General features: G+C 49.2%; 1 protein-coding gene across 1 annotated transcript; it reads left to right on the top strand.

Moving 5' to 3' along the window:
• The first annotated feature begins 30,729 nt into the window (after nucleotides 1-30,729).
• Nucleotides 30,730-34,600, top strand: esm1 (endothelial cell-specific molecule 1). The gene is made up of 3 exons (XM_072497046.1): nucleotides 30,730-31,335; nucleotides 32,372-32,527; nucleotides 32,804-34,600. Exons 1-3 carry the CDS (start codon nucleotides 31,005-31,007, stop codon nucleotides 32,905-32,907), a joined length of 591 nt encoding a protein of 196 aa, XP_072353147.1. The 5' UTR covers nucleotides 30,730-31,004; the 3' UTR covers nucleotides 32,908-34,600.
• Nucleotides 34,601-72,089: the final 37,489 nt, after the last annotated feature.

Consider the following 72,089-nt stretch of genomic DNA (forward strand, 5'->3'; position numbering starts at 1 on the left):
GCAGATCACACCCTGCCCACACCCAACGTATCCCTACCCTCCCCCAACACATCCACCACATCCACGGACTCGCCCTCGACTCCACCCCCGACCTCTAGACTCTGCTCCGGAACGCCCACAGACAGCAGCAGCAGCGACAGCGACTGTGACTCAGACAACAGCCACAGCACGCCTCCCTATCCCCAGGCAACAGGACCCACACCTAGCGAATCTGACCACGATTCGAGTGGTCCCTTCCTCATCACTTTCCTCAACAAACCCACCAAAGACCACTGCCCTACGATTACGATCCCGACTCCGTCCCCACAGAACTAGACACCACCTTTTGGCACCGCGTAAACTCATACAGGCTCAACCGGAACAACGAGATGGACCCCAAATCGCACCATGCAGCCCTATCAGCCCTAACACATTCGAGAGTATGGCATCCGGGGGAAGATGACGACTTTGAGTCTGACTCCCAAAGCGAGAACCCCTTTGCGACCCTGTTCTCAACTGATAACTGAGGTGTCCAGATGATGTTTTAAAAAGGAACCACTTGGGAGAAACGGTGTCCTTTCTGATGGAACCTGAAGCATGTTAAATGTTGTTTGTAGTGTTATTGTTAAATGTTGTTTGTAAGATCGGAATTTTTTTTTCCACGGCCCCACGCCTTATTTGTCGGCAGAAACCGATGAGAACTTGCCAGCACGCTCATCGGCAGAAACCGCTGAGAGCTTGCCAGAACCCCGTTCGTAACTGCTCTTCTGGTTCGAAGGTAGAACCAATACGGCAACCCCCCACGATGACCACATTCTTGCCCGTTCTTGCCGGTTGCTCAGGCAGTGGAGAAACGGCATTGGTCTCCGCCCTGCCTGAGGACCCCCCCTCTGGTCAGCTACGCTTGGGTAGAGCACACACGGCATTGGTCGCCGTCCTACCTGAGGACCCCCCCCCTCTGGTCAGCTACGCTTGGGTAGAGCACACACGGCATTGGTCGCCGTCCTACCTGAGGACCCCCCCCCACTCTGGTCAGCTACGCTCGGGTAGAGCACACACGGCATTGGTCGCCGTCCTACCCGGGGATTCCATCCAACTCTTACCCGTCGCGGCCCATACGCACCTCATTTCGGCACTTTTGGTTCAAAAAATTTTGTTTTCAGGTGACCCTTAGGTTGCCATCCTATGCTATTTACATCCTCAAACATTTGGATGGTAACTCTCACAGTCTGAGAGACGGCTCGCACTGTTTCAGTATTTGTAAGTGTGTCTTGTCCTGAATATTCGGTTTAAAAATAAAAAAAATGAGGGAGTCACACATGGTGACAAATTATAAAGGGAGAAATGGCACTGAAGGACAGACATACTAACAGACAAGATATTAAACCAAGATGGTAACAGACACTATGCTTGATCCCACAGAACCCCAGAAGCTCCAGGAAAAGAGACAAAATGGAAAGGAAGAGAAGAGAAGAGAAAGAAGAAGACAACAATGAAGACGGCATACGTGTTTTTCGTTATTGCAATGTGTACCCGGTTGCGCGCAAACGCGAAACCCCTGACCCCAACCCCCCCAGCCGTTAATGATTCACTTCCCCATAGCACACAGAACCCCAAAATAGTCTCCGATTATTGAGAAAAACATAGTTTGATTGACAGTCAGCATGGCTTTGTGAGGGGCAGGTCATGCCTCACAAGACTCATTGAATTCTTTGAGGATGTGACGAGACACATTAATGAAGGTCGGGCAGTGCATGTGGTGTATATGGATTTCAATAAGGCATTTGATAAGGTTCCCCATGGTAGGCTCATTCAGAGAGTTAGGGGGCATGGGATACAGGGAAATTTGGCTGTCTGGATACAGTATTGGCTGGCCGAAAGAAGACAGTGAGTGGTAATGGATGGAAAGTATTCCGCCTGGAGATCTCTTCTAGGGCGCGTCCCTGCGCGTCCTCGAAATAAATGCCGCATCCTGTAATGCGCTTCCCTTCTAATACTGTGGAAGAGCCATCCACATAAATCCTTAAAGGTGAGCACCTGTCTGTGGGCTGGGGGCTCTGGGGTGAACTACCTATCTTTCAGGGGGGTGTTTTTGCAATAAAGGGGCCTGTGTTGTGGTGCGGTGAGATGATTTCTCATTCGTGGGGGGGTGCCTGGGTACTGAAGGTTATCGGCTAAGTAAGTGTGGGTCTTGGTCCTTTTAACGGTGATGTCCCGTCCCTGCAAAAGAAGGGTCCATCTAGCTGCTCTAATTTGACTGACTGTACCGTCCTGGAGTCGTCCGTCAAGTAAATGTTGGTGGGGGGGTGTTCCATGAGGATTGTGATGGGGTTTAGTCCAGTTATGTAAGAAAAATATTGAACTGCCCAGAAAACTGCGAGCAGGTGCCTTTCACAGGCCCAAAATCCCTGCTCCAGAGGATCTAAAGGTCTGGAGGCGTAAGCCATGGGTTTTAACTGTTCGTGCCGTTCCTGGAGGAGCACAGCCGAAAGGGTGCGGTCGGTGCTAGCTATCTCTATAGCGTAGGGGGAAAGCGGGTCTGGAACTTGTAGTGCGGGGGCTGCAATGAGGGCTCTTTTCAAAGCATCCACAGCATCCGTATGCTGCGGAAGCCATTCCCAAGGGGCTCCTTTCTTTAGGAGTTCCGAGAGGGGTGCTGCCTTGCTGGCGAAACTGTCAATGTGGTTTCGGCAGTAGCCAACCAGTCCTAAAAACGACCGGAGGGCTGAAACATTCTGGGGAAGGGTCAATTTGGCAATCGAGTCAATCCTTTTATGCTCGATCTCGCGTTTACCATGCGTGATAATTGTACCCAAATATATCACTTTGCTTTCCAAAATCTGGGCCTTTTTGGGGTTTACTTTACAACCAATTTTCTGTAGCAGTTCCAGGATTTCGGCCAGAAGCTCGATGTGCTCTGCCTTGGTGTCTGTCTGCAGTAATAGGTCGTCCACATACTGGACCAGGCATTCGGGGCGAGAACATTTTGATAATCCATTTGCCAGCTGTCGGTGGAAAATGGAGGGGGAGTTGTGGCATCCTTGTGGAAGGCATGTCCACATGTACTGCTGACCTTTAAAAGTGAAGGCAAATTTGTACTGGCACGCCTTTGCCAATGGAATGGACATGAATCCATTACTGATGTCCAAAACCGTAAAGTATTGTGAGTTGAGTCCCTGTTTGAGCATGGTCTCGGGACTTGTGGCTACCGTGGAGGTTGCTGCGGGGGTGACTTTGTTGAGTTCCCGGTAATCGATGGTCAGTCGCCATGATCCATCGGGCTTTCTCACTGGCCAAATCGGGGCATTATTAGTGGAGGCTACTGATCTGAGTACGCCCTGCTCTAATAATCTGTCGATCACTTTTGCGATTTCTCCCTCTGCCACTTGGGGAAATCCGTATTGCTTTTGGGGTCTAGGGTCGGGTCCTGTGATTTGAACGGAACCAGTCATCCGATAACAGTCATTTTTGTGGGTCACGAATGCTGTCCTGTGCTTCTGCAGAACTGCCCTAACCTGCTTGTCTGTGCTAATTGTGGTTGGGTCAAACCAAAATTCACCGACTGCGCTAATCTTGTTGGCGTATTCACCTATTGTGAGCGTTGCGGGGGCTCTTGCGGATTTTGCCATTTTCCAGACACATTGGTTGACTGGATCAAAGGACAGGTTGTGGGAATTCATAAAGTCTATGCCCAAAATGTGTTCTGCTGTGTGGGGTAGATCGACTAAAACTATGGGATGCTTGGTGGTGATGTTGCCAATTTGAATGGGTACAGGGGCTGCGATGTGTCCCTGCTGTGAGTGGCCTGTGAAGCCGCTGAGGGTGATTGTGGGTGTAGTGGGCCACGTGTCTTTCTGGAATATGGTGGAGGAATTGATTGTGGTGCGGGACCCTCCTGTGTCCCAGAGAAATTCAATGGGCTGTCCCCGTATCTTTGCTGCAACTACTGGTCGTCCTGACCTATCCCAAAGGGTGTCGCAGACCCAGGTGGGGAAGCCCGAACACCGTCCGTCCGTCCCGTTCAGGTCTGCTTGGTCTGAACGTGTGCTCACACTGTGTATGGGCTCTGTCCTATTCTAATTCAGAGTGCCTGCCTGCTGGGCTCTCTGTGGCTTTCATGGGGCATTGCATTCTCGTGCAAAGTGTCCTAACTGTCCACAGTTGTAACACTCCTGTGGCTTTTGTGGGGGGCTGTTCCTGCCTTCGTTCACCCATGCGGGGTTCTGGTGCGTTTTCACCGCTTGGATGGCTGCTTCTGCCTGCTGTTCCTCGGGTTTCCTAACTGCGGGTTTGTTTTGTACAGACTGCTCCCAGGCGCGGGACTATCTTTTTAAAACCCATTTCTCATTATGGGCTTCCTCTGAGGGGTCATAATTCGTACAGGCTTTTTGTCCTGCCTCTGTGGCATGGGAGATAAGGGTGCGGGTCCATTTGGCCATACCATCTTGGGACAAATGGGCGTGGTCTAGATTTCCAAAAACTGCTGTGAAATGGATCCACAGGCGTCCAGCAAACGCTGTGGGGTGTTCTGTCTTTTTCTGCCTGCACTTATTCAGGCCTTCTACGGGGTCACCTCTGTTGTAGCCGATCGCGTCTAGGATCGCTGCATGTATCTCTGCATGTATCCTCCTACATTCTGTGGGTCGGGAAGTGCTGCTACGACCGAAGGGTCTGAACTCAAAACTGTGAGCTTCACTTGCTCACGCTCATCCAGGCCGTACATGGTCGCCTGCTGCTTTACTCTAGCAAAGAAGTGGTGAGAGTCTGAGATGGGGAGGAACGGTGTGATTTACTTGCACGCGTCCCGTAATTGGGTCACGGTTAAGGGGGTGGTATAAAGAAATTCTGTATCTCCGTCCGATGCGACTGTGCGGTGGGTGGTTACAGGGTTCATTGGAGCCTGAACTATCTGCTCTGTGGGGGGTTGGGGCGCTTTTCTCCTTTGGGGCTTTCCTTGCGCACATGTTCCCTGAACATATCTCTGCGCTGTCTCATTTAATTCTTCCCAATCCGGGCCTTCTTCTTCATCTAACTGGGATCCAAAGGTGCTCTGGAACCCATTTTGAACTGAAAGTAAAGACTGCAGTTCTGCAATCTGCTTCCGGCACTTTGCGTGATCTAATGAGCTCTGTCTGTGCTCCGTGGTGGTAGTATGGAGTGCTTGTAATGCTGCTTTCAGGTCGCTACACTGCCTTTGCAATGCCTCCACCTGTTTCTCTGTTTCCTCTCTTACCAGGACTGCACGTCACGTGTCCTGATAGGCCTTTTCGTACTGTGTCTGGAAGCTGCTTAAATGCGCCAGACAAGACTGGTGTGCCCACTTGGCATCATCCACCTCTCTGTCCTTTGCTGCTAACTTCCTTCTTAACTCTAGGTTTTCTTTCTCTATCTCGCTCACATCGACCTTACTCATTCGATGTGCCTCGTCTATCTCTTTACGGAGTGTCCGAACGACCTCCTCTGTGCCTCGCAATTGTGCCAGACAGGACACGATTGCCATCGGCTTGCGAGCTTTTCCCAAGCTTTTCCTATGAATTTCTGACAGGTTCTCCCACCAAGTGTGTCCTATACCCCCGGGTCCTGTTTCCTCATTGTTAAAGAATTCGCTCCAAAGGGGCCATCCTTTCCCTTTGAGGTACTTTCTGATTTCCTCTTCCCAAACGGGACACTGTCCTACTCTACTGCTGGTCGCTGTGACCACGAATTCTTCGGGGTTCATGAGGTGTTGCATTGCCTGCATTGCCATCTTCCCTCTCTGAATACTTCTCTTAAAATTTGGAACGAGGGGTAATAAGGCGGTGCTGTAATTACGGGTACGGCTTTCGCTATTTTCCGGAATACAAACTCCCGACAGTTTTCGCAACAAAAATCTATCAGTTTACCTTATAGCCCTGTTAGTTACGCATGCATTAACACACTTCCGAATTACGAGGATTGATCAGAACTGCTTGAACACATGTGGTTTTTCTGTTCCTAATTGGATTTCTAATTCGAAGGTTGTGGGATCGAGTCCCACCAGAGTCGCCAGTAATATGTTGCTAACTTTTGGTTGGCTCTTAATTCGTAATTTGCTCTGTTTTATAACCTTTGCTCTAGAGTCGCCAGGTAGCTTTGATACCGCCACGAGGTTCAAGTTCAAGTAATGATCAATAACTCAACACACCAATTAGTAAGATTCAAATCAAAACACATTTATTATACACAGTAAATCACTACTCATGCATAAATTCTACTTTCTAGGCTATTTCTATCACTAAAAGGCCTATACTTAGCTTTGGACTGGCCCACCAGGTCAGGGGAATAAATGGCCTTTCGTTCAGGTCCTGAGTCTGCAGGATTCAAAAGCTGGTATGGGCTGGTAGCTAGGAGCGCCTATCTCGTAGCGAGCATTGACTTGAGACTTACTTGCTTGGCGGCAGCTGAGACAGGTCACTCTCACGGGTTGATTCAAGTTGCTGAGTGACCCTGCCAAAGAAGGACGATTTGAACTTGGGGGCTTTACTTTATAGTCCCCAGGGGCTTCCTGCCCTTCGGGGCAGACCCCGTAGCTGGTTCCAAGTGATTGGACTACTTTCCGATCACTTGGACCGATTTCTCCAATGCTGGAGCGGTTCCCTGATCGCTAGGCGGTCCCTAAATGTTCGTTGGCCTTCCTTTGTCTTGGCTCCTGCTGGCGCCGAGGAGTCTGGCTTGGCTTTATTTACCTTAACTGTTGCCATTGTGCCTGGGAATCGCACATTACTATGTAGATGGCTGCTGCATTACTATGCAGATGGCTGCTGGTTTCAGTGCTGTCTGGTTCCTTACAGGTTTCAATACACATGATTTCTGTATTTGCTAGTCTTTGCCTGTGTTGGCTGAATTTCCCTTCAGCCTTTGCGGTTCTCCATTTTAAGTCGGGAAGTGGCCAACTCAGGTGGCTACAAACTACTCCAGTGGAGAATGAGGACGCAAAGATCAATGGTGCAGCAATCTCCTCCCTTGCTTCCCGTAGTAACCTTGGGTATATCCCGTCAGGTCCAGGGGACTCATCTATCCTGATGCTTTTCAAAATTTCCAGCACACCCTCCTTCTTAATATCAACCTGTTTGAGTCTATTAACCTGGTTCACACTGTTCACATGAGCAACAAGGTCCCTGCCTCTAGTGAATACTGAAGCAAAATATTTATTTCGGACCTCCCCATCTCCTCAGACTCTAGGCACAAGTTCCCTCCAGTATCCCTGATTGGCCCTACTCTCACTCTGATCATCCTCTTATTCTACATAAACGTAGAATGACTTGGGGTTTTCCCTCATCCTTCCCATCAGGGCTTTTTCATGCCCCCTTCTAGCTCTCCTCAGTCCATTTTTGAGTTCCTTCCTGGCTACCTTGTAACCCTCTAGAGCCGAGTCAGATCCTTGCCTCCTCAACCTTACGTAAGCTTCCTTCTTCCTCTTGACAAGAAGCTCCACTTCTCTTGTCATCCAAGGCTCCTTCACCTTACCATTCCTTCCTCGTCTCAGTGGGACAAAACTATCCAGCACTCACAGCAAGTGCTCCTTGGGCAGCACGGTAACACAAGTGGATAGCACTGTGGCTTCACAGCGCCAGGGTCCCAGGTTTGATTCCCCGTTGGGTCACCTTCTGTGCGGAGTCTGCATGTTCTCCCTGTGTCTGCGTGGGTTTCCTCCGGGTGCTCTGGTTTCCTCCCACAGTCCAAAGACGTGCAGGTTAGGTGGATTGGCCATGATAAATTGCCCTTAGTGACCAAAAAAAAAAGGTTAGGAGGGGTTATTGGGATAGGGTGGAAGTGAGGGCTTAACTGGTCGGTGCAGACTCAATGGGCCAAATGGCCTCTTTCTGCACTCTATGTTCTATGTTCTTAAACAACCCCCACATTACTGTTGTGCATTTTCCCAAGAACAATAGTTCCCACTTTATGCTCCTCAGCTCCTGTTTAATAGCAGTATAATTTCCCCTCCCCTAATTAAATACCTTCCCATTCTGTCTGTTCTTATCCCTCTCCATGACTATGGTAAACGTCAAGGAGTTGTGGTCACTGTCACCGAAATGCTCTCCCACCGAGATATCTGACATCTGGCCTGGTTCGTTGCTGAGCACCAAGTCCAATATGGCCTCCCCCTAGTCAGCCTATCTACATTTTTAGGGATTCATTTTCATTTCACATATTGGTTCAGGAATCCTTCCTGTACACACCTGACAAAATCTGCTCCATCCAAACTGTGGTAGTCTGTGTTAGGAGGATTACAGTACCTAGTAATGCCAGAATACCATTGGTGGAGAGTGTACTTGTTCCCATTGGATAAGCTTGTATGTTAGCTCCGCCTTGCAAGGCGGGGTATAAGAGCCCGTGCTGCCCCAGCAGCTTCCTGCTGTACCTGCACTGCTGGGGGAAACATCTAGCGTATTAAAGCCTTCAATTGTCTCCAATCTCGTTTCTGAGGTTATTGATTGTGCATCAATTTAATACGCTAGATTTAAAAGAATGGAGCTCCGAATCAAGCCGGAGTGTCTGCAACCCAGCCCCCATGCGGCAAACTCAGCGACAACCTCAAAGCACTGGCTGGCGTGTTTCAACGGATATCTTGGAATGGCCGAAAACACACCCACAGGAGAACAGAAACTTCAAGTCCTGCACTCGAGGGTGAGCCCAGAAATCTACACCCTCATTGAGGACGATTTCGATGCAGCAATGGAGCTGCTGAAAGGACATTATTTTTGCCCGGTAAACCAGGTCTACGCCCGACATCTGCTTGCATCAAGGCGACAAATCCTTGGTGTTGGGGAGAAACTGCAGCTGCCCGCAAGTTTCGGCGAGCGACCACACAGAACTTTTGATCCGGGACGTTTTCATTGCAGGTATTCTGTCCTCCAGAGGGTTACAAGGTAGCCAGAAAGGAACTCAAAAATGGACTGAGGAGAGCTAGAAGGGGGCATGAAATCCGCCAGCTATTGCTGGAGAAAGAGACACAAGGCCTCAAGGAGGCACGGGCCCTTGCCGGCTCCCTGGATGTGGCCACCCGAAACGCCCGCGCTTACGTCCCCGACCGCGCGGCAGCCCCCTGGGCAGCGTGGAACCCCCCCGCAGCCGACCCCGAGACATCTCCCATCCCCCCACAAGCTTGTGCTGCAAGACGACCTGGCAACCCCGGGGGGCCCAGCTGCCAAGCACCCCTGACAGCACTGTCCGGCCTGTGCATCCACCTGCAAGGGATGCGGTAAAAAGGGTCACTTCGTGGCGGTATGCCAGGCCCGGGGCGGTCGCTGCGGTCTCCGGCGGCGAATACGGACCACCACCACAATCCTCTCCATGGTCCCCGTGCGGCCAGCGGGCGCCGCCATCTTCCTCCTCCAGGGCCACGTGCGGCCTCCGAGCACCGCCATCTTGTCCCACGAGCGCCACGTGCGATGGATGGGCGCCGCCATTTTGTGCACCCCCAACCATGTGCGACCAATGGGCGCAGCCATCTTGGACGGACTCCCGGGACCCCAGCTCGGCTGACCACACACCGTCCGAAGAGAACATTCAACTGCTGCCGCGATTAGCCTCGGTGACCCTGGACCAGTCTCGGCCCCGAACACTATCGACTGCTACGACGACGGTGCTTATCAATGGGCATGAAACGTCCTGCCTATTCGACTCTTGGAGCACCGAGAGCTTCATACGCCCCGACACGGTAAGACGCTGTTCTCTCCCTGTCCACCCGGTTAATCAAAAAATCTTCCTGGCCTCCGGATCTCACTCAGTAGAGATCAAGGGGTTTTGTGTAGCTAACCTCACAGTCCAAGGAAGGGAGTTCAAAAACTACCGACTCTACGTCCTTCCCCACCTCAGTGCAACCTCCAAAGTCTAACTTTCAAATTCGGCGGCCTTATACCCCCCCTCACTGTCTGCAGCCTCGCGACCCTCAAGGTCGATCCGCCTTCCCTATTTCCGAACCTCACCCCGGATTGCAAACCTGTCACCACCGGGAGCAGACGGTACAGTGCCCAGGACCAGATCTTTATTAGGTCAGAGGTCCAAAGGCTACTGAGGGAAGGAGTCATTGAAGCCAGTAACAGCCCCTGGAGAGCTCAAGTAGTGGTGTTAAAGACCAGGGAGAAGCATAGGATGGTCATCGACTACAATCAGACCATCAACAGGTTTACGCAGCTCGACGCGTACCCTCTCCCCCGCATATCCGACCTGGTCAACAGGATCACGCATTACAAGGTCTTCTCCAGGGTGGATCTTAAGTCCGCCTACCACCAGCTCCCCATCCGCACTCGTGACCACAAATACACTGCCTTCAAAGCAGATGGGCGGCTCTACCACTTCTTAAGGGTTCCCTTCGGTGTCACTAACGGGGTCTCGGTCTTCCAATGAGAGATGGACCGAATGGTTGACCGATACAGTTTACGGGCCACATATCCGTATCTCGATAATGATAACGACCAGCAGGACCACGACACCAACCTCCGAAAATTCCTCCAAACCGCAAAAATCCTTAACCTAACGTATAACAAGGATAAATGCGTGTTCAGCACCGACCGCCTAGCCATCCTCGGCTAGGTAGTGCGTAATGGAGTGATAGGCCCCGACCCTGAACGCATGCGCCCCCTTATGGAGTTCCCTCTCCCGCAATGCTCCAAGGCCCTGAAGCGCTGCCTAGGATTTTTTTCCTACTATGCCCAGTGGGTCCCCAACTATGCGGCAAGGCCCGCCCACTGATCCAATCCACAGTTTTTCCCCTGTCGATAGAGGCCCGCCAGGCCTTCAGCCGCATCAAAGCAGACATTGCAAAGGCCACGATGCACGCCATCGACGAGTCACTCCCTTTCCAGGTCAAGAGCGACACGTCCGACGTAGCTCTCGCGGCCACCCTCAACTAAGAGGGCAGACCCTTGGCCTTCTTCTCACGCACCCTCCACACCTCCGAAATCCGCCATTCCTCAGTCGAAAAGGAGGCCCAGGCCATAGTAGAAGCTGTGCGACATTAGAGGCATTACCTGGCCGGCAGGAGATTCAGTCTCCTCACTGACCAACGGTCGGTTGCTTTCATGTTCGATAATGCACAGCGGGGCAAGATAAAAAACGACAAGATCTTGCGGTGGAGGATCGAACACTCCACCTACAACTATGAGATCTTGTACCGTCCCGGGAAGCTAAATGAGCCTCCTGACGCCCTGTCCCACGGCACATGTGCCAACGCACAAGTGGACCACCTCAGAGCCCTCCAAGAGGACCTCTGCCACCCGGGGCTCACTCGATTTTTCCACTTCATCAAGACCCGCAACCTGCCGTACTCCATCGAGGAGGTCAGGACAGCCAACAGGAATTGCCAAATCTGCGCGGAGTGCAAGCCGCACTTCTACAGGCCAGAGAAAGCGCACCTGATAATGGCTTCCCGTCCCTTTGAACGCCTTAGTATGGATTTCAAAGGCCCCCTCCCCTCCACCGACCGCAACACGTACTTCCTGAACGTGATTGATGAGTACTCCCGGTTCCCATTCGCCATCCTCTGCCCCGACATGACCGCAACCACCGTCATAAAAGCCCTCCATAGTATCTTTACGCTGTTCTGTTTCCCCGCCTACATACACAGTGATAGGGGGTCCTCCTTTATGAGTGACGAACTGCGTCAATTCCTGCTCAACAAGGACATTGTCTCGAGCAGGGCTACCAGTTACAACCCACGGGGAAACGGACAGGTAGAGAGGGAGAACGGAACGGTCTGGAAGACCGTCCTACTGGCCCTGCGATCCAGGAATCTTCCAGTCTCCCGCTGGCAGGAAGTCCTCCCGGATGCCCTCCACTCCATCCGGTCACTGCTCTGTACCATGACCAACCAAACACCTCATGAACGTCTCCTTGTCTTCCCCAGGAGGTCCTCCTCCGGGACCTCGCTCCCAACCTGGCTGGCAGCTCCCGGACCCGTCCTGCACCGAAAAAACGTGCGGGCGCACAAATCGGACCCATTGGTCAAGAGGGTCCATCTCCTCCACGCTAACCCTCAGTACGCCTATGTGGCGTACACTGATGGTCGACAGGATACAGTCTCCCTACGAGACCTGCCGCCCGCCGGATCCCCACACATACCCCCGCCACCAGTCCCACCCTCCCTCCCACCGGCGCACCCCACAGCCGCCCCCTTTCCAGGTGGATCGGTTCTTCCACCAGCCCCGTCTAGGCCCTGCCCACCGGCACACCCCACAGCCGCCCCCTTCCCAGGTCAGTCGGCCCTTCCACCGGCCATGTCTAGGGGTGATGAAGCTGCTACAGAAGCCGAAACCACGCTCCTGGAGTCACAGACGCCCGAACCTCCACCGGCATCACCACCAAAACTACGACGCTCGCAGAGGATGACCAGGGCCCCCAATCGACTAATTGCTTCCTTTTGAAATGTACATTACTGTTGTAAATAGTTAAGAGTTGTAAGGAGTACCTTCATAACTGTAACTTTACCACTTTTAACACGTTGTAATACAAAGCCACCACCCACGCCGGACTCTTTTTTTAACAGGGGGTGAATGTAGTAGTCTATGTTAGGAGGATTACAGTACCTAGTAATGCCGGAATACCATTGGTGGAGAATGTACTTGTTCCCATTGGATAAGCTTGTGTGTTAGCTCCGCCCTGCAATGCGGGGTATAAGAGCCCGTGCCGCCCCAGCAGCTTTCTTCTGTACCTGCGCTGCTGGGGGAAACATCTAGCATATTAAAGCCTTCAATTATCTCCAATCTCGTTTCTGAGGTTATTGATCGTGCATCACAAACCATTTTCATTAAGGAGGTTCCAGTCAATTAGGGAAGTTGAAGTCACCCATGAGAACAACTCTGTTGCTTCTGCACTTTTCCAAGATCTGCCGCCCAATCTGTTCCTCTATCTCTCTGCTGCTATTGGGGGGTCTATAGAAAACTACCAATAAAGTGACTGCTCCTTTCTTGTTTCTGACAAATTATTGTATAATCAAAGTTGTCCATTTTCAGTTCAAACAAGATGACATTCATTCAAGTACTCACAAAATGACAAGCCCTTTTGATCAAAGAAAAAACATTTCTACGACCATCTGCCACATATTAATCTCCATGAACACTGTGGGATAGAATTTCTGCTTTGGGTGCTAGTTTTCCCAATTTAGTCTGCTCAAAGACATTTGTATCACCACTAGAATTCTCCATGAACCAGCAGAATCACATAGAGATTTCAAACATAAGTCTTTTGCATTGAAAAGTATTCTTTGCTTTAAGTGTTACCTGGTGAGGTTTTATTAATGCAGGGGAAAAGGGTATTATCCCCAAACTGCTGAAAATGATTTTAAAAGCGATACGCATCCATTTACTGTTTTCATTGGTCTGCATATAACATCTCCCTCACGATACCATAACCACCAATTCAATGAGGAATGTAGAAGAGCAGGCTAGGAGCAAGTATTATGTACATTCTGTCCAGTGATAGTGAGGTAGATAGTCCTGGATGATATCAAGCTTCTTGAGTGTTAATGCAACTGCACTTAATCCCAGAACTGGTGAGTATTCCATGAGATTCCTGACTTGAACTTTGTAAATGCTGGTGAAGCTTTAATGGGCCAGCAGATGAGTCACTTATCACAGGGTAGCCATTAACTGTCCTGTTTTTAGTGGCAGCACGGTGGTTCGCCCTGTAGCCTCATGGCGCCAAGGTCCCAGGTTCGATCCTAGCTCTGGGTCACTATCTGTGTGGAGTTTGCACATTCTCCCCGTGTTTGCGTGAGTTTCGCCCCCACAACCCAAAGATGTGCAGGTGGATTGGCCACACTAAATTGCCCCTTAATTGGAAAAAATGAATTTGATACTCTAAATTTTTTTTTTTAATGTCCTGTTTTTGTAGCCACATTGTTGATGCAGTTGGTGCAGTTAATCCTATGGCAGGACATTTCATTTCAGAAAACAGGTCTATGTACCAATACTCCTTAAATCAGACATACGTGTATTCAATTGTGTCTATTTTCTCACCAGCTCATAGCACTGTGCACTTTTGTTGCTGATTTTACTAGAAATGATATCTATACCCTGTGCTTGATTTGACCTGCTTTAGTAAACTATACTTTACCAGCATAAATCAGTACCTATTTATTTGTGTTTTTGTCCTGAACTATATTTAGTTCAAGGTCCCGAAGTATGGCCAGGATTGCTTCCGTTGGTATGTTACAAAAAAAAAGCTGTATCCTGGACTCAAGGCACATACCAGAAAAGCCACATATTGTTACATTCTCATTGAATGTATTTGTGTAACTCTATCTGACTTATAAGCAGTACTTATCACAGCATGCTAGCCCAATGTACTAATATCAAAATCCAATAGATTCTGCAAGAAATCATTTTAGTTTAGTCTTTATTTGTTTATTTTCTGTGTTTATCTCATGCCATAAGGTTCTATGTTCTTTTAATTGAGCTGTCCACTTTCTGTCATCATTAACTGACCTTATTCAATTCTTTCTCTTTCTCAGCTATGTGCACACACATTTTGTCACTTGTCTTCAGTGCCAGTTATGTGTGTGTGCCTCTCTCTCAGGCACGGATCTCCAGTTCAGTATCAATGCAAGACCTTATCCTGAAATATTTCTTTAAAATAGATATTTATTCATGGCTTCCCTACGGTTATCCCGGGACAGGATTCTTCTGCGTGAATATCAATCAAAAAATGTTCCAACTTTCAGCTTGCCTAGAGGGAAATTAATATTTTGATTCAGGGTTTTAGACAATTACTTGTCAAAATTCAGGAAGTTTAACATTGGCACAAGTATTTATGTTCGACTGTGGAGATTAGTTTTCTCTGTGCCAGGACATTTTTTCAATACAACAGATATGGAAACTGACAGTAAAGAGCAGTGACAAACACATTAAAAAACAAATGTTCAGATTTTTCTTTCAGTGTGCTTGCTGGTATTAATGTGCGTAGCTGCCAGCAATTTATGCCAAAGGACGACTCCTTGAATTGTGAATCACCAAATCTTGCTGGTTGATTTGCATCGCTCCACAGTTGGCTTTACAATAATAGCATTCCGAACTGAATATATCTGTGATTTTAATAAAGTTTCTGCATTTCTACATTAATATCTCATTAAATTAATCACAAAAGGGTAAGTCTAGTAAGTAACAGCATAATGATCCTTTTAATGTGATCTTTGCTGAGAACTGCCAATTAACCTCTTTAGCCAAGAGAATGAACAATTAAAAGTGTTGAGTCTTACCTCTTCAAGTTGTGAATTGATTTAGGAGATTTTAAAAATGTTATTAACAAAAAAGATTTGTTGTGTTCTTTCTTCTGGCCTCATTATTCTCTCCCGCCACCAATCTAATCTTTCTTTTCCTTGTTTAATTTCTCTTTGAGTACCTAATATGACCATGAATTCACACCCTTTAATTCATCCTACTTTGCAGTGCTTCCGGTGTTTATTGAGTCAAGAGATACGCTGTTGGTCACATTGTTCATCGAGGGCTCAGATACGCTGTTGCCCTCAGCGGTCAGCTCACACTTCCATCAACTTAGTGGGCAAAAAAGTTCTAAAACCTAAACATGTAGCTGAACTAACAGGTTTCGTTGTGCTCCAGAAAAATCTAAACGTCTATTTCACGAACAAATGAAGCGTTCATATTATTTGTTATTCAACATTCTTTGGACAAGCACTAAAGAAATTTGATCTAATAAAAGTAGCGCTCAAACAGGCATTGTAAGAAGTCTTACAACACCAGGTTAAAGTCCAACAGGTTTCTTTTGAATCACTAGTTTTCGGAGCACAGCTCCTTCCTCAGGTGATCTGAGAAAGGAGCTGTGCTCCGAAAGCTAGTGATTTGAAACAAACCTGCTGGACTTTAATCTGGTGTTGTAAGACTTCTTACTGTGCTCACCCCAGTCCAATGCCAGCATCTGCACATCTTAGTTTTCTTAGTTCATCTTTTTTCTGGTTAATTAAAGTTGCGTGAGAAATACTGGGTGGAATTTATGACTGTCAGTCCCAGCCAAAACGGCAGGACCTATCGCAGGTTGGAAAAATTTGAGTTTCAGTGGCCTTTACCATGGCTCTTTAACTTAGTAAAGGCATTAGCATGCCACCTCAGGGTTTCTCAGCCAATCAGAATGGATGGACGGGATGACAGGTTGATTCTGTCAAAGGAAGGATCTTAATTTAAGGAGCCCAGCATGAGTTGGGATGACTGAACTGAACAATGATTCCTGAGGCTGCAGCAACTGCAGGAATGAAGAGACCAGGGAAGATTTTAGCTGGATCATGTTGTGGTATTTGAGGGATTAAAGTAAGGTGGTGTTTCCCAAGGATGGGAGGAAAAGGCCAAAATCCCAAACTCAGTAGGGCTGCATGGAAGGTGCTAAAGACGTCAAGCACAATTGTGCTCCCTCCAACCTGAAAACAGTGCCCCACAAACTTGCAAGAACACATGAGGAGGGTAGGCAAGATGAGTTGGAAAGACTTTAAGGGCCAAGCTCCACACTCTGACTTGAACAGTATTCTCCTGCTCCTCTGAACACCCCTCGCAGCTCCATTCATTCCTCTCTCCAGACACCTCCCCACATTCCCATCTGGATAGCCAGTCTTCACAGTCACTCTAGTGCCCTCTCGCATCCATGCCTCACAGTCCTTCCCTCCTTCCTGCATCAATCATTTTAAACACCCATAACTATTTGCTTTCTCTCCTTGTCGGTGAAGGAAGCATGCAACTTCAGGAGAAGCTGGAACCTGGGCTTGTGTTACCCTCCAGTGTCAGGCAACTTGACAGCCACTGGCAGTGCATGTCCACCTCACCCATTGGTAAGGACATTTTGTTCCAGGATGGCAGCTACCTGCCGCCAGAATCTAAACTTTCCGAGGTGCTGTGAGGAGAGGGCTGATCATCTGCCTGTAGACCCTGTGTTGAGGTCTCACTTCTTGGTGCAGGATCTTTGAGTCCATCCTCGCCAGCCTGTGGAGCAGCACATGGCCAAGCAGATGGCAGCTACTGTTGATGCTTGTCTTGCTGCTCCTTTTGTTCCTCACCAGAGGTAGAAAGTAGAGCTTCACAAGCTGCTCTGAAGACATGGTGAAGACTAACGGCAAGGAAGTGCAGCTGAAAATGAGGTTCAAGATAAGTGGACTGACATCCAAGAAGTTGGCAATCAGCTGCAAAGCAGTAGAGCACACTCTCATAAGTGCAACGAGCAGCGGCTTCTCACCCGACCATGGCCGGAACTCTCCACTTTCACTGTTCAAAACCTCCCCAACCTATAAGTTTCACTAAAGAAACATTCCACAGTATGCACTCGCCTGGTTGATCCTGGTGAGTTACTGGTGGTTTGGGAAGTAGATGGCTTGCTGTTAAATCCAGAATGCTAGGAAGGCTAATAGAATGTATTGTTTATTGTGAGGAGAATTGAATACAAAAACAGGGAGGTTATGCTTCAGTTGTACAGGACATTGGTGAACCCACATCTGGAGTATTTTGTGCAGTATTGGTCTCCTCATTTCAGGAAAGATGTAAATGCATTAGAAGCAGTTTGGTGAAGGTTTACGAGACTATTAGCAGGAAGGAGCAGGTTGTCTTATAAAGAAAGATTGGAGAGGTTATGTTTGTATCCATTAGAGTTTAGATGAGTAAGAGGGACTTAATCAAAACATTTAAGATCCTGAGGGGTCATGACAGGGTGGATGTGAAGAAAATATTTCCTCTTATAGGAGAATCTAGAACTAGAGGCCACTGTTTAAAAATAAGGGGCCGCTTATGTAAGACAGATGAGATTTGTTTTATCACAGAAGGTTGTGTCTTTGGAACCCTCTTCCGTAAAAGGTAGGGGGAGCAGAATTTTTGAATATTTTAATGGCAGAGCTAGATAGATTCTTGATTAATAAGGGGGTGAAACGCTATCGGGGTAGGTGGGAATGTGGAGCTGAGGTTATAATCAGATCAGTAATGATCTTATTGAATGGCGGAGCAGGTTCGAAGGGCCAAGTGGCCTCCTCCTGTTCCTAATTTGTATGTTCATATGTAGAATGGTTGGTTAAAACTGCAAGTGATAATTTTTTTTCACTGTAAATTTAGCGTACCCAATTTTTTTTCCAATTAAGGGGCAATTCAGCATCGACAATTCACCTACCCTTCACATCTTTGGGTTGTGGAGGTGAGACGCACACAGACATGGGGAGAATGTGCAAACTCCACACAGACAGTAACCCGGGTCTGGGATCGAACCCTGGTCCTCGGTGCTGTGAGGCAGCAGTGATACCCACTGTGCCACTATGTCGCCCTAAAAGAGCAGGTAATAATATGTTTGAATAATTAACTTGCTTACCTGACCAACTCCAAAGAGGTACCCTGCTCTCCTGCAAATCCACCGAGGTGAAACACGAAGTAGACAGGGAAATGTCCAGATCACAACTCAGTGTTATTTCTAGGAGTTTTAACTTCCCACATGCACCCAAACCCATCTCTCCCAGCTTCTTGCCTGTTAAAATTCCACAGCCCCACAGACACATTTAGTTAAACATTTAAAAAGACAATTATTATTTGGGACGCTAAGGAAAGTAGAATGAAATCACTAAGAGTTAAGTTACAGAAACCTTTTCTGTCTTTTGTAGTTGATAAAAACCCTCCGAGAATCCATAGAAAATCCACCCAACTAAACATCTTTATGCTTACTTATCAATTCAATATCTTCATTGCTGCTGAATCCATAGACTCTACTGAGGAAGAGTTGGGGGAAGAGGCAAGTATCACTAACCTTCACAACCCACGCTGCCCAAACTGCGCAACATACCATTTTTGCTTACCTTTAACGAGGCAGGTGAACCTGTTCAGTCCTCATGATCTCACTTGCTTCGTCATTCAATGTTACATTTCTGCGAAGGACTTCAGCTGATGATTTAAGTTCTTGCTGCATCCTTTGAAAAAAGTCAAGAGGTTTGTCCTCAAACTCGCCATGCTTAGTCATCAAATGCTTTTGAGGTTTTGAGGGTTTTAAACTTTCATTTTCAAGTACTGCCCTGTATATAACACATGGGCTTTGCATTGATTTGCATTGGCACAGTGGTTAGCACTGCTGCCTCAGAGCACCTGGGTTTGATTCTGACCTCGGGTGACTGTACGGAGCGTGCAGTTTCTCCCCGTGTCTGTTAGACTGTTTCCTCCCACAGTCCAAGTATGTGCAGATTAGTGGATCAGCCATGCTAAATTATCCCTTGGGGCGGGGGGGGGGGGGGGGGGGGGGGGGGGCAGGTTTGCAGGAATAGGTCAGAGAATTGGCCCTAGGTAGGATGATCTTTCAGAGGGTCGGCGCAGAATCATTGGGCCAAATAGCCTCCTTCTGCACTGTACAAATTCTATGATTCTACGAATGAATAAAGCCATACCTCAAGAAATCATCTTTATACTGCTTTGTGCCTGATTTCAGCATCTTCTTAATGGATTGTTCACCAGAGACCCTGGAGCTCACCCCAGTACTGCTTTGTGAAATGAAATGAAATGAAAATGAAAATCGCTTATTGTCACAAGTAGGCTTCAAATGAAGTTACTGTGAAAAGCTCCTAGTCGCCACATTCCAGCGCCTGTTCGGGGAGCTGGTACGGGAATTGAATCGTGCTGCTGGCCTGCCTTGGTCTGCTTTCAAAGCCAGCGATCGATTTAGCCTTGTGCTAAACCAGCCCCTGCAGTCCTGCTGTGGATTCTCCTGAGCAACTATTTCCAGCAGATTTAGTTGTGAGATACTGGCCTGTTTGCGTCTTTGGCCCTCTATTCCTTATTACGAAATGATCTATTTTCAATTCTTCAGTCCTGTTGCTCGCTTGCTGGCAGCTACAAAATGGAAGAATCTCTCCTCTGTGATTTTGCATCCAGAGCACGTGATGTCAGTGTATGGGGCACGTGACCTGCTCTCTGCCGCCGCTTCTGGCAGGAAGTCTCCATCGGTTTTTAAAAAAAATCTGGGGTGGGATTCTCCCCTACCCGGCGGGGCGGGGGGTCCCGGCGTGATGGAGTGGCAGGAACCACGCCGGCGTCGGGCCGCCCCAAAGGTGCGGAAGTCTCCGCACCTTCAGCGGCCAAGCCCTCACCTTGAGGGGCTCGGCCCGCGCCGGAGTGGTTTCCGCTCCCCCGGCTGGCGGGAAAGGCCTTTTGGCACCATGCCAGACAGGGCCGAAAGGACTTCGTCGGCCTGCGTAAGTCCACGCATGCGCGGGAGCGTCAGCAGCTGCTGATGTCATCCCCGCGCATGCGCAGGGGAGGGGGTCTCTTCCGCCTCCGCCATGGTGAAGACCATGGCGAAGGCGGAAGAAAAAGAGTGCCCCCACGGCACAGGCCCGCCCGCGGATCGGTGGGCCCCGATCGCGGGCCAGGCCACCCGTGGGGGCACCCCCTGGGGCCAGATCGCCCCGCGCCCCCCCAGGACCCCGTAGCCTGCCCGCGCCGCCTGCTCCCGCCGGTAAGGTAGGTGGTTTAATCCACGCCGGCGGGAGAGGGTTGACAGCGGCGGGACTTCGGCCCATCGCGGGCCGGAGAATCGCCGGGGGTGGGCCCTCCCCCGCCGAATCTCTGGGGGCGGAGAATTCGGGACACGGCGGGGGCGGGATTCACGCCAGCCCCCGGCGATTCTCCTACGACGGGGGGTCGGAGAATCCCGCCCCTGGTCCTGGACAACGCGCTGACGTCAGGAGGAGGCGGTCTGCCTCGCTCGGCTTTGGGTCTACGCATTGCTAAGTCCGGCTGAGATGGCACGCATGCACAGGACAGCTGGCGTTCTTGAAAACCGATCCCATCCGGCATTTTTAAAAACCGATCGCAGCCATTAGGAACTTTTTCCTGCGATTGGGAACCATTCGCTTCACAACCCTCCCAGCACCCGCTCGTGTCCCTCCAATGGGTGTCATCTCTGAATCTAAAACTGACGGTCTTATAGAATAAGAAGTTGGCGGATTCTGGGCCAAAACCTCACGATTAATAGAGGCAACCACAACAACATCCACTGCAGACTGGTAGAAAATGGTGGGAAAAGCAGCCCAGTGGGTGAAGGACTTCGAGGCCAACTCAGCTTCCACATCTGTGACCACCTAGTAACGATGGCCACCCAGGGGCTGACAGGACAAGCAATGCAGGAAAAGAAAACCTCAGATCCAGGTGTGCAATGCTTACTACCTCTCCCATACCAGAATCCTTTTGAAATATTGAGCACTCAGACATAGCAAAATTGGCAGTAATGTGATACGGCAATTACCACACGTCTTGCAACTAAAGAGAACAAAAATCAAGTTAGTACTTTGCACATTGTTGGGAGCATAGCAGATGATGTGCTTGCCAGGCAGGGGTTAAACAATGGAACAATCCGTTACGAGACATCACCAGTTCCTGTGTCTAGCTTGAATTTGGTGTGCTGGTGTCTCTGCTTTCTGACAGAGCTTTGTGGCTGAATAAAGTGACATGGTGCCCTCTATTCAGCTCCAAGGTCAAAGATCCAGGGAGAACCAAGTTAAATGTTCAAATCCATCTAGAAAAGACACTAAAAGATAAAGATACAGTAACTCCTGAAAGATTGTATGTCATCAAGAATCAAACATACTCCCTGTTCAGTAGGAAAGCCTGCGCAGCTCCAAACCCACTCAAAAAGGTTCGTGAGGCCAATGCAAAGACGCCAGAAAATGAATTTAGGAGCAAAACCCTCACCTTCTTTACAGGCTTGAGTAAGCTGAAGACCGCGGGGGGAGATTTTCCAGCCGTTCTCGCCAGCGGGATCTTCCGGTTCCGGTGACGGCGAACCCCTACCGTGCATTTCCCAGTGATGTCTGGGAAATCCCATTGACAGCAGCAGGAGCAGACGATCTCGCCACCAGCCAATGGCAGGCCGCTTGCCACCACCGAGTAACATGCCTTGGTGGGTATGGGAAAATTGCCCCCCCCACCCAATTGTGTACCTTATTACACTCAAAACAGATGGTAAGCCCCATTGTTTATTCAAGCCATGGAAGGTCCCACACCCACTCCTGAAAAAAGTCAGGACTGAGGTTGAGGCAATGCAGCAATAAAGTGTAATTTCACATGTCATCAAACCAATCTGGTGGTGCTCTGGAATAGTACTAGTCCCTAAACCTAATGATCCCATTTGTATCTTTGGTGATGTAACACATTTCAATAAGGCAGTTGAATGAAAAATACATCCAATGGCATTGGTGGATGAGAATTTTGCCAAACTTGCCAAGAGCAAGTTTTACCAAACTCAATGCCAACAAGTGGGTTCTAGCAGCTGCTGTTGGATCAAGGGTTGAAACTTTTAGCTACACTGATTATACCCTTTAGATGGTATAATTTCAACTATCTGCCATTTGACATCACATCAACCTCTGAAATATTCCAATGGACAATGGCCAATGTACTGCAGGGCATTAAGGGAGTTATCTGCCACATGAATGACATCTTGATCCACAGATCAATGAAGCAGGAACGCAACAGACATGTCAGGGAAGTCTTACTCATGCTTCAAGAGGCTGGCTGGATGCTCAATGATAAGTGTGGGTTTCCCAGGCCTATAATAAAGTTTCTAGGGCACATCATCCAACCAACTGCAATTACCATGGACCTTCAATAATTGAAGACAATAAGGAAGTTTTTGTCACCTACAAATGCAGCACAGCTCCAAGGTTTTATGAGCACCTAAAATGAACCCCTCAGACATCTTTGACAACAGGATTAGGCTTAATGTTGGACAGGGTATAAACAGCGATCCTGAGATCAAATTAAAAGGATCCTAATGTCCTCAGAGGTCCAAGCCCGCTACAAGCCAGTACTTCCTACAATTGTGGCAGCTGATACATCTACAACATGTGAAGGAGCAATGATTCTCCAGGTTTGAAAAGATGGTAAAAGAAGACCTGTTTATTATGCATCCAGATCATTAAATGCCTCCAGTGCTGTGCTGCAATCAAAAAAGAAGCCCTTGCATTGGCTTGGGCATGTGAGAAATTCTCTGACTATGTACTACGCCAACACATTAAAACAGAGACAGATCACAAACTGTTAGTAATGTTGCCAAACACAAAGGAAATCGCAAAGATGCCACCCAGTTTTCAGCAATTCCAGCTCAAACTCATACACTATGACGCTATGATCAAATAACTGCAGAGTAAATATCAGACTACAGCTGAACTTAGAATGATAATCTTTCTTATTGTCACAAGTAGGCTTACATTAACATTGCAGTGAAGTTACTGTAAAAATCCCCTAGTTACCACACTCTGGTGCCTTCAGGTACACTGAGGGAGAATTCAGAATGTCCAAATTACCTAACAGCACGTCTTTCGGAATTTGGGGGAAGAAACCGGAGCACCCAGATGAAACCCACGCAGAATGTGCAGACACCGCACAGACAGTGACCCAAACGGGAATTAAACCTGGTTCCCTGGTGCTGTGAAGCAACCGTGTTACTGTACTGCCCAGAATATCCACAATACCCAGCACACAAGATCAAATCTCAATTTGACAGCGTTTACATCTTCACTACCAATTATTTGCCTGCAAAAGACGAGGTTATGCAAATTTTGCATGGCTCAAAAATTAATGACGGTGTGGTGAACGTATAGTGCTAATAATTCACCAGTGCATTTGTATCATGTTCTGCTGTTGTGTTATGTTGTTAACCCTGTGGGCTCCACCTATGGGCCATTGTGTGGCTTCGCCCACCGGGGGATATGTTGGGGCATGTACGGGCTCCGCCCATGGCTCCTCCCCTTCAGAGGAAGTATAAAGAGCAGCTGATCTGCAGGCGGTTCCCAGTATTGTACCAGTCGCAGGCAGGCACTGTTCTCAGCTGATTAATCCACGGTTTACTTCTCCACGTGTCTTTGAGTGAATTGATGGTCTCATCAATTTAGTCAGCTTAAATACAACTATGGAATCAGCCCTCAAACCTGACAGACTGGAACTCGATCCGCAGGCCGCGGAGGCGAAATAAATTTTTTCGCACTGGCTTTGATGCTTCAAGGCCTACCTCGCCGCGTCGTTCACGCCATCCGTCACTGATGAACAGAAGCTGAGCCTCCTCCATGCATGGGTGAGCCATCGCATTTCTGTCCAGCTCGACAAGGCCGCCTCCTATACAGATGCCCTCGCGCTGCTCGAACGCCTCTACGTACGGCCTGTGAACAAGGTCTACACACAACACGTCTTCACCACTCGCCGCCAGCGCCCCGGGGAGTCGCTAGATGACTACCTACGCGACCTCAAAGCCCTCGCACGCAACTGTAATTACCAGGCCGTTACGGCCACTCAGCACATGGAGCTCGCCGTCCAAGACGTCTACGTGGCGGTCGAATTATATGAGACAGCGCCTCCTCGAAAAAGGGGCCCAGGAGCTGGTAAAGTTAGCCACCTCTCTGGAGGTTGCTTTTCAGAGCCTTACTGCATTCCCGGCTGACCACGCGACCCCCTTGTGGGCCCTCAACCAGAGACTACCCCAGGCCACCCACCCATCATGGGGGGCTACCCTGCTATTTTTGCGGCCAGTCTCAACACCCCCGGCAGCACTGCCCGGCCCGCAATGCGAACTGCAGCAGCTGTGGGTGAAAAGGACACTTCGCCAAGGTCTGCCTGGCCAGGTCTAAGAACTCTAACTCACAGACCCGAACCTCAGACTCACAGGCCCGCAGACCCCGCAATGTGGCAGCGTGTCTGCCGACTCCGCCTCCTCACAGCACGTGCGACTCACGGGGGCCGCCATCTTGGCCATCCTCCCCCACGCGGCCGGCCACGTGCGATCCATGGGGACCGCCATCTTGGCCGCCATCTGCTACGCCGCTCGACGCATACGATCTACACGGACAGTCATCGCAGGGCCGCCCCAGCACCTCCGATCACGCCGCCGGCTACCCGCAACTCAGCGCGGTCACCCTGGACCAGTCGTGACCCAAGCACCTCCGGAGCTCCATGATGGCCATCCGGGTTAACGGGCATGAGACGCCTTTCCTTTTCGACTCTGGGAGCACAGAGAGCTTCATTCAGACGGGCATGGTAAGACGCTGCTCGCTCCCAATTTTCCCGACACAACAAACCATCTCCCTCGCCTCTGGGTCGCACTCGGTGCAAATCCAAGGGTGCACTAGTGCAACCCGAGCGATACAGGGCGCTGAGTACGCTAATTTTAAACTATATGTGCTCCCAGACCTCTGTGCTCCTCTCATATCCAGTGTAACCTCAGCAGCCTTACTCTTAAGTTCAGGGGGCCCCTACCCCCACTCACCATATGCAGCCTTGCGACCCTAAAAGTCAACCCTCCCCCTCTCTTCGCAAACCTCACCGCCGACTGCAAGCCAGTCACCACCAGAAGCAGGCGGTACAGCATGCAGGACAGGACGTTCATTAGGTCCGAGGTCCAGTGTCTCTTGCGGGAGGGAGTCATCGAGGCCAGCAACAGCCCCTGGAGAGCTCAGGTGGTGGTCATCAAGACCGGGGAAAAGTTCCGGATGGTGGTTGATTACAGCCAAACCATTAACCAGTACACGCAACTCGATGCGTACCCCCTTCCCCGGATTGCAGACATGGTAAACCAGATTGCACACTACCGCGTGTTCTCCACGGTGGATCTGAAGTCTGCATACCACCAGCTCCCAATCCGTCTGGAGCACCGCCACGACACGGCTTGTGAGGCAGACGGCCGCCTTTTCCATTTCCTCCTGGTCCCCTTTGGCGCCACGAATGGGGTTTCGGTGTTTCAAAGAGCAATGGACCAAATGGTGGACCAGTACGGCTGCAGGCCACATTTTCGTACTTGGACAATGTCACCATCTGCGGCCATGATCAGCAGGACCACGACGCCAACCTCCACCGATTTCTCCAAACGGCCCAAAAACTCAATCTCACCTACACCAAGGAGAAATGCGTTTTCCGCACAACCAGACTAGCCATCCTCGGCTACGTCGTAGAGAACGGGGTCCTAGGGCCTGACCCTGATCGTATGGGCCCCCTCCTGCAACTTCCTCTCCCTCACTGTCCCAAAGGCCCTGTAGAGGTCCCTTGGATTCTTCTCCTATTACGCCCAGTGGGTCACCAATTATGCAGACAAAGCCCGCCCACTAATCAAGGCCACCATCTTTCCAGTGGCAACTGAGGCCCGCCAGGCCTTCAGCGGCATCAAGGCGGACATCGGCAAAGCCGCGATGTGCGCGATGGACGAGTCCGTTCCCTTCCAGGTGGAGAGCGACGCATCAGAGGTCGCTCTCGCCGCCACCCTCAACCAAGCAGGCAGACCGGTAGCGTTCTTTTCACGCACCCTCACCTCCTCTGAAATTCGACACTCCTCGGTCGAAAAAGAAGCCCAAGCCATCATGGAAGCCATGCGGCACTGGAGGCACTACCTCGCTGGAAGGAAGTTTACCCTCGTCACTGACCAACGATCGGTAGCCTTCATGTTCGACAATACGCAGCGGGGCAAAATCAATACCGATAAGACCTTGAGGTGGAGGATCAAACTCTCCACCTATAACTACGATATAGGATATCGTCCTGGGAAGCTCAATGAGCCCCCAGATGCCCGGTCCCGCGGCACATGCGCCGCGCACAAGATGACCGACTATGGGCTATCCACGATGACCTCTGCCACCCGGGGATCACCCGGCTCGCCCATTATAACAAGGCCCGCAACCTGCCCTACTCCACCGAGGAGGTTAGAGCCATGACCAGGGACTGCCAATCTGTGCGGAGTGTATACCACACTTCTATCAACCGGATAAGGCCCACCTGGTAAAGGCATCCCGGCCCTATGAATGCCTCAGTATCGATTTCAAAGGGCCCCTCCCTTCCAATAACCACAATACATACTTTCTCAACATCATAGATGAGTTCTTCCGCTTCCCGTTTGCCATCCCTTGCCCCGATATGACCGCTCCCACTGTCATTAAAGCCCTGCATAAAGCCCTTCACCCTGTTTGGTTTCCCCAGTTATGTCCACAGTGACCGAGGCTCGTCGTTCATGAGCGACAAACTGCGTCAGTACCTGCTCAGTAAGGGCATCGCCTCAAGCAGGACGACCAGTTATAACCCCAGGGGAAACGGGCAGATGGAGAGGGAGAACGCGACGGTTTGGAAGATGGTCCTACTAACCCTGCGGTCCAGAAATCTCCCAATTTCTCACTGGCAGGAGGTCCTCCCCGATGCGCTCCACTCTATCAGGTCCCTCCTTTGCACGGCCACAAACCAGACTCCTCATGACTGCTTGTTGTTTTCCCTAGGGGAGCTACCTCAGGGGCCTCGCTTCCGTCCTGGCTGAAGACACCGGGACCAGTCCTACTCCGAAAACACATTCGGAGCCATAAGACCGATCCCCTGGTAGAGAGGGTCCAGCTCCTACACTCCAACCCACAATATGCTTATGTCGAACACCCCGACGGCTACAAGATACTGTCTCTCTCCGGGACCTGGCGCCCGCAGGCTCCACCTCCACAGCCCCCACACTATATCCCGTCCCACCTACCATGTCCAGCGCCCCTACCCCTATATGGCGCTCCCTCCCACCCGCCACACCGGTCCACAAGAATGAAGCTCCAGAAGAGCCGCTCCCGGAGTCCACGCCTGTGCCCGCACCGGACCCACTTCCACAGCCACCCGGACCGGCTGTAACACCAGTGCTTCGGCGATCGCAGCGCACGATCCATGCGCCGGACCGGCTGAGCCCATCGCCCCCACCGGCCTTCATTTTTTAACAGGGGGTGAATGTATAGTGCTAATAATTCACCAGTGTATTAGTATCATGTTCTGCCAGTGTGTTACAGCTATGTTATGTTAACCCTGTGGGCTCCACCTATGGGCCATTGTGTGGCTTCACCCACAGGGGGATATGTTGGGGCATGTACGGGCTCCGCCCATGGCTCCTCCCCTTAAGTGGAAGTATAAAGAGCAGCTGACCTGCAGGCAGTTCCCAGTATTGTACCAGTTGCAGGCAGGCACTGTTCTAAGCTGATTAAAACCACGGTTTACTTCTCCACGTGTCTTTGAGTAAATTGATCGTCGCATCAGACGGATGCACCCAGATTTGCATAACTGCCTGGACAGATGGCCACAGCACACCCCAGAAAACCCTGTTCTGAAACAATATTTCAAGCCACAGCACCACTTAAACATCATTGATGATCGCCTCGTGTGTGGCACAAGATAATCATATTCTCTCTGCTTGGATGTCCTCCGGATGATCCATCAAGGATACTTTGACATAACCAAGTGTCAAACTATGGCTCAGCAGTCTAAACAGGGGCCACCAATCACAGTCAACTAGGTGGTCTTCAGCTCTGTCATCTGTGTTATCCACAAGCAGGAGCAGACATGGCCATTCCTGCCCTCCTCCTTCGCATCAAGGTCTTGGGAATGCCTTGGCATGGATTTGTTTTGGCTGTAAGAGGAAAACCTTTCTTCTAATTGTCAACTGCTACTCCCATTAGGTAGAGGTGGAAAAGTTACATGGTCTCACCTCTGAAGTTGTGAAGAAAATGTTCTCCACACATGGCATTCTGGACACTCCAATAGCAGACCACATTTCACAAGTGAGCACTTTCAGTCCTTTGCAAAGTCATATGGATTTGTGCATACAAGTTCCCCAAAATGTTCACAGACTAACGGAAAAGTGGAGTGAGGAATATGCACCGCCAAAGACCTCTTGAAGAAAACGCCAACTTTGAGCTCATTTTGCTTAGCTGTCATTCAACACCATTACATAATGTGTTGGCCCATGCAAACTCCTGATGAGTCACTTGCTCAAGAGGCAACTTCCCTTCCTGTCCCACACTTTGTTACCGAATGTTGAGGGTGAAGACTAAGATGGAGCTGGGAAGATGTAAGAAGCCTACCTGGCCAATCAGGCTTATACATTCATCCAGCACCATAGAGCTGAAGAACTTCCAATTCTGGTACATGGAGAAGATTTGGATCAGATACCCACATGTGGAAACTTTGCAGATACAGTAATTTAACCAAGATATTACCTGGTCAGGGCATTCAGCAGAACAGATTGTCCCCTAATGGACAGGACACCATCAACAGCATGGCCAGAGCTCCCTGAGCCAAAAGAGGTCATATTAACTACATCACAAACAAAATAAACCAGAAGTGACAGCCCTCCCATACTCCCTGCGCAGCAGGATTCCTCTCTATCCCAGAAGGATCACTGCACTCATTCATGGAGACTGGTGAAACCACCAAAGCATCTTTCCCTTTAAGGGAAGAAACTTTGAGCAGGGAGGGGTAGATGCGTGGGGGGAAAGGCTGGGGCATTTAGGGGAATGAATGTAAATTAATATGAGGTTTAAACCTCAGGAGCAGAAGTAGAAAAGGTTAAATCTAAGAGTAATTTATTCAACATGTGCAAAAGGAGTTACTTTACAATGATGTCACTCAGAGTGTGAGTGTTGAGTAGTGTCTAAAGAGAAGGCTCTAGCTATATATTAGTCTTATTGAACTTTTGTATTTTGTAAATAAGCATGTAAACAAATATTTTTGAACTAAGACCTTCGCCTCCAGTGAGATATCTTATAGAATCTGAAGTTAACTGATCCAGAGACAGAAAACCATGATTACAGAGTTATTTCATCAATGGGTCGATAAAAGGAGGGACATGCACAAAGGGTCACAATGCCAAGAATGTTGGAAGGATGTAAAGAGAAAGCCAAATGGATGCATGGCAGACGACTAGGGTGGAATTAGAAGAGAAGGTCTTCCTAAAGACCAGTCCCAGAAAATCCGTCAAATTTGCACTGGGATTGCCATCGGCTGTGCAAGACCCATGTCAGTAGCCAGCACATTATAGAGCACAAAATAAAAACAGCTGCCAAACGGAAAATTATTTGCAGAAATTCCAGAGTTGTTGTATAAATGCCTCCTTGAAGCATGTTCAGGTCTCAAACAGTGCTTCGCTTGCAAAATATCTGCAGAATTATGACAATTTTGGTGGGGCAATAAGGGTGACACTTTAACATTAGGATCCATATAGACAGCAGAGATAAGAGATTTTCATTCCATTAACCTACAACAACAATTTATACAGTGCCCTGATACTACAAAATAAACCATGGCACGTCCCAGGGGGGGTTACTAAATGAATGTCACACGGAGCTAAGTAGAGAGGAACAAGAAGATGGCCAGAAACTTGGTCAAAGAGGTAGATTTTAAGCACATATTTGTTTCATTAGTTCAAGGGATGTGGGCGTTTCTGGCTGGGCCAGCATTTATTGCTCATTGCTCGTCCCTAATTGCCCTTGAGAAAATGGTGGTGAACTGCCTTCTTGAACCGCTGCAGTCCATGTGCTGTAGGTAAACCCATGGTGCTGTTAGGGATGAAAGATTCTCCCTCAGGTCAAAATGTAGAGGGTTAAGGAGAGAATTCCAGAGATTAAGAGCCTCGGCAGCTAAATACGCTTCTGCCAAAGGTGGAGCGATTAGAATCAGAGATGCTGGGGGCCAGGATCACAGGCCCCTCGGATGGAAACCTGATCGACTGCTATCACTCTGGGCATATTTGTCCACCAAAAAGATCAGTTTTCCCACTGTTACTTCTTGGATGTAGATATTGTCAAGTGACAACTCTTGAAAGGGTTGATTTACACAACCAAAAGTTAAATATGCATTTCATTCATTAGTAATTCTGCTTCATGACGCACGTGTCACAAAAAAAAACCTCCAGAGACGTGAGAAATTGAAATTGTGCCAAATATGCAGTGCCCGCTCGAGTGTCCGGACAGATGAGGAAAGTGGGCTGTTGTTCTTTCGCGTCCTTGAACATCTGACAAAAAGTACGTGAGAGACCAAAGCTGAAAATCTTTACAAAACAACTAAACATAACATCTTACGTCAACATATCATTTTTTTTTTTCAATTCCTGGATGGCAAACCCGGCGCAACATGTTTGATTCCATTCACTTCCATTCCGGATTTGGAAAGCTCCAGCACGAGCTGGCCAGGGGACAACAACACCGGATTTAGGAAACATGTGGGCACCCAGCTGATAAAAAGGCCCACCCCGGGCAGCCCGGCTCTCCAGCTCAGTGGGTCAGCTGGATGTGTGGCTGGGGGATGTGCGGCGCCGGCAGCTGTCTGTCGCTGCAGCTGCTGCTGTTGCTATGGGCAGTGGCCGCGGAAGGCTTCACTCTGAAGTATGCGGTCGACTGCTCTTCCTCGTGTGAACGGACCAGCGCCTGCCCCGTGACGGCGGGCTGCAAAAAGACAGTGCTGGACGACTGCGGATGCTGCAAGGTGTGTGCAGCCGCCAGGGGGGAGGTGTGTTACCGCACGGTGGCCGGCATGGACGGGGTTAAGTGCGGACCTGGCTTACGGTGCGATTTTAACAGCGAGGAAGACGACTTTGGAGATGAATATGGCATTTGCAGAGGTAAATCTCTCTCACACACACACAGTGTATCAGTCCCATTCTATGTGATGGCTCAGTCCACCTGCCCAGTCTGGTTTGGGCTTTTAAAAAAATGTTTCTGTCACAATTTGAGCAATTACCAAAAATCAGATGGTTTTGGTGAGATTCCAGTGATTGGAGGGGAAGGTTCCAGAAAGATCCCCCACTGTTCAGCACCTGAACTGAAAGCTGCCCAGCACTTCACACACTCCCTTCACCTTCGGCAGCATCACTGCTGCGGAGGAGCTTCTGTCTCCTGCAAAGTCAATGGCCTAAGAATCAGGTCGGAGCTCGAAAATACAGCAGAACATGCTGGGGAGTCCAGCAGTAGGCCTGTGCACACCTAGCCGCGCCTTCCTGCCCACCATCCGCCCCCCATGTGAAGTTCGGTGGAGTTGCGTGAATTGCGCCCCGAACTGGGAGAGTTTGTAGCCAGTAAGGGAAAACAGAAAGGATCCCAGTTCCTTGCTTCCCAGGGTTGCATGTATGGAGTGTAGGATGAGCAGAACGAGAGAGTAGTGCTTGCAAGTCACCATGCTACACAATTCCCAGTTTCCAGCATCTGACATGACACAGGTTGGCAATGCGTGAATCCCCTTCTTACCACTGGTTGGGTAGGAGACGAGAAGCCTGTGTGGGGCCAGTATCAGTGGATGCGCCCAAACAGGGGAGCCTGATGACAGGCCCGCCCCACAGGCACAATTCTGAAACCGCTCTCACTCTTTGACACTGCACTCGCAGGCCTGTTCAAATATTTAAGCAGAGTTTCCGTGGAGATCCCTCCACAGTTTTCTTTTTGGCTAAGGCGGATCTCAAATATAATGACACTAGATCTGACACCTCTCCTACAACATGATGAGGTTTTGTCCACCACTTACATTATCCCGTTGTAACAGAATGCTTAGAACAATTATATTTCAGAATCAGAGTTTCTGTGACCTTTATCATTCCAGCCTTCATCAAAGTTACTTTCAGACTAACATATTTCGTTTCCATATTGGTCCTGCTGCTGTTTCAGATTGCCCCTTCGGAACCTATGGGTTGGGATGCAGGAAGGTGTGTAAATGCGCCTTTGGAATCTGTAACAGAGAGAACGGCCAGTGCATGAAATTCCCGTTCTTTGAAATTCCTGAAACAAAACCTGGAAACCGGAGGAAATCTGAACCCCTTCCAGGTAATACACCGCGGTACAAAACAACAGCATTTCGATTTGCATTTACTCGGAATTCTCCTGCATCTATTTGAATGTTTTTTAAAAAATGCAAATGATAGATAAACATAGATTTTGCCGATCGCAAAAAAAACCTTCAAAATCGTATCCATCCTAACAGGATAATAATGCAGAATTCGAAATGTGATATGGAGAATGCTGTCATTCTTGGTCAGGTTTTAAGTGCCATGTCACATCCGAGTAAACATACTCTTCTATCTCACTAACATGTTTAAACAGAAGCCGAGCCGGGATCGGGACACAACAGCAATGAGCTGAAGCAGAATGTACTCAAAGATAAAACAAACAGTTCCACCGGAGAGAAGCGGCAAGCCCCTCGCTGATGTTTGTCCAGGTTCCTGTCATAAGGGAAAGCGACCTGCCATCAAACTCATGTTGGAACTTTCTTTATCATGTAACTATTGTGTCTGGTATTTAAATACGTGTCAATCCGGACATCGAAATGTTCTTTGTACAGAAGCATTATGTTGTTTATAACTGACATTCTTGACTTTATTTACCTTTTGTGGAAAGTGCCTTAACAAACATTTTACTTTTTCAACTTCTGTGGTTGCTTTTGGAAAATTGCATGCAAACATCAACCTAACAATAGGAAAAAAATGGTAGTGAAAGAGCTCCAAAAACACCAGCCACCCACCACATCATATCCACAGCACCTCAATATACCAGTGCTTAAGGCTTTGGAAGAAGAACCTGCCCAATTGTTTCCCATTGCAAAACTCACCCCCGAAAACCTAGTGTTTGCTCCCTTACTAAATCTGAAAACGCTATGAAACCCAGGCCCCACTTAAATAATAACTCGCATCCAGGAAAGTACCTCCAGTACCTTGCCCCCAACCCTGGATAAGACTTGGGGAAAAGCTGGGCATAGGACTGATAATCATTCACTTACCACTCAAACGTTTCACCCTCCCATTACATCAATTATTTTCTTACTATTTCACCTGTGTGCTCACTTTGTCTTTGAACTTCCCTCTATGTTTCACCTAAGTTTTAAAAACAGTATAATGCATGTATTCTCTCACCCCAATAATCCGATTGGGTTCAAGTGAAGACTCATTGCAAAATTTCCCATTCCTCCTTTACCTCATTCTTTCTCAGCACCTCCAAATTGCAGAATCCTCATCACCCTCAGCCTTTATCGTCTTCTGCAACCCTCATTTTCCAAATTCCAAGTTTGCTGTCACCGAATTGCTGCTTCTAGGCTTATTTCACTTCTTATTTTCATTCTTGGTAGTGTCCTCTCTATTGGCCGTTAAATAAAGAGTATTGTGCATCTAAATTGGCAAGGGTAGTAGTTACTACAAAAAAGTTTTGCCTCAGAAAATGTAGTCAGCAAAATTGTACATTAAATTGCTGACTTTGTTCCTTGTTAATTCACTGCGATCTTCTGTATGCCATATTCTGTAGTTAGCTGTTTTAATCAGCCACATATTGAGCACAGCTTTAGACCATCCATTGAATTAAAAAAAAAAAAAAGATTTTTACTGTTGTTAAAATATTGTAAAACTTGATCTACTTTAAGTTTTAAAATGAGTGTATATATATATATTACAACATTAGATATTAGAACAAACTTTTGAATTCCTATTTGTGCTTCACTACCTACATATTACCACAAAGATAGCAGAGGTATACAGGGAAAGGCACAGTCATCTTTAATAAATGAATAGGTAAGGATTAAAATGCACCGTAACTCTTTGAGTACTTGAAAGTGAAAGTTTGGTTGATGTTTGAGGTGGGAATCTATTCTAAAGAAGTTATACCAAAATGTTAATAACCTTCCAATTTTGAGTGCTCAATGAAAAGTGATGCTTTGCAACCTTTTAGAATGTATTTAAATACTCCTGGTTCTACTTTATATTTTCAAAGTTGTTTGCAGATCTCTGTAACTATATCAAGAAATGGCCAAAAATATTGTGGTGTTGCATGGGTTTTATGTAGGAAAAATGTGAATAAATTCAAATCCATCCTGAAGGCACGTGGAATATAGAAATAAATGTTTACTGTACTTAAGACAGCATTTTGTCTCAATACTTCAACATTGCTTTTGTGGTTAATACTTTCTCCTTGGCTGTGGGTGAAGATTTGCTTTGGCTCTGAGTCAGTCAATCTGTACTTACTCGTTCATAATTCCAATTTTCCTGTATTTCAAGTTACAAATTAGTTAGACAGAATTTCCAACAACAAATAAATTTACTAATACAATAATTTATAAAATACTCAGATGACCCTTCAAGTTATAAGCTGTCAGGTTACTGATTTTGCCACAGACAATAATTATCAATATGAAATGGTTCAATTAATACACAATTCAGTACCCAAGTTTTGTACAGTGAACCGACCACTAAGGTTATGACCTCCTGAGCATCCATAACTTAGCTACAAGGACTGCTAAAGGTGAGATAAGAAGATGGCAGACATTGACATAGACAACTGGAAGCTGATGGCTGAGTGGAAGGACATTGGAAGAGGCAAGCAGCAACATAAAGCTCAGCTGGCCAAGAAGAAGGCATGGTAGCAAAGTGGTTCGTACTACTGCCTCACAGCAGCAGGGACCCAGGTTCAATTTGTGGAGTTTGCACTTCTCCTTGTGACTGTGTGGGTTTCCTCCAGGTGCTCCGGTTCCTCTCACAGTCCATTGATGTGCAGGTTAGATGGGGTTACGGGGATACAGTGGGGGAATGGGACTAGAGAGGGTGCTCTTGCAGAGAGTCAGTGCAGTCTCAATGGGCCAAATTGCCTGCACTGTAGAGATTCTATGATTCTAAAAAGCGAGGCCAGTGAATTGTGGACCTTCTCCACCCAGTATCTTCTATGAGAGCAAACAAAACAGAAACTGCCACGGCCGAATGGAGCTCCTGCACCAAGACAGACGCTACCTAAAACTGGTGAATTTTACCGGGCAAATTATTGTTTTACAAGAATGAAGGTTATCAACACCACCCATCAAAATGAGATTTGAGATATGTGGGTGGGTGATGAGGTGTGTGATTAGAGATCAAAGTATAAACTCTCTGAATAAAGACATCATGACTACTTAAAATGTGCCCCGCAGAATAGGCTTAAGCAAAATTATTCTAACTCAACCCTATCGTATTTAGCCACAGACCTAATTTTCCACATCTGATGACTTACAAATAACCTCTCCACTTTATTTAGTGATAGATGCTGATGACAGCGCACTCTGCGATGAGCTCTGGGGCTCCGCATTGTTCGACAACATCTGGCCTCTGCCCACGGTAGCATTTCCCACCATCCACCTGGGTGATCCCTGCATGCGAGCTGGTCATTCCATCACACAGTCCCATTGGATCCCTGGGGTGTCAGAAGATGGGGAGCCCAGCTCACCTGAAACGTCCACTCATTTCCCACTCTTCCCCGCGCACCCCCTCTCTGGCCAGCTCTGCTCACACCCATCTGAAAGAGCACCGAGGAGGTTGTAACAGTGTGAACAGATGCTCAATATGAACAAATATATACATACAGGTGCCTTAGCCCCTATCACTTTACTGTTCCCTGCATCCATGCCAACTTAACTGGTGCCTAACTTCAGCCAGTTCCTTTGTGCCGTCTTCACTTTTATGAAAATGGAAAATCCAACCTCGCACATGTTGATCGTCATGAAGGGCAAGAGCAACAAATGCGTGTTTTACTCAGCACTGGATACCATGAGCAGATGCTACTCCAGAATGCTGACAGCCTCATGGGCACTTGGCATGTTTTTGATGTGGTATTACAGGTCAGCTACAGCAGTGTAGTCTTTTAATTTAGAGTCAGTTCTAGGTTAATAACGGACTCTTGTGCCTCAACCTCAAAAGGAATTTTTCACTCCCCCCACTTGTCTTTCAAAACCTGAAACCTCTCCTCTCATTTATCTAGTCCCTGGGGATGGCCCGCCCTTTACCGTCCACCCCCTCGGGAGTTCCTACTTCCACTTGCTGTATCAGGGCAGCTGTGTGATGCACATCAGATAGTGTCCCAGGAGCCTGTTCACTAAAGTGTCCAACCAAGGTGAGTGTCTTTGGGATGGTGGAGGGTGTTGGAGACAGCTGTGATGGGAAACCCATGTCAACATCGAACTCAAGGTTCGGGGTGTCCTGAATCTCGGGGGAAGGGCTGGTGTCTGAGCTGCTCTCATCGTCAGTGTTCGGCTCATGGAGGGGCCCCAGCAATGGCACTGGTTAGGGGCAGGAGACCCACCCCATTACCAGCAGGTCCTGCAAGACATAAGACAAGATGTATGTTTAGACCTTGGGCCAGGGGGTGAAGAGTAGGGGTGCGGTGAAGGTGGTGTGGGGGTGAGTGTTAAAGTGGTGTGGGGCGGGTGGCGATGTTGAGGGTGGTGTGGGGGTGAGGGTGAGAGTGGGATTGAGGGTGGTGTGGGGGTGGTGTTGGGGGGGGGGGGGGAGGGCGGGGGTTGACTCACGTGTCATGGGGAACCTCAATCCAGCAGGGTCTCACTTCCTCACCCGGAGACCTCCCGTTCCTCTGGGCCGCCAACCATGCCCATCGCGCTCTGCTCTGCCACGGTCAGGGGCCGCAGGCCCAGGGTTCCCCTCCAGTTTTCTCCCGCTGGGGGGAGAAAGAACACTACAGTGTTAGACAGTCCGATGCATGGAGCCCAGGAGGTGGGTATCTGGTGGCCTCAGTGGCCAGGGCACCTGGCCACGGGAGCCAGTAGTGGTGCTGGCATGTGATGCAGGGTGGGGGTTAGTCCTCCCTCCGGGTTGTGGAGGTGGGGGGGGGGTAGGGATATTGGTGTGTGATACGGGGGCATAGTGCCCCCTACTCACCTTGGCAGCCCTGAGGAGGTAGTGCAGTATTTTCCGGCACGGCTGGCCAGTCTGGACAGTGTTGTTGATGCCGCTCACCGCCTCTGCCACCTGCGTCCAGGCACAGCGAATGATGACAGCTGGCAACCTCCTTCCCGGGCCAGGGGGAGAAGGTCAACCACCGCTCCTCCACCGCGTCCAGGAGCGTCTCCATCTTGCCGTCCGTGAAACGGGGTGTGCTTTCCTCGCTGCCATCTTGTTGGCTGGGATGGTGTGTGTGGGGAGTGAAGTATGTACATGCGGCTGCAGCTTGTCAACCTCCTGAGTGTCAATCGCGAGACCGGCGAATCCGGGACTGATTCCCATTGGAATCAATTGTGTTCCACATGGCGCCGGTGCTAGCCCCTCAACAGCAGCAGAATCATTCCAGGTGCGGTGCCAGTTTTGCTGTCGTGGAACTCCAAGAATTCTGCGCCGGCATTAACACCCAAATCTTATAAATGTAGAATCCCGCCGCCTATCTTTCCAGAATCGGTTTGTTCACCATCAAAATAAAAGCAGAAGATGATTTAATTTGGCCATACCAAGGTTCTGTGGCTCCATTCCCATTATCTTCCATAGATGGAAGGATGCCAATCACCTTGCGTTCGAACACATATATCCTTTCAGTCCACGTTAGGCAGAGTTGAATTCCACGAGCTTTTCCTGATCTTCCACAAGCTTTTCCTGATCCTCCCCTGATGTTTTAAATGCATTCTTTCCTTTCCCCGTCTAGACAAAGCAATTGAATGTAGTTTTGTTTCCTGAAATACATTACAGGATGGAACAAAAATGAGACACAATTTATTGCACAGAAATAGATTTATTTTTAATTAGAAACTTCTTTCATTTTGTCTATAGTATTCCTAGTTCATGAATCCTCGCTACATTTTTCTTCGCTTTTTGTAACCTCCTGCAGGAGATGTTTCTCATCCCTGGTGCTAACGCTTGTCTCGAACCTGTTACGTTCACTGCCCCACGTCAGTCCCATTCTCACACAACCGCTAATAATTGGGGGCTAGTTTAGCACAATGGGCTGGCTTGTAATGCAGAACAATGCCAGCAGTGCGGGTTCAATTCCCGTACCGGCCTCCTAGAACAGGTGCCGGAATGTGGCGACTAGCGGCTTTTCACAGTAACTTCATTGAAGCCTACTCGTCACAATAAGTGATTATTATTATTATTATTATTATTATTAATTGTGAAATTCATGAATAGTTATTGGCAGGCTGACCTCACTCTGGCCTCAGCCGCCCACTGTTCTACACTGTTCCCTCCGCGGCCCTCACAAGATTCGCAGGCTCGGTAGCACAGTGGTTAGCACTGTTGCTTCACAGCTCCAGGGTTCCAGTTTCAATTCCCGGCTTGGGTGACTGTCTGTGCGGAGTCTGCACGTTCTGCCCGTGTCTGCGATGGGTTTCCTCCAGGTGCTGCGGTTTCCATCCAAAGATGTGCAGGTTAGGTGGATTGGACATGATAAATTGCCCTTAGGTTAGGTGGGGTTATTGTGTTACGGGAATAGGGTCGAGGTGTGGGCTTAAGTCGGATGGTCTTTCCAAGAACCGGTGCAGACCCGATGGGCCGAATGGTCTTCTTCTGCACTGTAAATTCCATGATTATAAGACCTCAATGCCCAAATTACTGAGTGACTGACCAGGAGCTTTCTGATTGGATGAAAATGGGGAACTCATATTACACTTTAGCTAATCAACACATTGATTAATCGTCACCTCCCATTCCCAAAGCATGACAGATTACAGGACTATTGGAACCAGAGACTCCCATGTCCCAAGGATGGGGCCACAAGCAGGAAAGGCTGCACTTGCAGCCCAAACGGAGGGCTCCCCCTCTGCTCAAATTATCTCAGTTTTTTGATTTGAATCCATGCCTCTGAGTTCACCTTCTTGTTGAGGCATCCTCAAGGACCCTAGCCTGCCTCAGCAGTGCCTACCTCTCCGGATTAGGTAGCAGTGTTGCCATTGAGAATTTGTAGTTAACACCTCTACCAATTATAGTCCACTTGCCAACCAATCAGCACTCTCTTCTCAGAGTATAAATATTTTCTCCCTTTATGTTTGGTATTCTTGCCAAATTGTCCTGATGAGTGCAAAACAAAAGGTTTCAACAAGATGTGCCTTTTACAGAAATATTCAAGTCCTGTACTAGCAAATGACTAAAACAGAGCATATAGGAAAATCATTGTTCAAACGTTGACTAAATGGAAAGTATACTATAAAGCCTCCAGCACCTATTTTCTATGTTTCTATTGTGGGGAAAGCGGGATTAGGTTATTGAGTTGGATGATCAGCTATGATCATAATGAAAGGCGGAGCAGGGTCGAAGGGCCAAATGGTCTCCTCCAGCTTGAGTGAGAGGAAATTAACCTGTATCCACTAAATTTCCACCACTGAGTTTGAGCAATTCCTTCCCCTGACAGTTTCCCTCAGGGACTGGAAATCCACAGCCCACCATCTGCCCGGTTACCACCAATTCAATTAGCCACCAATTAATAACATTAATTTATTACTGCTTAAATGGCTCGAGCATTGATCATGAGGTCTGTAGACAGTTCGAATATTTCTGCCAAGTGGCCTCTGCAGAGTTGGGATTTTCTTTGGAAGAGAGAGTAGGTCCCAATCTTCAGAAAGGTCAGGTGATAGCTGAGCTCGGGCTGCATCTGGCTGGCAGCCGGCCCCTGATATAGGGCGTGTCAGGTGGTATCCAAGGCCAGACTGTGATTGTCTGGTGGACGATCCTGGTTGTTGTTGCCGGGAGCTGACGTGCTCTCAGACTGCTCTGTTTGGCCTGCTCTGGGAACTCCTGGTAATTCTGGGAAGGTTCGTAACCCTGATCTTTAGAGATTGTAGCAGAGTATGGAACACATGCATCACTTTACAGTCACAAACGCTGGCTCAGAATTCGCTATTTTAGGACAACAAATGGCATCTTCTGTTAGCTAGATTTGATCTTTCCCAATTAATCTTGACAATTTTATGCATGGCAAGTTGGTGGAAATGTGAGCAGTGAAGGAAACTGGGCATTTGGGTCCCGAGTGATCAGGACAAACAACTGTGTATCGCCTTAATCAATTAGATTGAGGTTTGTGAAGTAACAGCGCAAGGGCTGAGAAAGAAGCGCACACCTGAATTCAATGCCATATCAGGCGGAGAAATAAAAGGGAAAGAAAATGTGATTAAGAGAGAGAAAGACAGGAAAAATCAACATTTTGAAAACCTCAAAGAACAGTAAAAATCTGGAGGACTGGGATTCCTTGGGCTATGTCCTCAGGATCCGTCTGGTCTTTCGACCAGAAAGTCGGCGCCGCTCCACACCGATCCTCTGTCCGGTGGAGGGTTAGCAGCTGTGCAGCATTCGGCTTTACCTGCGGATACGGCTGGAGAATGGCCAGGTCCGTGGCCGCATATGCGCCGTGCAACATGGCGCCGGCCGCGTGCGGACCCGGCCTGCCAAAAGCTGTACCCCTGTGACCAGCCTCGCCACCTCCCAGATCACTCCCCACCAGTCCCCCCCAGACCCCGAGGAAGGCCCTCCTGCCAGCAGAACGTCTCCCCCCCCCCCCGCCGACTGTGGCGACGCTGGACTCAGTCCACAGCTGCCACCCGAGGTCCCCAGGCGGTGTGAACACACGTGTCCCACGCCGTCGAGGACTCGGCCCATCGGGGGCGGAGCATCAGGGGAGGGCCTCAACTGCCTCAGGCGTGTAGCTTACTCCCCGAGTATGCTGTTTTTGAGGGGGCGGAGCATCGCATAAACGCCGCCGCCCCCGATTCCGGCGTAATCAAGGATTCTCCGGCCAATCGCCGAACGCGATTTCGGCGTCAGCGTTCGGAGAATCCAGACCCTTACTTGTAACAGTTAATTTTCAGTGCCAAAGTGATTGAATGATTAACACTTGGCATATTGTTATAAGAATCTGAAAATGGAGTCATGCTTTAGAAAATATGTCCTCACCTGAAGTTGCTGTAGCATTTCCACATGAGTGACAGCCTCGTTATCACCTTTGCAGTAAATTACAGCCTTTATCACTTGTTAGCTATATACCCCAGTTTCTCTTTACACACTGATATCCGCAGGTTCCTAATAATTAATATAATAATACAGCAATCAAATTGTTGTCTTCCTATTTACTCATAATTTGCCACCTATTTGCTATATCGAGCAAATTGACATCAATAAATTGTAAATTGCTGCACAAGTTTATTGATATTGAATGTAAAACATTAAAATTTAATGGACTCAATCTACTACTTTATATATCGCTTGATTTTATTAACTCATTTGTGGCAAGGTAACAATCCACAAAGCTAACTGCTAACTGCAGAGAAATTTTCTTCACAGATATTAACTTGACGAATACTTGAAGTTGCATTTAAAGGGAGGAACTACATTTATATTAAGATTGTCATGAACCTCTGGACCTTCTACAGGGCTTCACAGGCAATTAGTTAGTTTTGAAGTGTAGTGAAATGAATGGAAATGAGGTTATCAATCAGTCTACAGAAAGAACCTCCAGCAGTGAGGCAAGCACGGCATCTTCATTCTTAATGTTCCTCTTTATATTATTGATGTTATGAAAGTTTAAAACCATTCAATCACCACTTATCCACACATTAAGGACAAGATGTTTAAGAAATTCTAGTTGCAGAAGTTTTTCTATTTTTAATGTAACAGATTCTGATGCTATAAAAGGAAGTCAAAGATCAAGGAATTACAGTCCAGATCTCAGTAAAGTAAAATTACAAACAATCGCTGAAAGAAAATCACTATAAAACACGAGAAATGTTGGGTGCGATTCAATGGTATTGATGTCACGGAGGAGTCCTGAAAAGGAGAGTGAATAATAGTTTAATTCCTACTCACGCTAGGAAATACAATAATACAGTCAGGCCCAGCCAGGACCATTCTAAGAGGCCGGCTTCTTCATATGCTTGTTTTTATCTCTGGGAATTAACAAGCCTGCTGTTGGGCCTCCGCCCCTCAGTGTGGGAGTTCGTACTCCAGAAGCCCCACAGGGAGGTCAGTCATGGCAACCCGTGGGTCTTGTAGGGTTTATAACAAACAGAAAATATTCAACGTCTGGTTTTGGGCACATTTGGCAGGGTGTTTCACGATGGCTGTGTTCGCGAGATCAGTGGGCAAGGTCAATGGTACTTGGTGCCAAAAACTAGTTTCTTGCCAGGCTGGCTCCTTCGCCATCTGATTCGCCAGACAAGAGGAAGCTGCTTTTAAACGCACCCTCACCACTCACACCCAGTCAACACACAAGCACAGCAGCGCACAGGCCTGCTCCTTGTTTGGGGGATGGCAACATAACAAGGCTTTGCAACGCTGTGGATGAGAGGCGGGTCAGCTTGTTCCTCCGAAGGGGTTGGAGGACCAGCAGCAGGGTCAATAATACCACCTGGGAGGCATTGGCTGTCAGTGCGGGCAGCATGACCAGGAGGACCGCCGTCCAATATCAGAAGAAGACAAATTACCTCCACCAAGCTGCAAGGGAAACTTACCACCTCTCTCCTGGCATCAGTTCCGCCTGCCACCCTTCAAATTCCCCCCCCCCTCCTCCAAATCACTGGCTAACACCTCGTGCCCTCACCGCATCCAATCTTCATGCTCGATCCTCAGAAACCCCTTGGCACCCACCACCACAATCTTTTCAAGTCCAGGTACGGTGTCCACATATGCCACCTGCAATAGACACCACTGATCCACCAAGCGTGTGGCTCACAATGCCCTCTCTTTGTCCCCGCAGGAGAAGATAGCCCATAATAAATGGGAAAGGGCCAAGACAGGGGGAGGAATCCCAGAGATTTGAGTCCCCACCCGCTCTGAGGAAACGGGCCCTGGACATTGTGGGGTTGACTGAGGAGAGAGCAGTCACTGACAGCGAGGTTGACCTGCATCAGAGAGGTGAGGATCTACTGCCCCTTCATCCAGATGACCTATCTCAAGTGGGTAGTTCATGTCAGACAAAATGATCATCACCCTCTCACTGGCCACATGTCTAGTCTCTCGAAGGATCTCCATCCAATGGGGCTGAGCCATCCAGATTCATACATCCCCATAACCCAAGAGACCACCAAGAAAACCACCATCGAGATGTTACACCTATCCACCGCACCTTCCATCAGCGCCGAGACACACACCTCGGTGGGTGAAATTAGTGGACAGGCGTTTGGGGCACAATCTGGTGAGCGCCACACCATTGCTGATGCAAATCAGGTGGAGGCAGGAACATCCTATGGAGATAGCAGTCAGAGATCTGCTGGTTCCCAGGACACATCTGGGTCCCAGCCCGATGCCGAGTCTCTGGACAAGGTTCTCCCAGAGCTGATGCAGATGATAGGACACAGCCATGACTTTCCAGAGGGGGTGTCAGTGACATTCCAGCGACTGCGAGGCTGATTGGAGAGTCCCAAAGCCTTCAGGCACAAGAGATGATGCCGACGTGCGAGGGTGGCGAGCGCATTGGAAAACCTGGAGCATGATGTTCGCATCTTGAGTGGTGGTGTCCAAGGCATGGCTCAGTCTGTGATGACCATGGCTGAGGGCCTCAACATCATGTCCCACGAGCTGAGGGATCTGTCCCAGACGCAGGTGGACATGCTGAGGCACTGCAGAGCATGGCCCAGTCACTGAGGAGTATCACTGAGGCCGTCAACACCATGGTGAAGACTATGGGGTGCCTCCAGGATTGGCAATGCCAGATGACTCAGAGGCTTCTGGTGAGGTGGTGAGGTTGGAAGGGTTGAAGGGAGGGAGGGAAATGGTGGAAAGGAGGGGGGATTGGGGGAGGAAGGAAATGGTGAGTGGAGGGGGTTGAGCGGGAGAGAGGGAAATGGGTAGTTTTGAGTTGCCAAACAGAGCCTCATCCTCGGAGAATCTGGAGATGATGTGTGCCTCCCTGATCCTCCTCGCATGTCGGAGCCTCGCAGCCGCCTGACTCCATACTACAGCCTCTTCTCGGGATCATCCTCCAGCCTCTCCTTGACCAGCTCATCCTCAGCCTCCTCGGGAAAGGTTGCATGTCCCTCCTCCTCCTCCTGCTGCTCCTCCTCCAGCATGTCGCCCCGCTGCAGTGCCAAGTTGTGGAGGGCACAGCAGACCACCACAAAATGGAAGACCCTTTGGTGGGTGTACTGCAGGTAACCGGAGTGATCCAGGCATCAAAACCGCATTTTCAGCAGACTGATGCACCACTCAATCAAAGCACGTGTGGTAACATGGGCCCCATTATAACCAGTCTCTGCCTCAGTCTCAGCCCTCCGCACCGGCGTCATCAGCCAGGACCTCAGTGGGTATCCCTTGTCCCCCACGAGCTAACCCATCATCTTGGGGTGGTCCTCGAAGACACCGGGGATCTCCTAGTGCCCTAGGATGTAGCTGTCATGCATGCTTCCTGGGCAATGGGCACACACATACATTATCCGTAGGTGGCAGTCTCTCACAATCTGAACATTCAGGGAGTGGAATCCTTCCTGTTAATATAGGGTATTGCCTGATGCCCCGGTACTTGCAGAGTGACATGTGCGCCATTGATTGCCCCTGGACTTGGGGTATCCTGGCGATGGCAGCAATTCTGCAACCCAGGCATCTTGGTGGGCCTGGTCCAGCTGGAAGCTGACATAGCTGGTTGCCTGGGCATACAGAGCATCTGTAACTTCCTGGATGCACCTGTGGGCTGTGGATTTTGATATGCCACACAGGTCCCTGCTCGAGCCCTGGAATGATTCGGTGGCAAAAAGTTTCAGGGCTGTGGTGACCTTCACGGCCACCAGGAGTGGGTGTCCTCCTCCTCCACGGAGTGCCAAGTCCATGAGGTCGTGGAACAGGTGCCACACTGTCTCTCTGCTGAGACGCAGTCTTCTGCGGCACATGGTGTCCATCCGCTCATTGGAATGAGCAACAGCGCCTGTGCATCTGGGGCTGTCGCTGCCGTCTCCGTCTGAAATGAAAATTGCTTATTGTCACAAGTAGGCTTCAAATGAAGTTACTGTGAAAAGCCCCTAGTCGCCACATTCCAGCGCCTGTTCGGGGAGGCTGGTACGGGAATTGAACCGTGCTGCTGGCCTGCCTTGTCTGCTTTCAAAGCCAGCTATTTAGCCCTGTGCTAAACCAGTCCCTTCTGGGTCCCTCCTCAGCCTGATGGGTGGCTGGGTCTTCAGGGTGCTCGGTGGCCAACTGCACATGAAGTGTCGCCTCCAGCCTGTGTTGGTCTTGCTGCCGTCTTCGGCATCTGTCTGTCCCGACTGGCGCAAGCAACGTGAGGGCAGTCTCCGCGGGATCCACACCAGCAGACATCGTTATATCTGTGAGAAATTGGAGAAGGAGAGGGACCAACAATCAGTTAAGGCTTCCATCCCGGGGCCTTCAACTCCCCCAAGCCTCCCCCGGCCTTATGTGTCCCGTCTTCTCTCAGAGTGTCATCCAGTTAGTCTCTTGTGCTGGCAAACCTTGCTCTGCACACACAACACCGGCCACATCAGGAGCCCCTAGACCCCAAAACTCTGCCTGGAACATGAGGGAGACTGTGCTCAGCTGCCCTCTTCTCATCCAAACACTTACCCTTTGGTCACGAGAAGATCCACAGTGCTGAAGCCCTGTTCTTGAGTGTTTGATTATTGACAGCTGTCTCTATGGTGCTGATGCTCATAGAGTTCAGGCACTGTTCAGGCTTCGAAGTTTTCTGGACATGCAATGCACTAATCATCCTCTGAGGCATGGCACATGTACCTTTGAGAGGGCACTTCAGAGTTGAGGACCATGAAGTGCTCTCACAACTAACAAAGCTAATTCCTCATTTGAAATAGTCTTCAGCTGTGAAGCCAGAGGCTGCTCAAGTCAAAGGGGGTGAAACTGAATTTCAGGATAGAAGCTGCAGCAGGGCTCTGTTCTGGAAGCGTGTGGTTGTCTCTGTTATGGGTCTCCACAATATTTAAAGGTGGATTGAAAGTCGCACAGACGCAAAGCCCTTCACCCTCTGGCCCAGGAGCGACCCCCGATCTAGAACGCTTCAGCCCCCTGACCAAGCCCAATACCCCTGAGGAGTTCCCCCAGCTCCAGTGCCCTTGATCTTCATGCCGGAAAATAGAGATGGCTACTCACCTCCTCACCACCTCTCAGAAACCATAGAACAAGCTTCACGTTTTTAAAAAGCAGTGCTAAATGACGCCTGCCTGACTTCTCGCTGGGGTGTATGGTATTTACCAGGAGGTCGCCGCATTCGATTTCAATCTTGTGAATGAGATTGAAATGAATGCAAATGAGGGTTAATGATATGCTTACCATTTTTGGGCGTGATCCGGAACTCACCATTAGGAGCAGGTCGGGTGAATAAAGAGGGCGAAAAGGGGTCATGAAATATCTTTGGCGAACAGGGTTAAGGAAAATCCCAAAGCCTTTTATTCGTATATAAGGAGCAAGAGGGTAACTAGAGAAAGGATTGGCCCACTCAAAGACAAAAGAGGGAATTTATGCGTGGAGTCAGAGGAAATGGGTGAGATTCTTAATGAGTACTTTGCATCGGTATTTACCAAGGAGAGGGACATGATGGATGTTGAGGCTAGGGATGGATGTTTAAATACTCTAGGTCAAGTCGGCATAAGGAAGGGGGACGTTTTGGGTATTCAAAAAGGCATTAAGGTGGACAAGTCCCCAGGTCCGGATGGGATCTATCCCAGGTTATTGAGGGAAGCGAGGGGCGAAATAGCTGGGGCCTTAACAGATATCTTTGCAGCATCCTTAAGCACGAGGGGGTCCCGGAGGACTGGAGAATTGCTAATGTTGTCCCTTTGTTTAAGAAGGGTAGTGGGGGTAATCCAGGGAATTATAGACCTGTGAGCTTGACGTCAGTGGTAGGCAAACTGTTGGAGAAGATACTGAGGGATAGGATCTATTCACATTTGGAAGAAAATAGATCAGTGATAGGCAGCATGGTTTTGTGCAGGGTAGGTCATGTCTTACAAACCTAATAGAATTCTTTGAGGAAGTGACAAAGTTAATTGATGAGGGAAGGGCTGTAGATGTCATATACATGGACTTCAGTAAGGTGTTTGATAAAGTTTCCCATGGCAGGTTGATGGAAAAAGTGAAGTCGTATGGGGTTTAGGGTGTACTAGCTAGATGGATAAAGAACTGGCTGGGCAACAGGAGACAGAGAGTAGTGGTGGAAGGGAGTGTCTCAAAATGGAGAAAGGTGACTAGTGGTGTTCCACAGAGATCCGCGCTCGGACCACTGTTGTTTGTGATATACATAAATGATCTGGAAGAAGGTATAGGTGGTCTGATTAGCAAGTTTGCAGATGATACTAAGATTGGTGGAGTTGCAGATAGCGAGGAGGATTGTCAGAGAATACAGCAAAATATAGATAGATTGGAGAGTTGGGCAGAGAAATGGCAGATGGAGTTCAATCCAGGCAAATGCGAGGTGATGCATTTTGGAAGATCTAATTCAAGAGCGGACTATACGGTCAATGGAAGAGTCCTGGGGGAAATTAATATGAAGCTGGCAACGCAGGTCGATAGAGTGGTCAAGAAGGCATACAGCATGCTTGCCTTCATCGGACGGGGTATTGAGTACAAGAGTCGGCAGGTCATGTTACAGTTGTATAGGACTTTGGTTAGGCCACATTTGGAATACTGCGTGCAGTTCTGGTTGCCACATTACCAGAAGGATGTGGATGCTTTAGAGAGGGTGCAGAGGAGGTTCACCAGGATGTTGCCTGGTATGGAGGGTGCGAGCTATGAAGAAAGGTTGAGTAGATTAGGATTGTTTTCGTTGGAAAGACGGATGTTGAGGGGTGACCTGATTGAGGTCTACAAAATTATGAGAGGTATGGACAAGGTGGATAGCAACAAGCTTTTTCCAAGAGTGGGGGTGTCAATTACAAGGGGTAACGATTTCAAGGTGAGAGGGGGAAAGTTTAAGGGAGATGTGCGTGGAAAGTTTTTTACACAGAGGGTGGTGGGTGCCTGGAACGCTTTGCCAGCGGAGGAGGTAGAGGCGGGCACGATAGCATCATTTAAGATGCATCTAGACAGATATATGAACGAGCGGGGAACAGAGGGAAGTAGATCCTTGGAAAATAGAAGACAGGTTTAGATAAAGGATCTGGATCGGCGCAGGCTGGGAGGGCCGAAGGGCCTGTTCCTGTGCTGTAATTTTCTTTGTTCTTTGTTCTTAGAATCGTAAAAAGAATCTCGATTTTGGCCTTTCTCACTGTTCACCTGGCACGCCCAGATCTGCGTCGGGCGCAACGCAGTCTCTGAATCGTGCCCATTAGCTTTGGGTTTTGCAGCCCCTAAAACGTTTGGCATAAATTTATGCCTATTCAAAATGAGCAAAGATGCAGGAAACTTGCATTTTCTCATCTTTCTGATGGTGTTGGGGCGAGACTGATGAGTTAAACAGTTGGCTGTCAGAAGACAGGAATGGCAAAAGCCATTGTGAAAATTTAGTGTCGTAAAATTCTAGAACAAAACCAGCATAGGCATTTATAAAATAAAATTCCTCAGAAAAATATTTGCAATGCAGCTTCCATGGCTCTGATACACCAGGTTCTGTGAGAAATTCCAGACCAAAGTGCACAAATGTCTGGAGTGAGACTTCTCAACTTGTTGACTCAAAGGTGAGAATGCTAATATTGAACCAATGCTGACACACAATGGACAATAATGCAGAGTGAGCTGCCTTTAATTTCAATGGAAAGTCACTAGCATGCATTTCATGAATGGGGAAAAAACACTTAAGTGAGGAACTGAATATTTAAATTGTTAACATCAGAGATCAAATTTAGGGCAACATATTTCCTTAAGAAGTAAAACAGCAGCTGTGCGTTCTGAGTTCCTATTTTTTGGCATGGTGCGTGTCCAAATATCAACAAATGATTTCCCTTCCTTCCTGTCCCCTGAACACTTGATCAGCATTGCCTAGCTGTGTCATGTTTGTATCCACAGGTGTTAGTCAACCAAAAGTCCATTATCAATACAGAATTATTGAAACTTTTATCATAAACACACATTTTGCTGGTAAATTGTTATTTTGATTTTGTGGCATTAATGCTATTGGTGTTCAGAATTAGTAATTGGAATGTGAATGTTTAATTTCCATCAGAAAGGTATATCTTGAGAAAGGATTGTACAAAATATTTTCTTCCAATCTGCATATGGCTGAAAACTAAACTGGCACTTCTTTCTTCTTTTTATGTCTCAGTTTATAAAAGTAATATGTGAACTTAAATTTGCACTTTATCATCTGCACAACTAAAATAATGAGATTTCTCTTGCTCCTGCAATATGGTCTAAAGTTATTTATGCCTCTGGACTGCAGTTGGCCCTCTTTATGCCTGAAACCATCACTCCCATTCTTTCTCACACAGCCTGATGACCAACCACAGAATCACCTGACAACACAAAATCCTGGGCCGTCGGGAAAAGAACTTGAGAAATTCCTCTATGGTTCCTGAAGGAAATCAAATAAATTCTGGGAGATCATCGTGACTGTGAGACGCATCCTCCTGTACTTACCTACTGTCTGAGTATTGACACACTCCGAAATATGCCCCATCAGTCTTTGCACACCTTTGTTTAATCCATACTTATTGTGTGAAGAGATAACTTGCTCCATACATTAACTCTATTTTTTCTCTCCACAGCTGCTACCAGACCCGCTGCATTTTTCCAGCGTTCTTTGTTTTTGTTTCTTACTGATGACTAACCTTCTTCTACGCTATCAAATTTATATTCATGTTTCCATTTTTCCCTTACCCATAACTTAAATAAACTCTACACATATATGAGCCCAATTCTTCCACCATTTAAAACATTTCACATCAGACCTGCTCAAAAACTATACTTCTCTGTAATAAAAAAAGCTCTTGGTCGAATACATAACTGAATACATTTAAACTAAGCAGCAATCTCGTGACCTTCCTCTGAACCTCTCCAAGGCCTCTATATCATTCTGACCAAAACTAGTCCAAGAGATCCAAGCAAGGTCTTGCTTAGGACAGAATATAATTTTTTTAAAAAAATATATTTTATTCAAGTTTTTTGGCCAAACATAACAATACGTAGTGTTTCTTTTACACAACAATAAAGCAATATAAATAACCGTGGCCAGTTTTAAACAAATAAATAAGTAATATATAAACAAAAACAAAAAAACAAAACTAAATGGCAACTGCCTTGTCCAAAATAAATACTCTCCAAAAATACAATCCAACAATCCAATATACAATTACATATACCAAATACCTATACATATACAATAACATCCCTGAGAGTCCGACCGATTCCTCCCCCCCGCCCCCCTCCCCCCTGGGTTGCTGCTGTTGTCTAGGACAGAATATAATTGATTGATTTGTATTTAATTATTCTGGCAATACAACAGCACTTTTGCAATACATGTGTAGCACTAGTCATTGATCTTTAATAAGTGGTACACTATATTTTCAAACCTCAGTTGTCATTAGTATGGAATTCTTCCTGATGCATTCATGCTTGGCACTGCCCCTACCCAAGTGCAAAGGTGATGTTTATCTATATTAGCAGTAATCTGCCAGATTCAGCCCGTGACATCTAGAACATAGAACATAGAACAATACAGCGCAGTACAGGCCCTTCGGCCCACGATGTTGCACCGAAACAAAAGCCATCTAACCTACACTATGCCATTATCATCCATATGTTTATCCAATAAACTTTTAAATGCCCTCAATGTTGGCGAGTTCACTACTGTAGCAGGTAGGGCATTCCACGGCCTCACTACTCTTTGCGTAAAGAACCTACCTCTGACCTCTGTCCTATATCTATTACCCCTCAGTTTAAAGTTATGTCCCCTCGTGCCAGCCATATCCATCCGCGGGAGAAGGCTCTCACTGTCCACCCTATCCAACCCCCTGATCATTTTGTATGCCTCTATTAAGTCTCCTCTTAACCTTCTTCTCTCCAACGAAAACAACCTCAAGTCCATCAGCCTTTCCTCATAAGATTTTCCCTCCATACCAGGCAACATCCTGGTAAATCTCCTCTGCACCCGCTCCAAAGCCTCCACGTCCTTCCTATAATGCGGTGACCAGAACTGTACGCAATACTCCAAATGCGGCCGTATCAGAGTTCTGTACAGCTGCAACATGACCTCCCGACTCCGGAACTCAATCCCTCTACCAATAAAGGCCAACACTCCATAGGCCTTCTTCACAACCCTATCAACCTGGGTGGCAACTTTCAGGGATCTATGTACATGGACACCTAGATCCCTCTGCTCATCCACACTTTCAAGAACTTTACCATTAGCCAAATATTCCGCATTCCTGTTATTCCTTCCAAAGTGAATCACCTCACACTTCTCTACATTAAACTCCATTTGCCACCTCTCAGCCCAGCTCTGCAGCTTATCTATATCCCTCTGTAACCTGCTACATCCTTCCACACTATCGACAACACCACCGACTTTAGTATCGTCTGCAAATTTACTCACCCACCCTTCTGCGCCTTCCTCTAGGTCATTGATAAAAATGACAAACAGCAACGGCCCCAGAACAGATCCTTGTGGTACTCCACTTGTGACTGTACTCCATTCTGAACATTTCCCATCAACCACCACCCTCTGTCTTCTTTCAGCTAGCCAATTTCTGATCCACATCTCTAAATCACCCTCAATCCCCAGCCTCCGTATTTTTTGCAATAGCCTACCGTGGGGAACCTTATCAAACGCTTTGCTGAAATCCATATACACCACATCAACTGCTCTACCCTCGTCTACCTGTTCAGTCACCTTCTCAAAGAACTCAATAAGGTTTGTGAGGCATGACCTACCCTTCACAAAGCCATGCTGACTATCCCTGATCATATTATTCCTATCTAGATGATTATAAATCTTGTCTCTTATAATCCCCTCCAAGACTTTACCCACTACAGACGTGAGGCTCACCGGTCTATAGTTGCCGGGGTTGTCTCTGCTCCCCTTTTTGAACAAAGGGACCACATTTGCTGTCCTCCAGTCCTCTGGCACTATTCCTGTAGCCAATGATGACATAAAAATCAAAGCCAAAGGTCCAGCAATCTCTTCCCTGGCCTCCCAGAGAATCCTAGGATAAATCCCATCAGGTCCCGGGGACTTATCTATTTTCAGCCTGTCCAGAATTGCCAACACCTCTTCCCTACGTACCTCAATGCCATCTATTCTATTAGCCTGGGGCTCAGCATTCTCCTCCACAACATTATCTTTTTCCTGAGTGAATACTGACGAAAAATATTCATTTAGTATCTCGCCTATCTCTTCAGACTCCACACACAATTTCCCATCCCTGTCCTTGACTGGTCCTACTCTTTCCCTAGTCATTCGCTTATTCCTGACATACCTATAGAAAGCTTTTGGGTTTTCCTTGATCCCTCCTGCCGAATACTTCTCATGTCCCCTCCTTGCTCGTCTTAGCTCTCTCTTTAGATTCTTCCTCGCTACCTTGTAACTATCCATCGCCCCAACCGAAACTTCACACTTCATCTTCACATAGGCCTCCTTCTTCCTCTTAACGAGAGATTCCACTTCCTTGGTAAACCACGGTTCCCTCGCTCGACGCCTTCCTCCCTGTCTGACCGGTACATACTTATCAAGAACACGCAGTAGCTGATCCTTGAACAAGCCCCACTTATCCAGTGTGCCCAACACTTGCAGCCTACTTCTCCACCTTATTCCCCCCAAGTCACATCTAATGGCATCATAATTGCCCTTCCCCCAGCTATAACTCTTGCCCTGCGGTGTATACTTATCCCTTTCCATCATTAACGTAAACGTCACCGAATTGTGGTCACTGTCCCCAAAGTGCTCTCCTACCTCCAAATCCAACACCTGGCCCGGTTCATTACCCAAAACCAAATCCAACGTGGCCTCGCCTCTTGTTGGCCTGTCAACATATTGTTTCAGGAAACCCTCCTGCACACACTGTACAAAAAAACGACCCATCTATTGTACTCGAACTATATCTTTTCCAGTCAATATTTGGAAAGTTAAAGTCTCCCATAATAACTACCCTGTTACTTTCGCTCATATCCAGAATCATCTTCGCCATCCTTTCCTCTACATCCCTAGAACTATTAGGAGGCCTATAAAAAACTCCCAACAGGGTGACCTCTCCTTTCCTGTTTCTAACTTCAGCCCATACTACCTCGGAAGAAGAGTCCCCATCTAGCATCCTCTCCGCCACCGTAATACTGCTCTTGACTAGCAGCGCCACACCTCCCCCTCTTTTGCCTCCTTCTCTGAGCTTACTAAAACACCTAAACCCCGGAACCTGCAACATCCATTCCTGTCCCTGCTCTATCCATGTCTCCGAAATGGCCACAACATCGAAGTCCCAGGTACCAACCCATACTGCCAGTTCCCCTACCTTGTTTCGTATACTCCTGGCATTGAAGTAGACACACTTCAAACCACCTACCTGAACACTGGCCCCCTCCTGCGACGTCAAATCTGTGCTCCTGACCTCTATACTCTCATTCTCCCTTACCCTAATACTACAATCCAGGTTCCCATGCCCCTGCTGCATTAGTTTAAACCCCCCCAAAGAGCACTAACAAATCTCCCCCCCCAGGATATTTGTGCCCCTCAGGTTCAGATGTAGACCATCCTGTCTGTAGAGGTCCCACCTTCCCCAGAAAGAGCCCCAGTTATCCAGAAATCTGAATCCCTCCCGCCTGCACCATCCCTGTAGCCACGTGTTTAATTGCTCTCTCTCCCTATTCCTCATCTCACTATCACGTGGCATGGGCAACAACCCAGAGATAACAACTCTGTTTGTTCTAGTTCTGAGCTTCCATCCTAGCTCCCTGAAAGCCTGCCTGACATCCTTGTCCCCTTTCCTACCTATGTCGTTAGTACCAATGTGGACCACGACTTGGGGCTGCTCCCCCTCCCCCCTAAGGACCCGGAAAACACGATCCGAGACATCACGTACCCTTGCACCTGGGAGGCAACATACCAAACGTGAGTCTCTCACGCTCCCACAAAATCTCCTATCTGTGCCCCTGACTATAGAGTCCCCAATTACTAATGCTCTGCTCCTCTCCCCCCTTCCCTTCTGAGCAACAGGGACAGACTCCGTGCCAGAGGCCCGTACCCCATGGCTTACCCCTGGTAAGTCCCCCCCCCACAAGTATCCAAAGCGGTATACTTGTTTCTCAGGGGAACGACCGCAGGGGATCCCTGCACTGACTGCTTTTTCCCAGTCCCTCTTACAGTTACCCACCTATCTCCAATCTTTGGTGTAACTAATTCCCTGAAGCTGCTATCTAAGACCCCTTCTGCCTCCCGAATGATCCGAAGTTCTTCCAACTCCAGCTCCAGTTCCCTAACTCGGTCTTGGAGGAGCTGGAGATGGCAGCACTTCCTGCAGGTAAAATCAGCAGGGACACTAACTGCATCCCTCACCTCAAACATCCTGCAGGAGGAACATTGCACTCCCTTCCCTGCCATTCCTCTTACTTTCTACCAAGATCTGGCTAACAACTAAATTAAATTTTTCTAAAAAATAATAATAATATAATAAAATATGGTACTTACCTCAGACCAATGGGTTGTATTATTAGGTTAGAGGAGGAGGGCGGGTGGGAGACACTACACTTGTAGTGTCTCGGGTTTCCTCTCCACCAGAATCTAGACCCTGCAATCTATTTCCCATGTCGAAAAGTTCACAACGGTGAATTTCACTTGTGGTCTTAAAAACCAGGGAACATGCTGGATAGGGGGGGGGGGGGGGGGGGACACCGGGGGGGTGGGGGGGGGGGGGGGGGGGGTCTGCCAGGCCCAGGGTGGGCAGCAGGGGTTGACGTGGGAATGCGGGAGTGACCAGGGGATGGGCAGTGGGGTCACAGTGCGGTTCAGGACCAGCATGCCCAGGCATGAACTGCCAATGCCACGACCTGCAAGGCAGCCATCATGCTGCACACCCCACCGACCGCGCACCGTGGCCCATGGTTGCGTACAGTGACATTGGTCAAATAGTTGCCCCCACCATACCACCTCCGCATTCCACCCCTCTCACCCTTAACCAGCGTCGGCTGCAATAGTGAGATCACAACCTGTATTCACCAGCACTTAGTGCAAACAACAAGCCCCAACATGAAACATGCCATACCTGACTCCCTCGCCATCTGATTCACCTGGTTCATGACTAGAGTGCGCTGGTTGCCCGAGGAGAGAGCAGTGACTGACAGTGAGGTTGGCCTGTGCCAGAGATGCGAAGATCCGCTGCCCCTTCATCCAGATGACTTGTCTCAAATGAGTTGTGATGTCCCACATTATTATCCTTCCCTCTCACTGGCTCATGACTATTGTATTGCAGTATCACCATCTGATGAGGTTGAGCCACCTGATGAGGCTTGGCCCCCACAGCTGCCCAAGAGAACGCCTCTGAGGACAGCTCCGAGGAGAACACCAACAATGCATCACAGTATCACCTGCACCTTCTACCATCGCCGAGATACACGCCTCGGTAAGGGATAGTAGAACAAAGAACAAAGAACAATACAGGACAAGAACAGGCCCTTCGGCCCTCCAAGCCTGTACCGTTCATGATACCAAAGCCCTCAGCATTTCCTTGTGCTGTATCCCTCTCTACCCATCCTATCCATGAATTTGTCAAAATGCCTTTTGAACACCATAATGTATCTGCTCCCAGAACCTCCCCTGGCAACACGTTCCAGGCACTCACCACCTTGTGGGAGGCATGGTCGCACAGTGGTTAGCACAGTTGTTTCACAGCTTCAGGGTCCCAGGTTCGATTTCCGGCTTGGGTCACTGTCTGTGCGGAGTCTGCACAATCTCCCCGTGCCTGCGTGGGTTTCCTCCGGGTTCTCCGGTTTCCTCCCACAGTCTAAAGATGTGCAGGTTAGGTGCATTGGCCATGAAAATTGCCCTTAGTGTCCAAAAAGGTTGGGTTGGGCAACAGGGTTACATGGATAGGGTGGGCTTAAGTGGGGTGCTCTTTCCAGAGGCCATTGCAGACTCAATGGGCCGAGTGGCCTCCTTCTGCACTGTAAATTCTATGATCTATGACCTATGGGCCGGGATTTTCCGTCAAAACCGGCGGGAGAGACGCTGGCGTCAACGGGCCTCCAGGCCCAGGCATTCACCCCTTCCTAGGGGGCGGGAGCGGCGCCATAGTGCTGTGCGCTGCTACGGCACCGAAAACCAGCCCGCCACGGCCGGTGCGGGTCCACGCATGCGCGCCACGACCGTCTCCGCGCCGGCCCACGGGCAACATGGCAGAGCCCTTTACTGGCCGGCGGGGAGGAACATAGACCTCCCGGAATGAGCCCACCTGCTGATCGGTTGCCCCCGATCGCGGGCTTAGCCACCGTGGAGGTCCCTCCCGGAGTAGGCTCCCCCTACCAGGGTGGCCCCCGCAGCCAGAATGCCGATGTCCCACATGGTAGGACCATATGTAAACGACGCTGGTGGGACTCGGCGGGCACTCTGCCCGTCGAGCGCGGAGAATCGCCGGGGGGGGTGGGGGGCGCTTTCAACGGCCCCCGACCACGCCGGCTTGATTAGCGGCGATTCTCCAGTGGGCGGAGAATCAGTGGCCCGGCATCGGAACGGCGTGGCGGGATTCGGGCAACCCCCCCCCCCTCCGGCGATTCTCTGACCTGGCGCGGGATCAGCGACTCTCTGCCATGATCTTTTAATAACGGGCACTCCTGGTGATGCCCTGGTGTTTGCAGGGTGACATGTGTGCCATCGATGTCTCCCTGGATCTGGGGCATCCAGAAATAGCAGTGAATCCTGCAGCCTGTGTTTCTTGGTGGGCCTGGTCCAGGTTGAGGTTGATGACTGTGGGATGACGATTGCGAAATGCCACACAAATCCCTTGAATGACCTAGTGCCATAGAAATTAAGGGAGAGCTTCACGACCACCGGGAGCGGGTATCCTCCTCCTCCATGGGGTGCCTTGTCCATGGTGACGTGGCACAGGTGCCGCACTGTCTCTGTTGAGATGCAATCTTCTGCAGCATATGCTGTCCATCAGCTCATGGAAGGACCAACGGCTCCTGTACACCCTGACAAGTCATTGGCTTCCCCTTCTGGTCCCCTCCTCTGCCTGACGGGCGGGCAGGTCTTGAGGGTGTACACATGTGGTGCTGCCTTCAGTTGTGTTGACCTTGTACCTTCTTCAACGTCTGCCCATCTCATCTGCGACAAGCAGAACAACGGCACCCTTTGCGGGACCGATACCAACATTCTGGGCTGGTTCAGCCCAACATACTGGGCTGGTTTAGCATACTGGGCTAAATAGCTGGCTTTCAAAGCAGACCAAGGCAGGCCAGCAGCACGGTTCAATTCCCGTACCAGCCTCCCTGAACAGGCGCCGGAATGTGGCGACTAGGGGCTTTTCACAGTAACTTCATTGAAGCCTACTTGTGACAATAAGCGATTTTCATTTCATTCACAGAATCACAGAAAAATACAGGGCAGAAAAGGCCATTTGGCCCATCGAGTCTGCACCACCTCATGAAATGTACCTGATCTGCTAATCCTAATCCTTTTTGCCAGCACTTGGCCCATAGCCTGGAATGTTAAAATGTGCCAAGTGCTCATCCAGGTACTGTTTAAAGGATGTGAGGGAACCTGCCTCTACCACCCCCCAGGCCGTGCATTCCACACCGTCAGCACCCTCTGGTAAAAAGGTTTATCCTCAAAGCCCCCCTGAATCCCCCGCCCCGCACCTTGAATTTGTGTGCCCTTGTAACTGACCCTTCAACTAAGGGGAACAGCTGCCCCATATCCACCCTATTGATGCCCCTCATAATCTTGTACACCTCAATCAGGTCGCCCCTCAGTCTTCTCTATTCCAGTGAAAACAACCCAAGCCTAATAATAATAATCTTTATTAGTGTCACAAGTAGGCTTACATTAACACTGCAATGAAGTTATGTGAAAATCACCACACTACAGCGCCTGTTTGGATACGCTGAGGGAGTTTTCAGAATATCCAGTTCACCTAACAAGCACTCTTTTGGGACTATCCAGCCTCTCTTCATAACTAAAATGTTCCATTCCAGGCAACCTCCTGGTGAAACGTCTCTGCACCCGCTCTAGTGCGATAACATACCTCCTATAGTGTGGCGACCACAACTACACACAGTACTCCAGCTGTGGTCTCACCAATGTTCTATATCACTCCAACAAGACCTCCTTGCTTTTGTAATCTATGCCATGATTGATAAAAGCAAGTGTACCATGTGCCTTTTTCACCACCCTATTAACCTGTCCTTCTGCCTTCAGAGATCAATGGACAGAAACACAGAGGACTCTGTTCCTCGTGACTTCTAAGTGTGGTGCCATTCATTGAATCTTTTCTTGTCAAATTGCTCCTTCCCAAGTGTAACACCTCACACTTTTCAGGATTAAATTCCATCTGCCACTTTTCTGCCCATTTGACCATCCCGTCTATATCTTCCTGTAACCCAAGACTCTCAGCCTTACTGTTTTAAAAAAAAATATATATTTTATTAAAGTTTTCAAACACAATTTTTCCACTTTACAAATCAACATAAAAATAACACAACAGCTAATAAGTAATATTATTTAAATAAAATAGTGAACTAACAAAGTAACACAAAAAAATATATATGTAGGCCCCCCCCCCCCCCCTCTGGGCTGCTGCTGCTGACGATCTATTTTCCCTCAACGTTCCGCGAGATAGTCAAGGAACGGTTGCCACCGCCTGGAGAACCCCTGAACCGATCCTCTCAACGCAAACTTCATCCGTTCCAGTTTTATGAACCCTGCCATGTCGTTTATCCAGGCCTCCACGCCGGGGGGTTTCGCTTCCTTCCACAAAAGTAGGATCCTTCTTCGGGCTACCAGGGACGCAAAGGCCAGAATATCGGCCTCTTTCGCCTCCTGCATTCCCGGCTCTTCCGCTACCCCAAATATAGCTAACCCCCAGCCTGGCTTGACCCAGACCCTCACCACCTTTGAAATCACTCTTGCCACTCCCCTCCAGTACTCATCCAGTGCCGGACACGACCAGAACATATGTGTGTGGTTCGCCGGGCTTCCCAAGCACCTCCCGCACCTGTCCTGCCTCTGAAGAACCTGCTCAGTCTTGCTCCCGTCATGTGTGCTCTGTGTAGAACCTTGAATTGTATCAGGCTAAGCCTGGCACACGAGGAAGAGGAATTTACCCTACTTAGGGCTTCAGCCCACAGCCCCTCCTCAATCTCCTCCCCCAGCTCTTCTTCCCATTTTCCTTTCAGCTCCTCTACCAGCGCCTCCCCCTCGTCTCTCATCTACTGATATATTTCGGACACTTTGCCCTCCCCGACCCATACCCCCAAAATCACTCTATCCTGGATCGCCTGTGTCGGGAGCAGCGGAAATTCCCTCACCTGTTGCCTCGTAAACGCCCTCACTTGCATGTATCTAAAGATATTCCCCGGGGGCAACTCGTACTTTTCCTCCAGCGCTCCCAGGCTCGCAAACTCCCCGTCAATAAACAAGTCTCTCAGTCTCCTAATTCCTGCCCGATGCCAGCTCTGGAACCCTCCGTCCATCCTTCCTGGGACAAACCTGTGGTTATTCCTGATCGGGACCACACCGAGGCACCCGTCACCCCCCGTGTCGCCTCCATTGCCCCCAGATCCTTAGGGTTGCCACCACCACTGGGTTTGTGGTATACCTTTTCGGGGAAAGCGGTAGCGGCGCCGTCACCAGCGCCTTTAGGCTCGTTCCTTTACAGGACGCCATCTCCAGCCTCTTCCAGGCCGCCCCCTCTCCCTCCCTCATCCACTTGCAAACCATCGCCACATTGGCGGCCCAGTAGTAGTCGTCCAGATTCGGCAACGCCAGTCCCCCTCTGTCCCTGCTGCGCTGCAGGAACCCCCTCCTTACCCTTGGGGTCTTCCCTGCCCACACGAAACTCATAATACTCCTGTCTATTTTCTTGAAAAAGGCCTTAGTGATCAGAATGGGGAGACATTGAAACACAAAAAGAAACCTTGGAAGGACCATCATTTTTACCGCCTGCACTCTGCCCGCCAGTGAGAGCGGCAGCATATCCCACCTCTTGAAATCCTCCTCCATCTGCTCCACCAGCCGCATCAGATTGAGTTTGTGTAGAGTTCCCCAGCTCCTGGCTACCTGAATCCCCAAATATCGGAAGCTCCTTTCCACTCTCCTTAACGGCAGGGCGTCTATTCCTCTTCCCTGATCCCCAGGGTGTACTACGAAAAGCTCACTCTTCCCCATATTTAGCTTATATCCCGAAAAATCTCCAAACTCCCTCAATATCTGCATAACCTCTGTCATCCCCTCTACAGGATTCGCCACATATAGCAGTAGGTCATCTGCGTAGAGTGACACTCGATGTTCCTCTCCCCTCTAACCACCCCCCTCCATTTCTTGGAGTCTCTCAACGCTATGGCCAGTGGTTCAATTGCCAACGCGAACAGTAATGGGGACAGGGGGCACCCCTGCCTTGTTCCCCTATGTAACCGAAAATACTCCGATCTTTGCCGATTTGTGACTGCACTTGCCACTGGGGCCTCGTATAGGAGTCTGACCCAACTGACAAACCCCTCCCTGAACCCAAACCTCCTCAACACCTCCCATAGATACTCCCACTCTATCCTATCGAATGCCTTCTCTGCATCCATCGCCACCACTATCTCTGCCTCCCCCTCCGCTGGGGGCATCATTATCACCCCCAACAGCCGTCGCACATTGACATTCAGTTGTCTCCCCTTTACAAACCCTGTCTGGTCTTCATGCACCACCCCCGGGACACAATCCTCGATCCTCGTCGCCAGCACTTTTGCCAGCAGCTTGGCATCTACATTCAGGAGTGAGATAGGCCTATATGACCCGCACTGCAGCGGATCTTTATCCCGCTTCAGGATTAGTGATATCGTCGCCTCCGACATTGTCGGGGGTAGAGTCCCCCCTTCTCTGGCCTCGTTAAAGGTTCTCGCCAGCAGCGGGGCCAACAAGTCCACATATTTCCTGTAAAATTCCACCGGGAACCCCTCTGGTCCCGGGGCCTTCCCTGACTGCATGTTCCCCAGCCCTTTAGTCACCTCATCCACCTCAATTGGCGCCCCCAGACCTGCCACCTCCTGCTCCTCCACCCTCGGGAACCTTAGTTGGCCCAGAAACTGTTGCATTCCCTCTTTTCCCTCTGGGGGTTGGGACCTATATAGCCTCTCATAAAAGGTCTTAAACACCTCATTTACCTTCCCTGCTCTCCGCTCCGTAGTTCCCGTGTCATCCCTAACTCCCCCTATTTCCCTCGCCGCTATCCTCTTACGAGCTGGTGGGCCAGTAGCCGGCTCGCCTTTTCCCCATATTCGTATCTCATCCCCTGTGCCTTCCTCCACTGTGCCTCTGCCTTCCCTGTGGTCAGCAGGTCAAACTCCATCTGAAGTCTTTGCCTCTCTCTATAGAGTCCTTCATCCGGGGCCTCCGCATATCTTTTATCCACCCTCAAAATCTCCCCCACTAATCTCTCCCTTTCTTTGCCCTCTTTTTTCTCCTTGTAAGCCCTAATGGAGATCAGCTCTCCCCTAACCACCGCCTTCAGCGCTTCCCATACTACCCCCACCTGGATCTCACCATCATCATTGGCCTCCAGGTACCTCTCAATACATCCCCGCACCCTTCCACAGACCCCCTCATCCGCCAATAGTCCCACATCCAGTCGCCAGAGTGGGCGCTGTTCCCTCTCCTCTCCCAATTCCAGATCCACCCAGTGCGGGGCATGGTCTGAAACGGCTATGGTCGAATACTCCGTTCCTGCCACCTTCAAGATCAGTGCCCTGCTCAAAACAAAGAAATCTATTTGGGAGTATACCTTGTGGACATGGGAGAAAAAGGAGAACTCTTTGGCCAACGGCCTAGCAAATCTCCACGGATCCACTCCCCCCATTTGCTCCATGAACCCCCTAAGCACCTTGGCCGCTGCCGGCCTTCTTCCGGTCCTGGATCTAGACCGATCTAACCCTGGATCCAGCACCATATTGAAATCCCCCCCCCCCCATTACCAGGCTTCCCACCTCCAGGTCCGGGATACGCCCCAGCATCCGCTTCATAAATCCCGCGTCATCCCAGTCCGGGGCATATACATTTACCAGCACGACCTCCTTTCCCTGCAGTCTCCCACTCACCATCACATATCTACCCCCGTTGTCCACCACTATATTCCTGGCCTCGAACGACACCCGTTTCCCCACCAATATCGCCACCCCTCTATTTTCCACGTCCAACCCTGAGTGGAGCACCTGTCCCACCCATCCTTTCCTTAACCTAACCTGATCCGCCACCTTCAGATGCGTCTCCTGAAGCATGACCACATCTGCCTTCAGTCTTTTTAAGTGCGCGAACACTCGGGCCCTCTTAATCGGCCCATTTAGGCCTCTCACATTCAACGTGATCAGCCGGATTGGGGGGCCACCCGCCCCCCCCTCCCCCCACCGACTAGGCCAGTCCCCAGTCCGGGTCCCGCGCACCCACCCGTTCCCCAGGCAGCGCCCTCCCATCCCGACCACCTCTTCTCTTGCCAACTCCCTCTCGCTCCCAGCAGCAGCAACCCAGTTGATCCCCCACCCCCCGCTAGATCCCCATCTAGCATGGTTACTCCCCCCATGATGCTTCCGAAAGTCAGCTGACTCCAACTGACCCCAGCTTCTCCCGCTCTCTCCTTGACCCCCCCCCCCCCTGTGCGTGGAACTCTCTTCCTTCCTGCGCCTATCTTCCCGCCATCATCTCCCTAGAGCGGGAAAAAAAAACACGCTTTCTTGGATCGGCCCCAGCCCCTATGGTGCAGCTCCCCCATTCCCCATCCCCCCTCTCAGTCCCTTTTTCCACCGGCGCCCACATTTCTCAGTGTCCCCTCGTCAAGAGGAGAAAAAATCCCCGTCTATCGTCCCGATACTGTGAACCTCCCATTCCCCAATTTACATTTCCATGCATCAACCTCGTCGTCTCCCCCCCAGCATCAGTCCCTCAGTTCTGGTCCAATTTCTCTTCTTGGATGAAGGTCCATGCCTCCTCCGACGTTTCAAAGTAGTAATGCTTGCCTTGGTGCGTGACCCACAATCGCGCCGGCTGCAGCATCCCAAACTTTATTTTCTTCTTGTGAAGCACCGCCTTGGCCCGATTAAAGCTCGCCCTCCTTCTCGTCACCTCCGCGCTCCAGTCCTGATACACTCGTATCACTGCATTCTCCCACCTGCTACTCGGTACCTTCTTGGCCCAGCTCACAACCGCCTCTCTGTCAGTGAAGCGGTGAAATCTCACCACTATCACCCTTGGTAATTCTCCAGCCTTTGGTCTTCTCACAAGGACCCGGTGAGCCCCTTCCACCTCCAGGGGGCCCGAGGGGGCCTCAGCTCCCATTAGCGTATGGAGCATCGTGCTCACATGAGCCCCAACGTCAGCTCCCTCCACTATTTCGGGGAGACCCAGAATCCGGAGGTTCTTCCTCCTCGAGCTGTTTCGATACACCTCTTACGTAGCGCCTCGTGCGTTTCCATTTTTACTCCTAGGCCCTGTATCTCATCCTCGTTTTCGGATGCCTTTGCCTTCACCCCACGGAGCTCTATCGCCTGGGCCTTTTGTGTTTCTTTTAGCCCTTCGATTGCCAATAACATTGGCGCCAGCACCTCCTTCTTTAATTCCTCCACACACCGTCGGAGAAACTCCTGCTGGTCCGGGCCCCATGTCGTCTGGGCTCCATCCGCCGCCATCTTGCCTCTTCCTTCTCTTCTCTGCCGCTGCTCCAAAGGATCCTTCGCAATCTGGCCACTACCACCGATCCTTTCCATATGCACCCGGGGGGACACCTTCCTTCGTCACCCCACACTGGGTTTGGTCCAACAAAATTTCCGCTGGGGCTCCCGAAAAGAGCCCAAAAGTCCGTTAGAACGGGAGCTGCCGAAACGTGTGGCTTAGCAGTGCATCGCCGCAACTGGAAGTCCAGCTTTACTGTTAACCACCCAGCCTATCTTTGTGTCATCCGCAAACTTACTGATCCTACTTACCCACATAGTCATCTCAGTCATTTGTATAAATGCTGAATGATAGGGGGCCCAGCACGGATCCTTGTGGTAAGCCACTGTACACTGGCTTCCAGTCACTAAAGCAGCCAGATGTCTTCACCCTCTGTTTCCTACAGTCGTCCAGCTTTAACTCCACCTTATCAAGTTCCCCTGCATCCCATGCTCAGTTGCCTTTTTCATAAGTCTCCCATGTGGAACCTTGTCAAACGCTTTGCTGAAATCCATGTAAACTGCATCAACTGCACTACCCTCACCGATACACTTAATCACGCGCACAAAAAATTCAAACAAATTTGTTGGGGCTGTTTAGCACAGGGCTAAATCGCTGGCTTTGAAAGCAGACCAAGGCAGGCTAGCAGCACGGTTCGATTCCCGTACCAGCCTCCCTGAACAGGTGCTTGAATGTGGCGACTAGGGGCTTTTCACAGTAACTTCATTTCAAGCCTACTTGTGACAATAAGCGATTTTCATTTCATTTCATTTCGTTAGACAAGACCTCCCTCTGACAAAACCATGCTGAATATTCTGATCAAACCTTGCCTCTCCAAGTGGAGTTAAATTCTCTCCTTCAGAATTTTCTCCATTAGTTTCCCCACCACTGACCTGAGACTCACTGGCCTGTAGTTCCCAGACTTAGCCCAACAACCTTTCTTAAATAGTGGGACCACATTCACGGTTCTCCAGTCCTCTGGCACCTCTCCCATGGCCAGAGAAGCATTAAAAATTTGGATAATTCATTTCTGTATCTGACAGGATTTGGAGAAGGAGTGGGGCTGACAATCAGTTAGGTCTTCCATCCCGGTGCCCTCAAATCCCCAAAGCCTCCCCCACCCTTACCATGACTGTCCAGCCTTCTCTCAGAGTGTCATCGAGCGAGCCAGATGTGCTGGCAAACTTCACCCTGCACTCTCACGCCCTAGACTCTAGACCTCTGTCAGCAACATTAGGGAAGTCGTGCTCAGCTGTCATCTGCTCATACAGATAATTACCCTTTGGCCCCGAGAGGTCCTCAGTGGTGAACCCCGGTACTTTGCTGTTTGATTATTGGCAGCTGCCTCTATGGTGCTGACACTGCTATAGTACAGGCACACTGTTGAGGCATCAACGGTTGCAGGACATCCAGTCCACTAATCATCCTCTCAGGCAGGCCACCTGTTCCTTCAAGGAGGCACTTGAGAGTTCAGAAGCATGAAGTGCTATCACAACTAACAAGGATAATCCCTCATTTGAAATAGCCTTCAACTGTGAAGTGAGCGGCTGCTCACAGTCAGAGCGCAGCCCAGGATCAACCACCGATTTGTCCCCCTCCAGCCCCACCGAACAACTCGAGCCCCCCCCCCCCCCCCCCCCCCCCCCCCCCCGGGCACTGGGACAACGGAGTCGGTGCTCTTGAGCTGCATGGCAGTAAATGGAGAGGGCTACTTACCTGCTCACTTCCCTGTGGTCGCCATTGCAGCAGGTCCCCATTCTTGTCGAGGAATACTAATCGACGCCCACGTGACTTCGTGCTGGGGGGGGGGGGGGGTCAGACGATTACCGGGAGGTCGCTGCATTCGATTTCAATCTTGCTAATGAGATTGAAATAAATTCGACTTAATGACCTGCTCACTATTTCTGGGCGAGATCCTGATCACGCCATCGGGAGCGGGCCAGGTGAATGTCAAAAAACTTGATCCCAAAGCGAATCCCATGTTTAGCCTTTCCCACTATTCGTCTAGCGCAACGGGATCGGTGTTGGGTACAACGGAATGGAAAAAATGCGCTCGATGCTTCATTTCTGAGTATATCTTCTCCTTGAGGAATCCAGACCTTGAAAATACTACATCTTTTACGCAGACCTTCAAATGAACTGTAAATCATCAACAGGTGCATTGTTGGACCATAAATATAGCGCAATAAATTTCTATATATATATATACAATTTGGGTTTGATTCAACTAAATGGGAACAAAGTCCCAGAGCGAGCACGTTTAGCTGTGTGTTTCCCAGTGTAGCGAGAGATTGGGACGCCATTTTAAATGGGCCTCCCGGCCTTTATCGGCCACACAGCGCTGCAGTGAGCTGCTTTTCAGGTGCAGCGTGGCCGTTGGATCACAATTTAGATATATAGCAAGTCTGAGTCTGATATATTTCAAAAAAGGATTGGGATTAAATTATAATCTTTGATTGGATAGAGATGTTAGAAATCATGCGATGCTGGACAGAGTAGCTAGGGAGAAAAAGGATCGAGAAGGAAAGGGCACAGGTTTACAGTGATTTGCAAAAGAAACAAATGAGATGTCTTTCTCACACAGCGAGTGGTTCAGGTCTGGAATGCACTGTCTGGAAGTGTGGTGGAGGCAGGCTCAATCGAGGCATTCAAGAGGGTATGAGATGATTATTTGAATAGAAACAATGTGCAGGGGTATGTGGAAAAGGCAGGGGAATGGCACTAAGTCATAAGGCTCATTTAGAGAACCAGTGCTGACACGATGGGCCGAATGGCCTCCTTCAGCACCGTAACAATTCTATGACTCTGAATATAATTGTTGATTTTATGCTCAACAAAACTGCAAACATATGTAGTCCTTGTTGCGAGTGACATTTGAAGGCAAAAAGGCAATAGGTACTGATGCCAAAACTGAAATTCAAGTTAGATTCTGAAAACCTTGTGTCCAAACAATTCACCCTTTTTGAGATGAAGGACTGTATCAACCTCATACAAAATTAATATCTGCATATTAGCTCTAACAAAGGGACAGGGCTAAAGTTACTTGTCACATCTGTGCCTGACTTTCTTTCCTGTTTCTTATTTTTAACTTCCTATACTGAGCTTCCTATTTTGCAAGTTGCTGAACTTCCTTTTTGTTTCCAAGTCAACTTTTCACCTCCTTGTTGAGGATTTATTGTCTTCAATGTGATGAAAGTCCACCAAAAGCAGCCCAGCACATAAAGAGTGTTCAATCCCACTCAGTAAACTCACGCAAGCAATCAGCTTATGTAAAACACTTTTCAAATCTGTACTGTAAATATCCTCTGCATAGTTCAATAATCAAAGGGAGCTTTAAGCAAAAATCTCAACACATTCACAAGAGGATCCATTAGCTTCATTCCACGTTCCTTTTATTTCTATTATGGCAGAAAACAAAAGTAACATACCAAAGATATCAAAAAGAGTAATAGCATTGAATAGGGAAATATTTACCATCTAGTGAAAACAGTTCTTTATCTAATGAAAACAGGACAACTAGATCAGGATGAGCAGAGACCAAATACAAGACTCAAAATATGATTTCATCTCAGTTTTCATCCACCCACAATCACTCTGAGACATGTGATTTGATTGTATTCTGTGTTTGTTGATTCAATTTTGAGACAAGGAGTAAGATTACAGGACTTGACTTCAGGAGATAAAATGGGAAGGATAGATGTTATAATGGCATGGACTGTGCAAAAAGGTAAAGGAATTGGCCTGAATGTTCTTCAGGATCTTTCTGTTGACTGACAAGGTTTGGACAATTTTCCACTGTGAGGAATTGCTGGTCTACAGTCCAAAACTGTGTTGCACTGATCAAAGGCTAACAAGGCAAAAATAATGTAAAGGTGCACTTTCAGATACTTCATTAATGAACACAACAGGGTTTATTAATAAGAATTGTTCAATTAGCCTAATGGCCGGAGCTTGCTCTCAACATATGTTTCCAGTCGAAGAGAGGTCCGCTCCCGGGATGATTACCCACTCTGAGTCCCATTAGTCACCCAAGCCAGGTGACCCTTTCTGCTGTGTTGCCCTTAAAGGGACAATCACCACATCCCTCCCACTTTAACTCCTTTATACAATCCTCAATAACTAATTTACTTAGTCCTAAATTCTAACAAAACATTTAGTAAATGAGTTGGACAACTACAAATCGAGTCTTTGAGGGACTTTTCTGTTTCTTGTAGAATGGCATAATTCTGTAGTCTGAGATGCTTCCACAGGGTCGACATTAACAGGGACTGCAGTATTGGGTACATCTTCTGGCACAGGTAATTAATCATATTTACGTCCACGGAGACACCAAATATGCTGATAACAGGCCGATCAGATTCTTTGGTGCTTCCAGGTTTGAAACATTTCTTGCTGGCAATACTGACTGCTGGAGTGTCTCTCTAGTCCTCAAGTGTTCCACATGTTTATGAACGATCTGTGCTCAATATTCACTTGGTACAACAGAGGTCCAGTCTCAGAGACAATTATTCCACGCATCCAAATTGATCCACGACAGAAGTTTGATACTATGGCGCTATGTTATATTCTGTACTTATTATGGGTTTTTTATGGTGCAGTGATGATGGTTCATTAATAAGATTTTGAAGCTTGTGTGTTTAAACATAAACATTTTTAGCAAGGCGGTATGGTGGCACAAGGGTTAGCACTGCTGCCTCATAGCACCAGGGACTCTGGTTCGATTCCGACCTTGGGTGACTGTGGAATTTGTATGTTCTCCCTGTGGCTGCGTAGGTTTCTTCCGGGTGTTTTTTTTTCTTTCCAGCATTTCAATTCAGCATCTTTTGCATCAACCATTTTATCATATTGGTTCTTGTTCTTTTCCATTCATGTGACTATTTCAGCAATCCACATAAGGGTGGATCCACGATGGGTTGACATCAGGACTGAATGGGGAGTGATCCACGGGCCTGTTGGGAGGTGATTACCGCAGCCATTCAGGGTATGCTAATGGGCCAGCACTCGCGCCACTGTGCAAGTCCAAAGTACGTCGGCGGCGTGTGATTCGCTGGGATCGGGAATGACACCGGAGAGCCTGACCAGCTGCATATAAGTACTCCACTCCCCACACGCTGCCATTCCAGCCAAAAAGATGGCATCCCGGAGAGCGACCCCAAGATTCGTAGACACAGAGCTGGAGATACTGCTGAATGCTGTGGAGGAGAGGCAGAACACCCTGTTCTTCAGGGTGGGAAGGAGGCTGCCACCTGCCGATGTCAACCCGACCAGGGCGAATGTGGAAGAGGGCGTGTGCGCCGTGGGCCCCACCGCAAGGACCAGACTGCAGTGCCGTAAGAAGCCACCTCCTCAGAGCGGCATGGGTAAGTCAGCAGCTCCGTGCGCCTGGCACCACCCCGCCACCACCCCTTTCCTCCCCTCCCCGGCTCTCCCCCGACCTCCGCTATGCAGCCCGCACCTGGTGGACTGACAAGCAGTGCTGGGTAAGGAAGAGCAAACCTCCAGGAGAGCCAGATTGTAATATAAAATATAAAGTATCTAATATATAAAAATAATGTAAATGTAAAGATGCACTTTCAGATACTCCGTGTGCCTGGCACCATTCCTGTCCCACACTCCCATAACCCACCCCCCCCCCTCCTAGAGTGCGATTGAACCCCACCCGCCAGCAGCCCCTCCCACCCCAAACTGCACCACATGCCAACGCCGATACCATCTACCATGGCCAGGTGCCCAGCACACACGGACCACTAGCTGCCTGTGCCACCCACATCCAAGTGCCTCACAGTGTCCATTCGCTGTTCCCCCAGGAGGAGGTGGCCCACAACCTCCAGGAGATCGGAGGGGGCCCGCTGGACCAGCGGCCCCTCACCGTCACGGAGCAGAGGGCGATGGACCTGTTCATTGAGATGGAAGAGTGGGCAATGGCTGAGGCGGAGTTCGGCATGTGACAACCAAGTGAGCCCCCAATGCGTTGCGATGTCCCTATGGCACATGAGTCACCCCTCTCCTCCCCTCACACCACGCCTAACCGCGATCTCACCAGGCATCTTGTCTTGTGTCTTGCAGGATCACCTCCTGAAGAGGCAGATGTCCCTCACCCCCAGCCACAACACCACAATTCACCTGCTGACGAGGTGGGACCGTCCAAGATCCCTCACCCCCAGAAACAACCCTGAAACACACCGGAGCACCAGTCAGGGGTGTCACCGACCTTTTGTCACTGCTGTCACCAACACCCTCCACCATCCCTGAGACACTCACCTCGGTTGGTAATTTTAGTGAGGAAGATCCTGGGACACTCTCGAGTGCGCACGACACACATGCCGTGGCACATCAGGTGGAGGTAGGAACCCCCAAGGGAGCAGACAGTCCCAGTGCCCCATGACCGCGAGCATTGAGATCCTGCACGAGCTGAGAGCGGGCCTCCAGGACTGGCAGTGCCAGATGCCGGAGGAGCCCCTGAACTTGCTCCGGCCACACCCCTATCCCAAGGAGTAGTCCGGAGAGGAGGTGATGGGGCCCATGCTGGTGGCTCCGGCAGGGGAGGTGCTGGAACACTGTAGTGCCTTTGAACCCCCCAACCTGTCCCATGCACATCTGATGGGCAGCTGGCAGAACAGGGTGGCACCACACCACATGTGACACCTGGAAAACCGCTGGACTTATCCAGGCCCGGGCGCACCAGAGGACGGCCGCCAAAGGGGACCCAGGTCCCAGGGTGAGATATGCAGCAGGCCGTCTCCACATCTGATGTACCGCCCGGGGACCCACCTAGATGGAGCATTGCACACGTAAGAATAGAAATGTACACACCAGTTAAGTTGGGACGGTTGAAGCACACAGGTTAGTGTTAAGGCTAGTGCACAATACTTATATATAATAATAATATATCACAATCTGCCTCTGTAAAACAATGCGAAGCACGAGAGTTCATCACACTGCAGGCCATCATCATCTTCCATTGCATGGATCAAATCCGCTGATTCTGCCAAACCAAGGCCAACACACTATGGTGACACTGGTGGGAAGCTCAGACGGGGGTAGTTGTGCTGATACTGGGGGGGATGGAGTGCAGGAAGGAGTAAAAGGAGAGGGGGTGCGTTGGGACGACTGAGCTGCCGGTGGCAAGGCCATCTAGTCGGCGAACCTGGAGATGATTAGGTTGTCCCGTGCGAGGCAACCCAGGCGCATGCGTTTTGCGGCCTCCTGGACCTGTCCAGGCTCCATGCCCTCCATCTTGGCCCTCCATCTTGGCCCTCTTCCTCATCCTCCTCAACGGGTGAGGCCTGGCTTTCCTCCTCCTCCCCCTCCAGCATGTTGCCCTTCTTTTGCACAATGTTGTGCAGGACGCAGCAGGCCACCATGATGTGGGTGACCCTCCTGGGGTTATACTAGAGGGCCCCACCAGAGCAGTCCAGTCACCTGAACCGCATCTTCAGGACGCTCGATGACACTCCTGGTTGTAGGTGTCATTGTAATGGTTCTCTGCAACAATTTGGAGCCTCTGGACAGGAATCATGACCACAGCAGACAACCCTGTCTCCCAAGAGCTAACCCTTCACCTGAGGGAGTGCCTCAAAGATTTCGGACACCATCAATTGCGCCAGGACGAATGTGTTGGGCACACTGCCAGGGTATCGGGCACAGACGTGAACGATGTGCAGCAAGTGGTCTCACACCAACTGCACATTCATGGAATGGAAGCCTTTCCGGTTGATGAGTGGCACCCCCTCCTGCCGTGGGGCTCGTAGGGGGACATGTGTCCCATCGATCAACCCCTGGACCTGGGGCATGCCTGTGATGGCTGGAAATCCCACTGCCCAGGCAACCTGGTGGGCTTGATCTACATTGAAGTTTATATAGTGCGCCGCCCGGGCATTTAGGGCATCCACCTGTATACAGAGGT

Source organism: Scyliorhinus torazame, chromosome 3, assembly GCF_047496885.1.
Source record: "Scyliorhinus torazame isolate Kashiwa2021f chromosome 3, sScyTor2.1, whole genome shotgun sequence".
Lineage (NCBI taxonomy): Eukaryota > Metazoa > Chordata > Chondrichthyes > Carcharhiniformes > Scyliorhinidae > Scyliorhinus > Scyliorhinus torazame.

What these genes read in the sequence shown, in the direction of transcription:
- esm1 (XM_072497046.1), top strand. Translation starts at nt 31,005, where the DNA reads ATGTGTGGCTGGGGGATGTGCGGCGCCGGCAGCTGTCTGTCGCTGCAG. An exon ending in TGAATATGGCATTTGCAGAG is followed by an intron (nt 31,336 to 32,371) that starts GTAAATCTCTCT and finishes CTGCTGTTTCAG; the next exon opens with ATTGCCCCTTCGGAACCTAT. An exon ending in GAAATCTGAACCCCTTCCAG is followed by an intron (nt 32,528 to 32,803) that starts GTAATACACCGC and finishes ATGTTTAAACAG; the next exon opens with AAGCCGAGCCGGGATCGGGA.